Here is a 72,089-nt window from a genome sequence, read left to right on the forward strand (position 1 = left end):
TATACCTTCTAAATATTTATTCAAAATATTTGTCACACTCAGTGTATTTTTTTACTATATGAATCATCTTTAATTTCCTACACTTTGCTTAAAAATTTCCCTAAATTCCAACATGATTACCTGCCACTCATTGAAAGCAGGTATCACTGGGAACTGTTGAAATTTCAGAGAAGAATATTAGTAATTTTAAAAGATTAGTTGCCATTGCTATGTAATTAGATTAGAGGAAGGAACTCTGAGTCAGGGAGACCAGTTAGGAGACATTAGCCCTTTCCTGAGATGTTGTAAAACTGAACAAGGTGGTGAGGGTCAGGGAAATGGATGATTAGAACAGCAGCATGATATTTCAAAGAATGACACTGATCCTGGACTACGAAGTATAGTTTGGGGGAAAGCACTGAAATAGGAACCCGAATTGTTCAGTTCTAATTCTATATGCACTTGGGAATGTTTACCTTTCACTTTGTTTCCTCATTTTTAGTAGAACATTGGATTATATGGTCTCCAAACTGCATTTTGGGCCAGCTAGGAGGCACAGTGGAGAGAATGCCAGGTCTGAAATGAGGTAGATTTGAGTTCAAATCCTGACCTCAGACACTTAATAGCTGAATGACTTTGAGCAAATCACCTATTTGCCTTAGTTTCCTCATCTGCAAAATGAGCTAGAAAAAAGGAAATGGCAAACCTCTCCAGTATTTTTGTTAAGAAAACACTAATGGTATCATGAAGAGTCAGAAATGACTGAACCACAAGAACTTCATTTTAGTTACTGATCCTCAAGCCAAAAAGGAAGAACAGCATCACTGTTCCATTTGCATTCTCCAGAGGGAGCCAATCTTGAGTTTATTTCTAGACAAGCTCAGGAACTCTTTCCCCTGATCCTCAGGAAAGAGGATGATAATATCTCCATTCCAGGCTCATAGATCTTAGTACTATATCTGCTGGCTATTGTTTTGTCCATCTTTCACATGCAAGTGACTTGGATTTCAGTGAAGGAGCTGTGCAAAGTCACTAGCCTCAATTTTTCCATTGGAGTCATCTGGACCCAGAAGCCAAACATAGATCAGGTGACAGGAGATGGCTCAGGATGCAATGGCAGATCTTGACCTTCCTTCTAGAGCATGATTCAAGATCACTGATGGGGTGGGAAAGATGAGGACTTCAGAAGTGGATTCATTTATAACTTTTCCCCCCAGCATCAGAAGCAGCTGCTGAACTCTTCCATCTCTCTCTCTCTCTCTCTCTCACACACACACACACACACACACACACACACACTTTCTCTTCTCTTCAAAGCAGGTTGGCAAGTCTGAACTCTCAAAGTAGTCAGACAGTGAAAGCTGGCCAAACTAATTAAAGGGAAAGGGCTTATACTCGAATCATGAGAATTTAGGTTGCTACTGAACTACAACTCCCACAATCCTCTGCGATGCCACCCTGAACTCAATAGTGCCTCCCCATTCTCTTTTAGGTTATTTCCCTTCTTAGTTCCCTCTTCTTGGTGGTGTCCTAAGAAAGGGGAAAGAGGTTAAGAATGAGGTGGGGGTAGGTAAAAAGAAGACTTAGATCTTCTTTCCTCCCCTAATAGCCCAGAGGCAGAACACCCAGGGACCCCACCCCATCCCATCCCCCAGGTAGAGCTGGCCAGCCCAGTCAGCTGACTTTGAGGGAAGGAGAGGAAGGGGTGGAGCTGCCTGCTTGTCAGCTGAGAAACCTAGGAGGCTGCAGACAGGGCAAAAAGAGGACGTTCAAGCCTGGCCAGAGTCTGGGGAGCTGCTGAAGGATCTAGACCCAGGAAAGAAGAAAATCAAGCCAGCCTGCTGAACTGGAGGGACCTGGGCCCCAAGGAGCCCTGCTGGGCCAAGAGCTTGATCACCACCCTGCCTAGAAATGCAGCTACACTGCAGGGTTTGTGACTGGATCTTGTGGGATCCCCCAGGGGGACAGGCCCCAGATCGGAGACTTCGCATAATGCGAAAAGCCAGGTCTCTGGGGAGCATTTGGATGGGCTTGGTCCTGACTAGCTTCTTGGCCCTCTCCTGCTTGTCTGAGGCCAGACCACATCCTGGTGGAGGGGACTCTCAGTGGCTACGGGAAATCCTGCCTGGGCTCGGTATTGAATTTGGGTTGCAGAACATCAGCTGCTCAGTCTGCAAGACCCTGTTCACTGCCATCGACATTGGGCTGAAGGTGAGCTCCCAAAAGGGCCCTCCAAGGGTAGAGCGAGGCAGGAGTGAGGAAGACTTAGACACAAGAGAATTGAAGTAGAAACTTTGTACAGTGAGGGCCGGGGGCACAGTACAGAGAGAAGGGAAGGAAGAGGGGAAGAAGACAGGAATAAAGCATTTACTCTGTGATAGGCATTGTGCAAAGCATTTTACAACTCATTACTTATTTGATCTTCATAAAGCATCCTGGGAGAGAGATGCTGTTATTATCCCCATTAAAGATGAGCAAACTGAGGCAGAGATTAAGTGACTTGATTAGTGTCACACAACCAATATCTAAGTCACTTTGAACTCCCAAGACCTCAATGAGATAGATACACTCAAAGAGGAGAAAGACCAAAGATACTTCAGTAAAAGGGAGCTTTTGGGATGGGAAATTCCAAATGGGAAAAATTTGAAAAGCGATACTGATAGGGATAGTGCTCCTCATAGGGAAACAGCTCTCCTCACTTACTGGTAGATATTAAATCAAATCTACTGGCCTTTGGGATGGGTTGGACTTTGTTTAATGAGTTGAGTAAGACTGTTGTTTCCATCTCACATCATTAAGCTTGAGTGGCCCTGAGCCAAGTAACCAGTCAGGGAATGTCTTCTGTCCTCTGGAGGAGGTACCACACTGACCAAGACATGGAGGCTAGGAAAGTGAGGGCATTTTCCATAGGATGTATGCCAGGGTCAAAGAAGAAAGTGGACTACAATGAGTCTTGGAAATCTTTGACAGAATAAGGGTGGAATTAACTCTTTACTTACCCTTATCATGTGTAGTCTTCTGGTCCTGGGGTGAGATGAGGCCTGTACCTATGCTTGGGTGGATCTCATTATGTAAATCTAGGAATAGCTAGCTCGTCTCTCCGGTCTATCACTGATATGTATCCCTCTCATTGCAGATGGAACCCAATGTGGCCCGAGTGGGGTTTGTGGCTACCATTGTGTGTAAACAGTTGAAATTGGCACCACCCGATATATGCCAGTCTATTATCAAGCTTTATGAGAGTGATATGGTGGAGATATGGACCCATTCAGTGCTGAGCCCATCTGAAGCCTGTGGGCTGATTCTAGGTTCTTCTTGTGGACACTGGGATATCTTCTCAGACTGGAATATCTCCTTGCCTGCTGTGCCTAAACCCCCATATCATCCACCTGCTCCCCCAGCACCTGGTGCCCCCATCAGCCGTGTGCTCTTTCTCACAGACCTACACTGGGATCATGATTACATGGAGGGTGCAGATCCTGCCTGTCCTGACCCCCTGTGTTGCCGAAAAGGGTCAGGTTTGCCACCATCCTCCCGGTCTGGTGCTGGCTACTGGGGTGAATACAGCAAATGTGACCTGCCCCTAAGGACCTTAGAGAGCCTGCTAGCAAGCATAGGCCCTGCCGGCCCCTTTGACATGGTCTACTGGACAGGAGACATTCCTGCCCATGATGTCTGGAGTCAGACTCGCCAAGATCAACTACGGGCACTGACTACCATCACCACCCTTGTGAAGAAGTACCTGGGACCTGTGCCTGTCTATCCAGCTGTGGGCAATCATGAGAGTACCCCAGTCAACAGCTTCCCTCCCCCCTATGTGCATGGGAATCACTCATCCAATTGGCTTTATGAAGCAATGGCCACTTCCTGGAAATCTTGGCTCCCTCGAAATGCCCTCCACACCCTCAGGTAACTGGAGGCAAGGAAGGATGGGCAGGAGGTGGAGTAGGGGAGTGAGAAGATGATAACTGGTAGCTTGGGAAAACAATCCTGGTATCTATCATTAGGTATAGCAGCAATTTTCAAAGAGTGGTATGAGGACCACTGCTCCCCAAAACCCTCTGCTCAAAGACAAAGCTATTTTTTACAATCATACCAATACTGATAGGTATTACTCACATTAACAAAAAAGTTCAATTTTTAAGGAGACCCTGTGACCTCCAAGTTTGAGAACAGCTAATATATAGAGTGGGGGGGGGTGGCTCTGGCAACTTCTCTCTTCTCTAGTCAGTCACCTAGGTTTCTTCCTTTGAATGATTTCCATCCCCAGAACTTAGCTCAGCAGCTGGCACTTAGTAACCACTTTAAAAAAAAAGTGATTCTCATTCTAGGTCAGGCCTTTAGGTGACATTCCTGCTTCTATTCAATCTCTCTCCACAGTTAATGCTTACAAAAAAAAAAAAAACCACACCACTTTCAGAATATTATTCCACCTGTTCATAAATATATCATATAGCTTACTGTAGTGTAAAGTTTAAATTCCTCAGTCTGGCATTCAAGGTCCTCCCAACCTAAATGCAGTCTGTTTTTATATGCCTTCCTCCCAACCTAAATGCAGTCTGTTTTTATATGCCTTCTTTCCCCTACTCCTATCCTAAACAGTTGGTCTGATTTCAGACAGCTAATCTTGACTCACCCAGCCACCTGCCTAAAATGCCCGTTCTCTGCAACAATCTGAATTTTGCCCATCCTTCAAGTCCTATTTCAAACCTTTCCCAGGCTCTTCAGCTTACCCTGATCACAAACTTCCATTGCATTAGTCCCATTTTCCACCTTAGGAGGTCTTTTAGTGCTTTGTTTGACATCTGATCGGATTGTCCCAGCTGAGTGAATTTCCTCTATTAGGACATAAACTCAGGGAGGGTGGGGTCCATCCCATGTTTGTACTGCTCTAGTATCTTCCTTAGGCAGACCCACTGCTGGTTATCTATGTGATAACATGCAATAGGTAGCGTTTGCATTGAATCTACAGAGCTCTTCTCCCAATGTTTCAGGACCGGGGGATTCTATGCTGTCTCGCCTAGGCCAGGCCTCCGCCTAATATCTCTCAACATGAATTTTTGTGCACGGGAAAACTTCTGGCTGCTGATCAATTCCACAGACCCTGCAGGGCAGCTGCAGTGGCTAGTGAGAGAATTACAGGCTGCTGAGGACCGAGGAGACAAGGTGAGGACAAGGGGAGGGGGGGGTCTACTGGGAACAAAGGTGAGCACAGGTATTGATGGAAGGCAGACCAGCATCCCTGGCTCCAGTCTGAAGGTTCAGACTTTTTTGTTTCATCACTCCTGTTATACTTGAGGGAGATACTGTCTTTCCAAGGCTTTTGGCCCTTCTTCAGTAGGCAACTGTTAGGAAAAGATTACACCATCCCACCTCTGCTCAGAAGTTCCTGGTCTCTGAATAGTCAGAGCTCCATATCCAAAATGTCACACTATGTCTCCTTTACCCAGGGGACATTCATAGCCCAAATCAGAGGGTGCCTTCTATTTTTGGAGCCCAAACTCCTTGCAGCCAATGTGATGCCACTCTTATCCCTCAGGTACATATCATTGGTCACATTCCCCCTGGGCACTGTCTGAAGAGCTGGAGCTGGAATTACTATCGAATTGTGGGAAGGTAAGAGAAGGGGCACTATGGGGTGGTAAGTTAAAAACTGGTCTACATTCAAAGACCTACGTTCAAATTTTGCCGCTGACCCCATATTAGTGACCAAGAACAAATCACTGAAACTCTTTGGACCCACACAACCCTCCACAGCTGTGTGTTACAGATGAACTATTGATCTACTTCTGCAGGAGTTTTCACACAGAAAGTGCCCCAGAGGTGATATTTAAGGTGAGAAGCAGAGCATGATTTGAGATCTGAGGAAAGTGCTATGACTAATTCGTTAACACTTAAACTTAGAAGGGAAGCTCTAGGCAGCAGCTAGAGCACTGGGACTGAAGTCAGGAAGACTTATCTTCCTGGGTACAAATCCAGCCTCAGATACTTATTAGCTGTGTGACCCTGGGCAATTCACTTAACCCTGTTTGCCTCAGTTTCCTCATCTAAAAAATGAGCTAAAGAAGGAAATGACAAATCACTTAAATATCTCTGCCAAGGGTTCATGGTGAGTTGGACAGAATAATAATAAAAACCACAAAGACCTTTCCATAACTTTTCCCATTCACTTCTCCAACAATTCTTTTTTTTTGTATTTTTTTAGGGGGTTTTTTTGCAAGGCAAATGGGGTTAAGTGGCTTGCCCAAGGCCACACAGCTAGGTAATTAAGTGCCTGAGACGGGATTTGAACCCAGGTACTCCTGACTCCAAGGCTGGTGCTTTATCCACTACTCCACCTAGTCGCCCCTCCAACAATTCTGTTAGGCATAATAGGTATCTAATGATATCTCTTCACTACCTAGATAAAGAAACTGGTAATCTGAGAAGCCAAGTGTCCCACTAACACGGAAATGAGTTATTGCAACAAAATCATGACTACTGCAATAGGGAAGAGGCTTGTTTAAAGTGTGACTGCTACTTACTTCCTCCATGATCCACAGCAGGTTGATTCAGCTCTCTTTGACTCACACAAGCTAGGCTTTGATCCCCAAGATGTCTTCTAGCTGTGCAGCAACAATCCTACCAACTACCAAGATGCCCTGTCCTCATTTCCCTAGAATGAATCAGTGAATGTCTTTCCCTTTGCTAGGTATGAAAACACCATAGCTGCTCAATTCTTTGGTCACACCCATGTGGATGAATTTGAGATTTTCTATGATGAGGAGACCCTAAGTCGGCCTTTGTCTGTGGCCTTCTTGGCTCCCAGTGCCACTACCTATGTGAACCTTAACCCTGGTGAGTGAAACAGAGGGAAGCGTGCTTGGTTACCTGGATAAGGGGTGGATTATGGAGTCATCTATATCTGTCTCAACTCTTGAGGGCTGTTTCCCCCTCTGGACTGTACTTTTGATTCCTCATCAGTACCTTTCCTCCCTTGTAGGTTATCGAGTCTACCTAATTGATGGCAACTACCCAGAGAGTTCCCATGTGGTCCTGGACCATGAAACCTACATTCTGAACTTGACATTGGCCAACACTCGCAGGGCTACCCCTACCTGGGAGTTCCTCTATCGGGCCCGAGAAACTTATGGGCTTCCTAATGCCCTGCCAACTGCCTGGCATGACCTAGTGTACAATATGCAGAGGAATGAAGGGCTTTTTCAGACCTTCTGGTACCTATACCACAAGGGTCACCCTCCTGCAGAACCCTGTGAGCATGCCTGCCGCCTTGCTACCCTTTGTGCCTTACTCTCTGCCCGCTCAGACAGCCCTGCTCTCTGCCGCCACCTGGTACCAGACCTGCCCTTACCCCATACTGGAAATCTTTGGCAGAAGCTTGCATTTTGCTAGTAAGTGAAAGCTCAGCCAGCCAGTAGGAATCAGGAAGGAGAGGGCCCCATGCATTGCTGAGGAGAGAAACATCTAATCTCTACCTCTACCAAGACTTAAACTTGTGCCATAGACTCAAGTGAGTAAGAAAGGATGATTTCTGTTTCCCTGGAGGCATCTCAGCACCTGAGAGACCTGTCTGACTGGACAGGAAGAAGGAAGAGGCTAGCACCTGGAACACAATGTGGGCAGGAAATTGAAGCTCCTATGAACAACATCCACCAAGACTGCTATTGCTCCCGATTCCCTCAGGACCACATATCAGAAGGAAACAGGACCTGGACCTTGGGAGCAGCCCCTTCCCTTGCCCTCAAGTTGGTTCTAGTTGCCTCAAAGATATCATTACTTGAAGGGGCACAGACAAAGGGCTGGAACTTCTCTCTGCCCGCTGGACAGGAGTTCCCCATCCAAGGTTGCCTAATCCCTTGGGATGAGTACAATAAATATATGTGACTAAGTGGCCTCCTTTCCTCATTGCACTGTCCTTCCTGCCACAAACAGACCCAGCAAGCCCTCCATCACTGTTTCTAATTAGCGGCTCCATACCCTCTACTGCAAACACTCAGCTTTCACTCAAAAATTAAGGGAGGTTTAGCTCTTCCTCACAGAAATTCTGGGATGAATTAACTGCAGGCCTAGTATCCCTTCAGCAGAGGGACGAAGGGAGGAAGTCGTGTGTGGCTAAGAGTAGCATCAGGCCTGGGGAACAATCCCAAGGCCTTATTACAAGGTGTTCAACTTTTCCATTCCCAAGGGAGTGGTTCCGGGGTCGAGAAAGGCAACACAATCCATAGTTAGGCAGGCATCAAGATGGGGGCACAGACAGGCTTTATTAGTGAACACAGATCGCCAGTGCCCACAGAACAGGAGGAGAGGGGCTGCCCTACTCCCACCCTCCCTGCCCCTGGGCTACAGACCCAGTCAGCAAGGGGAAAGCCAGGCCAAAGGCCTTTCTTTTCTACCCAGACTGACTGATACACATGGCAGAGACAAAGGAACCCTTGGGCTGGGATATCCCAGGACAGGGGCCCAGCTGTGGAGTTTGACCACGAGGCCCATTTGTTCTACCTTCATGCTTCAGTCTCCTGCTTCCCTGTGTGTCTGCAGTCCCACCTTCCTCCCCATTCCCCAGGCAGGGAGCCACTGCCACTGGTGGGAAAGCAGTGCCAGATGGCCCCAGCCCAGAGCAGCATCAGGAAGGGCCTGGGCTGCCCTGGGCCCCGCCCCACCCCATATCTTAAAGTTCCCCAGGGCAGTTTAGGGGATGGTCTGGACCGAATCCAGACCCGTGAGGCTATTCAGGGTGTATGGGTTCCTAGCCTTTTAGGTTTGAGTGTGCCCAGAAGAGACTGGACCCCCTTTCGGACAGTACAGCCCACACGACGAGCAACCGAGTCTGCAGGGGGTGCTGGGAGACAAGAGCTGGAGGCCTGGGGACGGGCATCCAGGCACTTCTGGTACCGAAGCTAGGGGGAATGGGGTACAGTCTTCAGTTCTAGCTTGCCTATTCAGTCCAAGAACCCTCATTCCCTATTCTTGCTCCCTGGGAAAGCCACATTCTCCCTCACCCCCTTCTGTCTGCCTCTTCCTTTTCCCCTAGCCCCCAACTTACCATGCAGGCAGCCTGTACAGCCTCAGAGAGGCTGGCTGCATTGGGTTCACACCAGAACATGTGGCAGCAGAAAGAGGAAGGACCAGCAGCCATGATGAAGGCAAAAGTGTGGACATCTCTGCCCACTGCCAGGAAAGACAGGAACCGTACCCTGCATTCTCCCAGAACCGCCTCCGTCTGGGAGGAGAATCAGGAAAGACAATTATTATACCTGTACCACCTCTGGAGGGGTCAAGAACCCTCTCTCTACACAGAGCCCTGTCACTGCTTCTCTCTGAAGCAGGGATTATTAATCTGGGAATCTGTTTTAGAAAATAGGGATGGTTGTGAAGAAATAAGATAAATCTTTGCAAATTGCTCAATGTCAGATAAATAATTTATCAATAAATATTTGTTTTCCTCCCCACACCCATCTCCACAGATTTTTAAGTAGAAACTAGATGATCATTTGTTAAGGATGGTGTAAAAGATGTTAGTATGCTAACAGTGATTGAATTAAATGGTCTTTGATCTCCTTCCCTATAGTCTGACATTCTGTGATTCAAATTTGGGGAGAGTGAGGCAGCCCATCACATGCCTATGGTGATCTAGCCCTGCATCTTAAAGGGAAATGGAAGGAAGTCATTACTGAGTTACATTCATTAAGTGCCTATTGTATGCAACATGTTCTTAATATGGAGAGATGTTAGAAGCATCTATTTTTAAAATTTTACTAACTCACCCATAGTTGTCACCCAGTTAATTCCTCCCTCCCAACCCCCCATGGCAATCAACCTATAGCACAAGAGACCAGAGTCTGGCACCATCCATCAGCCATCCCTCCTCCCCTCCCAGCCATGGCCTCACCTGCTGGTGCAAAATGGTGAGTGTAGCAGGAGCCACACTGACATGACTAGGAGTCCACTGCTCCCTGCTGCTGGTGGCCAGAACTGACTCCAAGGCTCCATTAATCACATCCACACCTGACCCAAAGATATAGTACCCCCACCCCAACATACCATGAGGAATCATACCACTTGAACAATATCCAGCACTATCAATGAAAGTAATTGATTTTTGTGTCATATAGGCCAGTTATATCCTATAATAGTAAAGAGGCAGAGGGACGAGTTGTTCTCAGAGCCAGGAAACCCTGGGTTCAGATCCTATTTCTGATTTGTCCTATGTGTCCTGAATAAATCCTTTTCCTTCCCAGTGCTCTAGAAAATACTTAAGAATAAGAAAAAGAATCAATCTATCTGGGTACAGGGAGTTCCCTATAACAATAAAAGGTCCAATTCCTATCCTGATATATATATAGAAATGCTTTAAATTTTGCCAAGCATTTTACATATATTATTTTCACAATTAACTTCTGAGAACCAAGCACTATAGGTTTTGTGTAAGACACCAAGGTCCAAAAAGAGAAGAACTTTGATCAGGGTCATTCACTGGTAACTGCCAATGAGTATCAGAAGCAAAATCTGAACCTAGGTCTACTTGATTCCAAATTCAGCATTCTTTATTAACCTCCACACTATGCCATCTCAATGAATATAAAAAACGTACTGCAGGGCCAGATATATATACTACTTGCCTTCTCAAAACACTCATCAGACCACAGGATCTGCTCTCCCTCCTCACTGAGCTCCCCTACCCCTGATATCTGACATTGCTTGGGTCATCACCTTGAAACTGTCATCCCTTTCTTTCCAAAATCCTCACTCTGTCATCTTTCAACTCTGATTTCTCCAACTTCCCAGACTCCTCCTCTCCCGCATGCCCCCTCACTCTGATTGCCCCTCAAGTTTGACTTCTTATTCAGTATTCGCACCCCAAGAGAGTTTATCCACTGTCCTGCTTCCTTTCTTATCTCTCTGTGGAAGCCTCCCAAACCTAAACCTAGTTGTCTGTCAGATAGGAACATGATTGACTACTGGAGCCTTGCTAGGCGATCTGAAAAAAAAAATTATTTCGAGTCACAGAAACTTGTAGCTGGAAGGTAACTAAGAAGCAACAATTTATATTCTTCTTGTTCACAAGAGGAAACTCAGGTCTAGCAAGGAAGTGGCTTCATTTTATGATCTACTAGGTCATCAGTTCCTTAACAGAAGCGAGGGACTCATTTTTCATCAGGATCACGCACAAAGTAGGGAACCAGTCAATGTCTGCTGAATGTCCCAGCTAAATTGGCCAAAGTCCCATGATGAGTTTTTTGCAGAGTTAATACTGGGATCTAGTCCCTCACCTCTCAGAGCACTGCTCCCTCCACTGTTACACCGAGCATTTCCTCCTACACACACTATCTTGTACTTAAACTCTCTGGGTCTGAATTATTTTTTGTAAAGTAAGGGTGTATTGGACAAGGGCTCACTAAGAGCTAAGCAGCATGATGGCTAGAGATGCTGGATTTGGATTCAAGAAGACTCGAGTTCAAGTTCAGTCTCAGGTAGTGCTGGAAATAGAGATTTGAGAATCATGCAAATAAGAAATAATAATAAAAAGGGGAATATGATTAATTCAACTTTGACCTCAAAGAGACACTGATGTTTGGAAGGAAATAGAAAAGTAGGTGGTAGGGGGCCACAAGGTGGCAGCGAAATTGAAAGATGAGGAAATCTGTGTATTTGAAGGCAGAGAAGGCATCAGGGCTGGGAAGATGGGGTGAAGGGAAGGTTAATTGTGGGTGAGATCTTGAGCAGGTATTAGTAGAAAATCCACACAGACAGAGGTCAAGCTGGTGTTCTTTCCTCTGTGCTCATTCCTGTGTCTGAGATTTACCTCAAGTCTAAATTTGCCTTTTAGCAATTTCCCCTCTTTGCTTCTAGTTCTCTCCTCTGGGACCCTGGGGAAACAGCTACATGAGACAACCACTCAGACACTGCATGACAGCTATTCTGACTCCTAGGTCTATTCCTCAAACCAAACTTTCCTAGTCCTAGGCACTGTCTATCATGATGTCAAGATCCAGGCTGGAGACATTCAAAGAAAGCTTGTGGATTTGATCTCTGCTCCTTCTTTCTCCACCCACCCCCCCACACACACACATAAGTGAGGAGGGCAGAGAGAATAATGGGAGAATTGTAGAGATCATGCCAGGGCAACCTTCCAGTGGATCATGGCTAAATGTGGGTGGTGGAAGGTCCTAGTGATCGGATGCATTGTGTGTCTGGAGAATGGTGGCCAGAAAGATGAAGGGGGCTCAAAAAGATCTCCCCTTGCTTGAGGAAGGGGTAAAGGCTTACTGAACTAATGTCAGTGGGGGACAGCAAGGGCTGCTCTGTAGGAAAAGAAAGGGCAACTGAGTTAAGGGCAGACAACAGCATACATACCTACTGGCTTAGCAACAGGTACATTCCCTAGGTAATAAACTTGAAACTTCTGTACGAGCTCATTCTTCGGGGCTGGGAATTCCACTGGGGGAAGGGAAGAGAAGCATGAGTCTGTCGTGTCAATTTTGGCCCTGAGCCCACTCCACCAGATAGGAAATAGTTTCCACCCAGTGACAAGATCTCAACTGACAATCCCAGAGCCTAGGCTGCTAATCCTTCACTTTCCCCAGATCATCCTCCAGCTTCACTTCCTACAAATCCAAATCCCTTCAATGATTTGATTGGTTGATTTTGATTCTCAATCTTCCCAAGTGATTTGTGCACAGCTGCAGCTAGCTGTGTATTATGTTTTTGACCTATGCTTTCTACAGAAAATATATGGATGCCCTGCCCCATCACAACTGGAGCTAACAAGGTGGGGGGGGGGCTGTGACTCCTCCTTTATCTGAATCTCTCAATGACCCCACAATGATTCTGTATACCAAGAGGCCCAGTACAGGGGGCCATCTGCCTGGAGTTTGGAGGAAACCCTGACCTTGGAAGGGAACATCCACCAGTTTGGAGTGATCCAAAGACAGGCCATTCACTAAGCAGCGAGCACTTCGTCGTTCAGCCATGATCTGTGGGAGTGAAACCTTGTTACCTGGTCTTCTTGGCCCCAGGAACCTGTCCCCTATGCCCATGATCCCTCATCCCACAGGTGGCCTCCCATGATTCCCCTGGCAGGAACCAAGTTCTCATATCCCAGGCAGATTCCCCACATTACACACACACACCCCACCCCAGGAAGTAGGGCCCTGGGCAGGGGGCATGCCTTGGAGCAGATCTCATGTAGACTGGTGGCTATGTTCTTGGCAGGTGCTTCACAACGAAACACGTGGCACTTGAGCATCTGGGTCAGCTTATCCCTGGCCACGTATGCAAAGTCCCTGTGGGGAATGTGGATCACTCACTCATTCAGACTCCAAATCTCCAGTGGGGAAAGAGGTGGCAGGGCAGGACTATCCAATTCTAGTGTCTTGTGGGCTGTGGGCACTAACCCTTAGCTAATGGATAATGGGCAATGCTGCAGACAAAGGACAGGAGAGTGACAGCAGGCAGGATGGGGGGGGAGCAGTAGAGGGAAATATTAGAAGCTTAGTGGGCTTGTGGGGCCTAGAAAGCGAGGGAATAGGGGGAACAGTACCTCTCTCTGGGTCCGGCAGCAGAAGTGAGGCAAAAAGCAAGATTAGAGAGAGTGGCCCTGCCCTGGTAGCTGGGTGAGCCCCTCTCCCCAGGCAGACCTCATCCTACCCTCTTCCCTCTGACCTCGACCCACAAGGAGCCCCAATCCCACACCTTCCACTGTCCCGCCCGACGCCCCACACTCGGATGCTAATGATGGGTTGTGAATGCAACACTGTCTGTCCATGGGGCTCCACCAGCTTCAGTGTTTCATCCTCCAGCTGCAACAGCATGTCCTTTCCCTGAGGATAGGGAAAAGCAGAGAGCACCTGTTAGAGCAGGCCTCCCTTGGGGGAAGGGGAGATAACACCTGTCACAGTTGCTGGGATAGGGAGAATTGGGCCTGTAAGACAACTGTCACAGAAGGCCTGGTGGAGGTGGAGCAGCAGCTGGGGAGTCTGAGTGCACAGATTTCTGGTTTTCCCCTGTTTCTGGCAGACTCCAGATCAGACCCCATCCTACAAGCTCAGGCCCGGTGGAAAGGCTCCCTCACACACAACTTCCCCCATTCATGGGTTCCCCCCACTCACCTCTCCCCAGCCGCCCTGGACTGGGTCATGTAGGTTGTGTTTGTGGTAGGAGAGCTGACGGATACAATTGTTGACAGCCACGCTGCTGCGTCCTGGGGCTAGCTCCTCTTCAGTCATCTCCACCCAGCCTAGAGAGCGGACTGCGAAGCACTGCAGTTGGGGGAGAGAGAGAAAGAGGAATATGGGGAAGGTGCAGGGATATGGGAGCCCTCAGAGATGGGGGGAATCTTGGGCTACCAAAGAGGATGGGGAAGACCAAGAGGACCCTGGCTGGGTCCAGTGTAGGGTTCCAGTCTCCAGTCGTGCCCTACCCAAGGACTTCTCCCTCATATAAGATTATCCCCAACCAACTTGGTTGACAAACCTTGGCCCCCAGATTGGTGTTCAGAAAGGGTAACTTTTCCTGTTCTTGGGACAAGCCAGACCTAGGAGAGGAGAACAGAGAATCAACCATAAGTGAAAGAAGAAGACACCCCTCCCATTTCTACCCCTGGAGATAACCAGCTCCTAGCTCCATATAGAACTCAGTTGGGCCCAAGGCTTCACCCCACCAACACTAGATAGGCCCAAGTCTTCTTGATCCCCAAGCCCCAGACTTTATCTTCTGTGCAATCAACTCTCTCAAGACCCTGACTTTTCCTTTTCCTTCCCTCACCCAATGTTCAGAGCTTGGAAGGAGAGGGCTTCATCTTCAGAATCCTTCCTTTCTGGCTCCACAGGAGGCTCTTCACTAGCCACATCCTAAGGAAAAATGGGCCAACAAAACACCTCTTACTTCTCTGCCCACCATCTGAGAGTTCTTGTTCTGTCCACAAAGAGGAGACTTCTCACCTACCTTCCAAAACTCGCCATCCTCAAAGGTCTCCCCATGGCCGAAACCAGTCCAGGTGAGCTGAGGGAAGGAGGCAAGAAAGGATTTGGTAGTGTGAATACCTCTAGCCTGACACCATACTCCCAAACATGCATTCAAAGGCCCAATCCCTAGTCATCTATGAAACTGGGCCTAAAAATTTATAAAAGTTGCTCAGGTTAGGCACTGCCCTATCCCAGGAAGTAGACAGTGATAGAATTGGAGTTAGAAAGAACTGGATTCAAATTCTGTCTCTGATTCTTAATAACACTGGACAAGTCAATCATGCTAGTTCTTCATTGATTAAATGGGGATAATAACTACTGTACCTATCTTACATGTTTTGGAAGTTCAAATGAAATAAGTTGTGGAAAGAACTCTGCAAATCTTAAAACACTGTGTGTGTGTGTGTGTGTGTGTGTGTGTGTGTGTATTTAATTAAATGCCAAGTATTACAGAGGATAGGGTGGGAAAGCAGAAAGCAGACTTAGGGGGCTATTCTTTCCTTTCCCTCTAAGTGGAGAGAGATGCTTCACCTGAGGCTCTTCCGTGGGGCTGCTCCCTTGGGAGGGTGGGGCCCGGCCAGGAGGCTCCCACTGGGTGGTTCCAGTTGGGATATGCCAATAATAGGTTCCCGAGGTGTCTTGGACCCTCATCCATCCGGAAGGCAGGTCTGAATCCGTCTCGAATGAATTCCGGTTCCAAAAGGAGTCTGTCACAAGATGGACTGATTAAGAGGTTACCTATTCACAGTCAAGACAACTGCCACTCTCCCACATCCTGCTAGGGTGGTCTGGATTCCCATTCCAGACCTTATATCTGGTCTCCCTGCCCCCAAGGGGAGCCCAAATCTGGGCTGCTAGGCTTAAGGTCTGGGTCCATGGTTCCAGGTGACAGACTGGAGGTGGAATCAGGCTGGGCAACCTAGTCTGACCTTTCATTAGGAGCCTAGAATCCAAGGATACTGGAAGTGAAGAGGCTTCCCCAGGGTGTTAGGCAAGTCTGAGATTACATTGCTCACTCTCCTTAGTGTCTAGGTCATATTCTCAGCCTTGAGGCTATTCTGTGAGTATGTATGTATTCACATGTATGTACATATAGGCACACACATGTTCCAGTGTTCCAATAATAATGTGGAGATCACATGACTAAAATGTGCACTCACCTCATCATTCACAACACATGCTACATATTAATAATGAATCATGTTAATTAAAAAAAAGGAAAGGACGAGCCCAGGTCTAGAATTTGAAGTTGACAAGAGTTAGGTACCACATGCAACTCAAGAAAACTCTTGAATCTCCTTCTATACCTACACACACGCACACATGCCCCACATATGTATAAAAATATGTTTGTGTATTTATCACCTACCCAAGAACACACTCCATATTAACATATTTAACACATCACATGCGCTGTGCATGCTCTCATTTCAATGTATAAATGCCACACACATACATTCACACACACATACACACAAATCATCAGTGTCCATCCCTCATCCCTTCTCCATATATATTACAAACATAGCTCATTCCCACTGTGCCCACCCCAGACATATTCTAAATATAACACACACAAAATAATCTTTCTACAACAGTCAACAGAGCGTACATATGTCACACATATACACATACCACATACATGTGTGTACACAATACCCACAATGCTCTTTGATTCCCTCTGCCCCAGATGCCACAAGGTAAATGATACTCTTCACCCCCACCCCCACCCCCACCCCAGCTCCCCTAAACCAAGTCTGCCAAGGAGTCACCCAGGCTCAATCCTTGCCCTCACCTGGGTTACTATCCTGCAGGATGATGGCCAGGAAGAAGTCTTGAGAAAACATGCTGTTTGGCTGGGGGAGTGGGCCCTCCCCCCCTCAGGCCCTGGCTCCAGGCTGGGCCCCCACTGTCCTCCTCCCTGGCCCTGCCGGGCTTCAGCACAGTGCTACGCTGGTACTGGGCTCCGGAGAACAGCTGCTCCCCTCCCCCCTCCTCCCTCTCCCACTCCAGCTCCTTTTCCTCTCCCCACCAGGGCAGAGCCATCTGCCAGGCTTCTTCCTCCCCTCTAAGCCAAGAGGAGGAGGAACCCAGCACAGCTCCCCATGCCTACCCCCCCCCCACCCCAATCCCTACTCACCCCAAGGGCTGGAGGTTGCTATGGCCAGGGTTAACTCTCAGTGCTGGAGGGGCAGCCGAGCTGGCAGCAGTGAGGACCCTGCCTTCACTACAATGCAGTTCCAGCCCTTCACGCTCACACCTCCACCCAGAATACCCCCTCCCCATCGCTAGCCAGAGCTATTTCCATCATTTCCCTGCGTCAAGCCTTCACAGCTCCACACACACACACACACACACACACACACACACACACACACACCCAAAGCCCAGTCGAGACAGGATACCCTAAACCACCTTCTCCCACCCTCCTCATTCAAGGACCCTGCAAAAACTACAGCTCCCAGCATGCAATTGGGCATGGTCTTTGAGGTCTCAGGGGACCCCATGACTCCCATTATCCATGGGGACTTCAGGGCCAGGAGACGCCCTCCCTGCTCTCAATACTTCCCAGATTACCCAGGAGTTGGAAATGGGGAAGAAAGGGGTTAGCATATGAACAATGCTTGTCATAAAGGTTCGAGCCAAGGGGAAAGGAGTGTCATTCATCTCTCATCTGGCTAGGCTGCCCCAAAGGCACCCACCTCTCATACTTACCTGCCAGAGCCCAGATGGGCTGCTTCGTTTCCCCAGCAACAGGAGCCCAGGACTAACTGGGCACACCCAGGCCAGTGACGTAAGTTCTGGTTGCTGGGGAAACCGGGAATCCTGGCAGGTACTGAAGCAAGAGAATCACTGCTGAGGGGCAAGCATGGTCCCCAAGCTGAGCCAGGGCTCCTAGGCAACCACACAGTGTTGTGTGCCCAAGGAGGGAAAGAGGTGAGCAAGGCTTGGAGATTCACCAAACCTAGCTCTCCCTACCATGCTAAGAAGGGAGAGATGGGGGTCAGGGCTTAAGGATGGGGAACTAGGTCTCCTTTACTCCTTTACTAACTAGGGCTATTATCTTAGGGTCGGCACTGAGCCTTCCACAGACTTCACTCTGCTTTTTATTATCTCCTGGAACAGACAGTCTCCTGGGACAGATTCTGCAGGGAGAAAAGAATCTATCTATCCAATGGGCATACAAACCCTGGCAGGAGACAGGATGGGGATGAAGAGAAAGAGGAAAGCCAAGACCTGAGCTTGGGTTATATTGCAAGGGAAGGGACAAATGTCTACTACCATTAAGAAAGCAAAGTATTACCTAAAGAGAGCTCATGAAGCCTTCTCTCATTCTTAAGCAACAAAGAAGGAACATCACCCTCCCATTTATTCCCAATATTCACTGATGACAGACCCCCCCCAAAGAAATCTACTATTCCAACCTTTTCTGAAACCTATATCACCAGTGATCAGTGCCCCCTTTAAGGAAAATGAGTCCTAGTAACATGAAGGAAGATGTCCTTTATTCGTGCATCTTTTTGAGAGGAAGGCAAAAAAGGGTTACAGTGTCTGGGATTTGGGTCCACATCCAAATCCCCTTTACCTTCCCACTGATTTTCTAATTTCTAGGTTTCAGCTCAGTCATCTCCATCTTCGGAGCTGCCCAGTTCTACCTTCTTCAATCCAATTTCCTCATCTGGCACAATTTTGGCAAGAGGCAAGAGGAGCATCTTTTATCAAAAGATAAGAAAATATTGTCTGCTATCAAGTCTCCTCCCTGACAATGTCTGACTTCCTCAGCTGTGCTTTTTTGTTTTGTTTTGGCTGAAGCAAGAGACGGGGCCCGTGTCTTAGGGGAACACAGCCAACCGTGTCCCTTGGGCCTTTTTCTGCTACATCTCTTCAGCCTCACTTCATAAAACTCCCCAGACCCTAAAGTAAGGATGTCTTCTTATTGCCTTTCTCAATAACTCACCAATATATGAGGCCCCTCTTCTATCTCTGCACCATTAGCCATGATATTCCTCCTGTCTGGATTCTTTTTCTTCTATTTTTTCCTTATGTAAGGCAACTAGGTCACACAGTAGATCAGTAGATAGAGCATAGTCCAGAGTCAGTAAAATCTTAGTTCAAATCCAGATATTTTTTAGCTGTGTGATCCTAAGCAAGTCACTTAACCTCTCTCTGCCTCATCTGTAAAATGAAGATAATAGCATCTACCTCTCAGGGCTGTTGGGAGTCTTAATCAATATACTAATTGGAAGTGCTTGGCATGTAGAAATGTTAGCTATTTTTACAACTACATTATTATTATTGATGATGATGATGATGATGATGATGATGATGTTTGTCTTTCTCAAAGATGGCGATGACATCAAGGAAGCGATGCTATGACAAATAACTGAACTGGATTTGAGTGAGGGGGTGCTCTGCTAGGTCAGCCTTTTTTCCTCTGGATCCATTTGGATCCAGTGAAGATAGTCAGGATGACTGGAGATGGCCCTGGATGTGAGGCAGTCAGGGTTAAGTGACTGGACCAGGGTTACAGAGCTAATAAGTATCTGAGGCTAATTTGAACTCAGTTCCTTCTGTCGACAGGGCTGGTGCTCTATCCACTACACCATGTATTATTATTATTGCTGTTGTTGTTGTTTGTTGTTGTTCTTGTTAACAACCAGTTTTACCTGCTGTCTTCTTGGGTCCAACTCATGAGTCATTTTGCTCAAGGCCTTTCTTGACCAGCACAGGTCACACTGATCTCTGCTATCTCTGGACTTCTGAACGTTCATGTCCTAAGCTATACAATTTACAGCTTGTACAAACTGACCTCAAAGAATCACCTGAAGGTAGTTTATGGGTTTTTTTTCTCATATCCCCACAGTGCCAGCACATAGTGGGTTTCTAAGTAGTTTATGATGATTGACTGGCCCTCCCACTAGAATATAAGCTCCCTGATCAAGGGTTGCTTTGACCTTTCTTTATATTTCCAGAACTTAGCACTATGCCTGGTTAATAAGCTTGGGAGCTTAATGATTGTTGACTGACTAGATGACTGCTAGTCCAGGTAATTCATACTGAAGTATTTTTCCTTGAACTCTCCAAACATTCAAAGTTAGCTGCCACTTTTCTCCCTATTTCCAGAATCTTCCCTACTGGCCTGACATCTCATTAACATCAAGAAGTTAGTGTGTTCTGCAAATCTAGAGAAGACATCAGTAGGCGTGTCTTCTGAATCATAAGGGGCAGCAGGTGGCACAGTGAATAGAGCACCAGCCCTAGAGTCAGGAAGACTTGAGTTCAAATCTGGTCTCAGACACTTGAAGCTTACTGTTTGACCTTGGGCAAGTCACTTAATCTCATCGCCTTATAAAAACCAAAAAAATAAAATAAAATAAAAATAAGAATATTAAAATCAGGGTGGCTAGGTGGTGCAGTGGATAGAGCACCAGTCCTGGAGTCAGAAGTACCTGAGTTCAAATCCGACCTCAGACACTTAATAATTACCTAGCTGTGTGGCCTTGGGCAAGCCACTTAACCCCATTGCCTTGCAAAAAAAAAAAAGAATATTAAAATCTAATTTCAAATGCTTACCTCTTCAATGCTTACAATTCTCTTTATAAAGAAGTACTCAAAGTACCTTTGTTTTCTATCTCTAAATTACTCTTTGAACTATAACTACCTCTGAGATTGACCTCAAAATATTAGGGATATGCCCCTTCCATCTCAAGCTTTCCTTATTGCCTTTTTCTCCTTGAATTCACTTTACCAACTTGGTTATAAAGGAACTCAGCCCAGGGGGTAAACATAGATAAGGCAAAAGGAGGTAGATAGTATTTGCAGTTGATTATCTCTTCTGTCAGCTCTGCTTGGCCACTCTGGTTTAGATGCCTACTGCCCTGCCCCTCCCCATGCCAAGAAAGTACCTGTTTCCTCTGGGGAGCCATAGGAGGGGCTGCCCTGTGATAGGGTGGCCCAGCTTGAGTCTTCATCACTGGCTGCACTGTTCCTCATGCCAAACAGGAGACTAGCACTCTTGCTGTGATCCCGAGGACCATCTGGTTGTGTTCGCTGAACAGGGTTACCTTCGTTGCACTGCAGAGGTTCACAACGTCCAGGGGGGGAGGACAAATCCTCTTCTTCCTCCTCTTCCTCCTCCTCCTCCTCTTCTTCTTCCTCCTCTTCCCCGGCTGCCTTCTCTTCTCCTTCTTCTTCCTCTTGGCTACAGGGCAGGGACTGGGGCTCAGGTGGGCCAAGGTCAATGAGGAGGCCAGAACCTAAGTGCCCACAATTGGCAGCATTTCGGGCAGAAATCTCTAATTCTGAGTAGAGATGCAGCAAGCCTTTGGCGCTGGAGGCTACAGTAGGTGCCGGTTCTCCACCCAGGGTCATGTTCCGGTTCTGGTCTTGGTGGGCCGTGGCTGCCCGTCGTAGCTGGTTCTGACCCTCCTTTACCCACTTGGCATTGGCTGGGCCTGATTCAGCTCCACCACCCTCTCCCATGGCACTACGAAGGCCCTTGGGTGCTGCTGCCACACTTTGTAGCTTGGCGTTCAGTAGCTGGTTATGGGCAGCTTGCAGGGGCAGTGCCAGGCTTAGCACTGGGCCCACCCGGCTGTTGTCATTCACCACATCAGGTTGCGGGCTCAACGATGCAGACATGGCCCACGGTAGGTCCTCCTGGAAAGGAGATGGGGAAGGAGACCGTCATTAACTGAGTGGAATAGAGCAGAAATCTGAGATTGAATCCTGGCTCTGATACTTCACTGACAACAATAATAACTAGCACTTATGCTACAGTTTAGTATTTCTTTATATAACCCTTTCCTAACGACAAACCTATGAGATAAATAGAACAAATATTCTGCCCTAAAAATGGGCCTATAAAAGTATACTATGCCCTAAAATGCCTCTTTAAATTTAGATGACAACATAGACCTCAGAAGGCCCTGGAAGGAACCTTAATGATCACTAAGTCCAACCCTCCTCCTCATTTTTTAGATGAGGAAACTGAGCTAAGAGAGGTTCAATGCTTTGTTCAGGGTATCAAAGGAAGTAGGTCATAGAATGTGGATTTGAATTCAAGTCCTATCATTCCAAACCCAGCCCTCTCTCCAGCATACCATGCTCCCTCTTTCCTAATATCAGGTCCAGCCTACTCTTAGTTATGCCATTTTGCCTCTCATTAACTAATTGAGAGGCTCAGTTGCTCTCTTTGAGCTTCTACCTTTTTCTATTAAATTGGCAAAATACTTAAAGTGACTATTATTGGTTTTAATGAGGAAAACACACTGTAAAGCATTCTAGAAATGAATGTGATGATTAATAATAAGGATAATGAAGATGAAGCTCCTCCTCTACCCTTCCAGATAGGACACTGGATTTCTCTGGGCCTCATCACAATGCTAAACTAAGGGTGGCTACTTGTCTATAAGAGCCCATCAAATAAAAAAGGAAGAGGGAGACTATAAGGGTTGAAGGGAAGATAATACTAGTCTTCAACCTCCTCCCTAAATCTTCTGGAAGATATAGTCTCCTCCCTCCAGAGGCCTTCACTTCCATCACTCCCTTTATATAGAGTCACTGGACCAACCTAAGCTGAGTTGGGTCCCCCAATTCTCACACTTTGGAAGGCCTAAGCTCAGAGGCCTAGACCTCAACACAATCATATCCTTCCTAAGACACAGAGACTTCTATGGAGAAGCACCCCCATCCCCTACCCCCAGCTTCAGGCAGCTGAGCACCCACACAATGACCTCTCTGTGTCACAGTCTGGGTTTCTCTAACAAACCCTTCATAATCAGGCTTCAACCCTTGTCCAATCTGAACTCAATGTACAAGGGATGGTGCTAGGGGTAGAGTAGAGCGAAAAGGCATAAAAACCTTGAAGGAATGTGACAAGTGAATACTATGGCACCACATCTCCCCATCTCCCTGTCACCAGCACTGAGCAAGACCCTGATCACTTCCAAACCCAGTCCTTCCTGTCTGTGGGATCCAATATCATCTCTTAGCCCCCTAGTAGTTGTTGCGCTATTTCAGTCATGTCCAACTCTTCATGATCCCTTGGGATTTTCTTGGCAAAGATAATGAAGTGGTTTGCCATTTCTTGCTCCAACTTGTTTTACAGATGAGGAAATTGAAGCAAACAGGATTAAGTGACTTGCCCAGGGTCATATAGCTAACAAGTGTCTAGAAGTCAGACCTGAGTTCAGATCTGACTCCAAGCCCTATACACTGAGTCATCTAGCTGCTCTTAGTCCCCTAACCCTCTCCTTGATTTCCAGTCCTCCAATTCCTTTGACCTTTCCCTCTTCCTTGTCCTCTATATTAAATGTTTTCTCTCCTCCAGTCTCTTCCTCTCCTCCTTGTGGACCTAAGAGCTTCTCCCCTTCATCCATTCCTAGCTTTTGTCCATCTATTCATCGGTATGTGTCTATCAGGCACCCTAGCATCAACCACAGATATTTACTGATCACTTAACCTCTGAAGGACTCTGAACCTAGGGCTGGGGATATACACAGGGATTATATTTGGTTTCTGATATTAAGGAGCAAAAAAGTGGACATTTACATCTTCTGACATAGATGTGAAGTCAGAAATAGCAATACGGGACACTGAGGATTGGGAGGGACATTTAGAAGTCACCTGAGCCATCCCTTGAAGAGAATATGTCCTAAAGAAATTCAGAGGAGAAATCAGTATGAGCTGGGATTGTCAGGACAGCTTCCCCAGAAAAGGCATGCGTGTGTTCTGGTTCTATCCATAGCCTTCATATCCAATCAGTCCTCTGAATGTTTCTTTTCAATAAGGGCTATGATGTGGTAAGGGAAAGAACTCTGAGTTTGGAGTCACAGGACTTAGATCTGAATCCTTTTGACCCATGTAACCTTGGAGAAATTATTTAACTTCTCTGGGTGTCATTTTGCTCATCTGCAAAATGAGAGTTAAAAGATTACTAAGGTCTCTTAAGGTCTTCAATTCCATGTTTCTAATTCCCCAACCCTACTACCACCAGCCTAGTACAAACCCTCACCAACTCTTACCACGTATATCATTTTCAGGCCTCCCTGCCCTCAATCTTTCTTACAGAAGGGCTGACATTTTGATTTTCCTAAAATGGATACCCATTTTTATCATGTTACACTTTGGCTCAAGAACTTTAGGTAATTACTATAGATCAGATAAAAACCAAACTCTTTAACCTAGAATTCAAGGTCCCTCCATTATCTGCCCCTAGGTTACCCTTCTGGTTTTTTTTTTTATTCTAGTGCCATTATAACACCTCCCCATCCTATCACACTTCAACCAGGAGAGTCTCTTCACTCCCCTAGGCACCTCCCTCCCTTTCCTGATACATTTCTGATTGTCATTCTTACACCCTCCTTTTCTACTTACCCAAATCTTACTTGACCTTCAAGATTCAGTCCATGAAGACCTATCTTCATCTAATCTCAATCTATCGGGAAAACCTCTCCGTTTTCTAAATATTTTCTATTTGACACTTAGGATCAGAAGCTCACTGATCTAGGATGGTGATGAAAGGGATGAAAGGGATCTTAGGAACTATGTAGCTCAAATACTCCACTTTACAGATGAGAAAAGTGAGGCCTAGAGAGGTAAATAAATTTTTAAGGGTCAAGGAAGTATCAGAATCAGGGTTTGAACCCAGGATTCTCAAGTCCAAAACTAATGCCTTCCAATATACTCTCTCCTTATGTAGCTCCTCCAACAAAAGAAAAGTTAGTCATCTTGGGGACAGGAACATATCTCATCTTAAGTCAATCCTCCAAATCCAGAGCATTTTGATCTAGGCCTAAAGAAAAATAAATAACAGATAAGATGATTTTTTTGTGTGATTTTCAATTTCAATAATAACTTAAAGGCATTTCACTACTACCATTCCTATTATCAGGGCACTTATGGTCACTGATCTTTCTATTGTTATTCAAAACTTAGCATCTAGTAAGAATTCACTAAATCCAACTATTAATTAATAGCTATTAAATTTGAAACCACACTAAGAAATTGAGAGCATACAATATTGGTTTAATGAATGTATCTATGTTTATTTCTGTCCCTGCTGAGAAGTAAGTTGATGGGGTAAGGAAATGAAATAGATTTGGAAAGATAAGGAATTCGAGTGACTTGACTTGCCTGGACCTGAAAGAATTATGAAGACATCTAGATAAAAGAAAATTTATCATCCCCACCAACCCCACCTCCTCTTCCACAGGCAGATAAACAAATGGGAAGGAGAAAGGGAATTGTCAAAACAATCCCTGGGAAGGGACTGAGGGGGAAACAGGGGTCACTGAGTCCAGAAATTAAAAGCCTCAATCAACTATTTCCTAAACTTTAATAAGGTTCTATTAAAAAAAAAAGGTTAAGAAAACTAAGAGGCCAGATTAATTACAGGTAGAGAACTAGTTTAAAGAAAAGAAACAAGGTAGGGATAAGAAGGTGTATCTGAATTAATCATTCATCCACCCATTCATTCATTCATTCAATTTATTAAGTGCCTTCTATGTGTAAGATGTGGTAGAGTACAAATAGTAGGGCTGCTTAGAAATTTCTTTCAGGATGGAAATGAAATATATCCCATTCTTAGGATCACGAAGAAGGGCAGTGGTAAAACTCCAAGTTTTCCAATGACATCAAACTCTCAGCCGGATACGCATACACAGACTATAGCCATAAATCTTTCAGGTCTGATCAAGAGGGTAAACGTGGCAGGTTTAAGTTTTAAAATGGGAATTAATGATGAAAATGGGAAACATATTAAGGCTTAAATATACTCTATCCAAGGTATATAAATTATCTAAAGCATCAGTCACAACCCAAGATGGAACCCCAAGATGCAGGCCCAGTATCCTGTTACACCCCCAGAAGGTCAACAACAATGTAGATAATACGTTCATTGGTCGGATCCAAGATGACACCTCTCATGTGTGTTCACACACACATGCCCTCTCCCCGGACCTCTCCTTCTCTGGACCACTTGCCTCTAACCTCCCCCTACCTTCCCTGATTCACCTCTTTCCCCTGGCTCCCAGTTGGCCTGTTCTGGGGCTCCTGAACGGTCCTCAGTCCCTCCCCTTCCTTCCCACCTTCCTCCTCCTCTGTCTGCCCTGTCCCCTCACCAGCCGTCCTCTGCCCCTCCCGTACCTCCCTCTTCCATCACCTGCTTCTGGCTTTCAGAATCCTCCAGCTAAGATTCCGGGGAAGGGAAGGGGCGGGCGGGGGGTGCTGAGTCGTGGGGCCTGGGGAGACAAACGGGGAGGCCGGAGGATGGAAGGGGGCGCGGGGGAGCGAAGGCGGGCAGAGGGGAGACCGGGAGCGGCGGGCCGCGCATCCCGGCGGGGCGGGCCAAGGTGGGAGGATGGTGGCGGCTGTGGGTGGGGTACGGCGTGTGGACACCCCGGGAGATGGGCAGCGGGAGGGAAGGGCGGGCACCGGCCGGGGCCATGGGGGCGATGCCTTTGCGGGACGCGGCCCTGGGCATCTGGGCGCTGGGGGCAGCGGAGGGGGAGGGGAGGCGGGGGAGGGGAGCGCGGGGCAGGGCCCCCTGCCCGGTACCTGCGGCGCGCGGGGCCCCGGGGCTGCGGGCTCTCGGAAGCTGGGCTGGGCTGGGCTCGGGCCGCGGGCGGACCTAGGCAGGGGCGGCGGCGGCGGCGGCGGGGCTGGACAGCGGACTCCGGGTCGGGCTCCGCGGCCGCTGCTCCATCACAACATCCCCCGGCGCAGCGGCGCGCGTGCCCGAGGCGGGGCCGCGCCTAGCCCGCGGGGGCGCGCCTGGCGGGGGAGGGGGATCACGCGGCGCCATCTTGGGCCGGGCGCGAGCTTGTGGCTCGTCCCTTCGGGATCGCGGGCTGGCGGGGCGGGGCGGCGCCCGGGCGACCTCCGGGATCCGGGCTCCCACCCCTGCGTGCCCGTCGGACGCGGGGATCTCCTCACCCCGACCCCTGGGCGCTGCCCACCCGCACCCCGGCGGGCGTGGGCCCCCCTCCGCACAGCGCAACCCCGACCTCCGGCTCCCCGCATCCCTGCCTTCCCCATGACTTTCCCGCATGACATGCCCATTCCCCCTACAACACAGCCTGCTGTATCCCCATTATTCTGACCCTTACCACCGACAACCTCACCTCTCATTCCCGCTTCCCACACTCCACTTCCAAATTCGCCTTTTTTAATCCCAAACCGCCAGGCTCTCTCTGAGCAATCTCTACATCCCTCACCTCCCTTGCTCTGGCATCCGTAGAGCTTGCTATCTAAGCCCTCCTTCCCCGAAGCCCCCATCTTTCTTTTTTGTTTGTTTGTTTATTTCTTTATGAAATATTTTATTTCTTTATCTTTCCAACTACATGCAAAGGTCGTTTTCAACACTCACTTTTTGCAAGGTTTTGAGCGTTACTCCCTCTCTTTCTTCCCTCTCCCCCTGACAGAAAGCAATCTAATTAGGATTATACATGTATAACCATGTCAAACACATATCCATATTAATCATGTGTAAAAGAAGAATCAAAGCATAATAGATAAGGCAACTTTTAGAAATTGAAGATAACCGGCTTTGGTCTTCATTTAATTCCATAGTTCCTTCTCTGAATAGGAATCAGATTTTCCAACACAAGAGTTTTAGAATTGTCTTTGAGCACTGCTGAAATGACCAAGAGCATCATAGCCGATCATCACCCAATGGTTCTGTTAGTGTATACAATGTTCTTCTGGTTCTGCTCACTTCACTCAGCATCAGTTCATGCAAGTCTTTCCAGACGAATCTGAAGTCCCTTCCCTCTTGATTTCTTATAGATCAATAGTATTCCATCACATTCATATATCATAATTTGTTCAGCTATTCCTCAATTGATGGCATCCCCTCAATTTCCAATTCTTTTCCACTGCAAAAAAGCTACTATAAATATCTTTGTACATGTGAAACCCCCATCTTTCAACACCATAATTCTTTCAAACTCTATAAATGTCAACAGCAGAATCACCTCTCCAAAACTCAGACTCCGAGATCCTGGCAATCTTTGAAGCTAGTGCTGCACACCCAAGACCTCACCCATACCTATCCATAGTAAACCCTCTGACTTTATTTAGGTCTTGCTGAAGCACTCAGTTCCTCTGTTTGAAAGATTGCTGAAGATCTTTATCTTTGACTCCAGGCTCTCATTTATCACTGGCTTCTAAGACTCCCTGCAGTCTAAACAATTATCTAAATGCAATCTATAGAAATTGTGGATCTTCCTGGTCTCTGGGATATCTTTCTGGACTCAGAGATTGAAAGCATTAAATTCTCTAATAAATACTCCCTTTCTTTGCCATCATTATCACCCAAACAACAATTTCATCATTAACTCCTCTTTTTTCCTATTTCTTCCAGTCTCCATGACCAACACCACAAGAGTACTTTTGAGAAAAGGTTTCTTCATGGCAAATTCTTTTTTTAAAAAATACTGCATAGAGGGGCAGCTAGGTGGGCATAGTGGATAGAGCTCCAGCCCTGGAGTCAGAAGTACCTGAGTTCAAATCCAGCCTCAGACACTTAATAATTACCTAGATGTGTGGCCTTGGGCAAGTCACTTAACCCCATTGCCTTGCCAAAAAAAACTAAAAGAAATACTGCGTGGAAAGGTAATTACAAATCTGTAACTTTATAAATCTCTCCAGTTCTAGGCTAGGTCCTAATGTTCTTAAATGTTATACCTAGATCTTTGACAACACATACTCAAGTCTATTTTTGGTACTCTACAATGGATCAAGCTAACTCTCCCCATTTACATTCATTGTCTCCTTTTCAAGCAAATGGAAAGCCTCTTGATAAATCTGAACATGTTAAAGGAATGGTCATGGATAGTATTAATATGCCAATATAATCATCAAGACCCACTTAATTGTCAATGTTGATAAGGCTATTAAGACCAAGGAAGTGTCATAGATATGGTATGCACACACATACATACACATTTTGCAATGGATTTTCTAAAGTCTCTCATGATATACAAATATGCTGTTGTTGTTCAGTTGTTTTTTCAGTGCTATACAACTATGACTCCATTTAGGATTTTTCTGGCATACAGTGGAGTGGTTTGCCATTTCCTTCTCCAAAAAAGGGAAAAAAGTATTTTGGATTTTTAATAGATGATTGTTTTTTATTGTTGTTGTTTCATTTTAAAATGACGATTTAATTAAACTTGAGAAGTAGGGTGGTTTAGTAGCTAGAAAGTCATCACTAGCATCAGGAAACCCTGTGTTGAAGTCTGCCTCTAACATGTTGACTTATGTAATGAGGCAAATCTCTCCACTCTAAACAACTCTACGAAGATTACCAAGTTGCAGAGTGTGGAGAGAGCTCCTTTACTCTATTTTTTTGATTTATATTTGTGTAATGGGGGGGGACAGGGGCCAGAGGGAGGCAGAGTAACTTCTAGTCCCTTCTCATTCCATTCCTCACTAAGGAAAACTAATTTCTGCCAGGGAAACAGAAGATTGCGCACTCTGCTCTCCACAAAGAGAGGGGCATCAGATAAGAATTATATATTTGTTCCCTTAAATATTTTAAGTCTAAGGGATGTGATTTTTCAGTTCAATCTAATTTCCAATAAATGTTTTGATTATTGGTGGGAAGTGGGACCTCAAGTTTTATATCCAAGGTCTGACTCCATTCTCCCCCCACCCCAATATCAATCCCACAATGAAGAAACATAGCAAATAGTAAAAGAAACAAATTAATCCCAATTATAGCAAAGCAAAAAACAGAAAAGATATATACAAGAGGATAAATAACAGATAACAATGAAGGATCTCTCCCATTAGGTATAAGATAACTCAACTCAACCAAGATAGAATTCCAGATTTCATTTAAAGGGGAAGTTCCTTAGTCTCTAATGTAGTAGATTGGGGATGAGGACACGATGGAAAAAGTCAGCAAATCTGATGTCTTCCTGGTGATTTTTCCTTCAAAAACCTGGAGAGAGCTTGGTCTCATTCATCTTTTCTCTGTGAGCTAGAAGCCAGAAGTGCCTAAGGAAACTGCAGGGCCTAAAAAGAATTGAACCTTGAAAAGAACTCAAAAAACCCGAAGAGTTTGTCTTCCCACTCTTGTCAACTCCGCATCCCACCCCTCACTAGAACATTTAGCTTCATTAATGATAAGAATTGATGGTCTTTGGAACTGGTTACTTTTACATACAGGACATACAGGAAAAAATAAAGGGAAAGTTCTAAAATTAAAGTGAGTAGGGAAATATTCCTGTAAAAGATGGGATTTTAGTTGGAATTTAGAATGAGTAAAGGAAATTAGAATATGGAATAAAGAAGGGAGAGCATTCCAGGCTTTAAGTATTGTTAGAGAAAATGCCAGGAAGCTAGAGATATAGTAACATATCCAGGATCATTGGATCAAAGAGTGAAGTGTAAGATGCTGGGAAGTAAAGCATAAGACTGGAAAGGTAGGAAGGGGCTAGGTTATGAAGAACTTTGAATGCCAGAGAATTTTCTATCAAAACAATCACTCATATTTCTTTGCACTTACATTTAAACAATGGAATTTGAATACACTTTTTTTCAGTAAAGTTCAAGTTCCAGTAAGTTTCCATCAGTTTTCTTTGTCTATATGCTCATTTACTTTTCCTTTAATGTGGACATATAACACTCTTAGATAATATTCCCACTGATAGAATTATTGTATTAAAGGGTTTGATTATGTTCATAACTTTTATAGGATATTACTAAATTTCTGCCTCCCCAAAATCTTACAAATTTTCATTTATGCAGTCAGTGAGTTTACCTACTTTCCAACAACCTTGTTATTACTTTTAATTAATTTTTTTTGCCAACTTAGTTGGTGTGAGCTAACACTCCAAAGCTGTTTTAATTTGCATCTCTTTGGTTGTTAGAGATTAAGCATTTCCAAGCCGTTATTTATACTCTGTGTTTCTTTTTCTGAAAATTGTTCTTTTCTTTACTGGAAGGTACCCTTGTAAATTTTTATCATTTTCTCATATTTTTTTTTTTTTAGTTTTTTGCAAGTCAAATGGGGTTAAGTGGCTTGCCACCACCTAGTGGCTCCTTCTCATATTTTAGATGTCAGATTTTTAATTTGTCATATTTGCTGTAAACATTCCTACACTGATATTTTTCTTTTTCTTTTGATCATAGTTTTCATTATACATAATTTTTGTTCCAATGAAATAAGGAAATCTATCTTGTTTGTTACTTATTTGTTCGTTACTTGTTTTAGAAAATAAAGGTAATTTACCCCAGATATAAAAGCATGTTTCTATTTTTACCTGTTATAATTCTTTTTTAAAATGTTCAACTAGGGGGTGGCTAGGTGGCAGCTAGGTGACACAGTGGATAAAGCACCGGCCCTGGAGTCAGGAGTACCTGGGTTCAAATCCAGACTCAGACACTTGATAATTACCTAGCTGTGTGGCCTTGGGCAAGCCACTTAACCCCATTTGCCTTGCCAAAAAAAAATAAAAATAAAATGTTCAACTATACTTTTCAGTTGAAGATACTGAGATAATTGGTGTTAGATTTGGTCTACATTTCATGTCATAGTGCTAAACAATTACCAAGTGAAATTGTTCTAAGATAAAAGTAGAAGGGAAAGGATCAATAAGACTTGGCAGCTGATAGGTAAGGAGATGTAAGCAAAAAGAAAAAGTCAGCAATGACTCCCAAGTTCCAAACCTGCATGAATTGAAGAATGGTAATGCCCTAAAAAATTAGGGAAGAGGAAGAAAAAAGGAAAAAGAGAGAATGACGACTCGGAGAGAAAGATAAGTTCTATTTCGGACATGTTGAGTTTGAGATGCCTACAGATCATCCAGAGGAAGATGATCAATGGGGACTAAAGTTACAAGACTGGAGCTCAGGAAGAAAAATAAGGGCAGCATATATTTTTAGAGTCACCTGCATGAAGATGAAAGTTAAATTCAAGGGAGCTACTGTTGCTTCAACTGTGCTGCTTCTGATGAAGAAGACTATGATGAAAAAAGGGAGAGAGAGAGAGAAAGAAAGTTGGGGGTCTCAGGACAGATTCATGTCTAGATCAATGACACAATGATTTTTGTGAAAGAAAATCTAGACTCAAGTCTTCCAGAAATAGTTTTATTTAATTTAGCGCTAATCTAATAATCAGGCATTTCTAACTTGGAAAGAAACTGGCATTTATTTCTTCATGCCTCCCAACATGCCCCAAGAAGATCACATAAAAAATATTGAACAAGGAAAAAAATCATATGTATAAAAATATAGTTTGGTTTAATATTCAAGAATTGCAAAGTAACCTGATTGACATTCCATTCCTTCCTGGACCACTATGTTCTCTCTGACTTAAATAAAAGGACTTTTTCCTCTTCCAGGATATCTTAATTCTTTCAGAATGGAAAAAGGCAAGTCTAGAATCAATCACTTCAGGTAAGGAGGCAATAACTAAAACCAGACAAAATTTAAGTATCTTAATCCTTTAATCTTTTGGTCTTTGAATAGTCACCCACTTTTCCAAGGCGTTTTCCCAGGAATCTGAAAAGTACTTTATTTTTTATTTTTTTAATAAATATTTAATTTGTTTTCCAATTATATACAGCAGTAGTTTCTAGCTATCATTTTGGTAAGGTTTTGAATTTTACAATTTCCCCCCATCCTCCCTTCCCCTCCCCCCACCCCCACAGAAGGCAGTCTGATAATCTTTACATTTTTCCATAATACACATTGATCAAAATTGAATGTATTGAAGAGCAGCTAGGTGGTGCAGTGGATAGAGCACCAGCCCTAGAGTCAGGAGGATCTGAGTTCAAATCCTGCCTCAGACATTTAATAATTACCTAACTGTGTGACCTTGGGCAAGCCAATTAACCCATTGCCTTGTAAAACCAAAAAAGAAAAAGAAATTCACTTTCTCTTTAAAAAAATGAATGTATTGAGAGAAAAATCATATCCTTCTGGAAAAAAATAAAATATTAGAGAGAGCAAAATTATGTAGTACATAAGACAGCTTTTTTTAAAAACTAAAATACTGTAGTCTTTGGTCTTTGTTTAAACTCCACAGTTCTTTCTCAGGATACAGATGGAATTCTACATTGCAGACACCCTAAAATTGTCCCTTATTATTGCACTGATGGAATGAACAAGTCCATCAAGGTTGTTCATCACCCCCTTGTTGCCTTTAGGGTGTATCAATGTTCTTCTGGTTCTGCTCATCTCACTCAGCATCAGTTCTTGTCAAATCTTTCCAGGCTTCTCTGAAATCCCATCCCTCCTGGTTTTCTAATAGAACAATACTGTTCTATAATATACATATTCTACAATTTTTGTTCAGCCATCCCCCAACTGATGGACATTCACTCAATTTCCAAGTCTTTGCTTCCACAAACAGAGCTGCTATAAATATTTTTGTACAAGTGATGTTTTTACCCCTTTTCATGATCTCCCAGTAAGAGTATTGCTGGGTCAAAGGATATGCACATTTTTATTGCCCTTTAGGTGTAATTCCAATTGCTCTCCAGAAAGGTTGGATGAGTTCATAGCTCTGCCAACAATATATAAATGTCCCAGATTTCCCACATTCCTTCTAACATTGTTCATTGTCCTTTCTGTTCATATTGGTCATCTGAGAGGCGTGAGGTGGTACCTCAGAGATGCTTTAATTTGCATTTCTCTAATCAGTAATGATTTGGAGCAATTTTTCATATGACTATGGATAGCTTTGATTTCTTCATCTGTAAATTGCCTCTGCATATCCTTTGATCATTTATCAAATGGGGAATGGCTTGTTCTTTTTTTTATAAATTTGACTCAGTTCTCTATATATTTTAGAAATGAGTCCTTTGTCAGAAATACTAGTTGTAAAAATTGTTTCCCAATTTATTACATTTCTTTTGATCTTGGTTACAGTGGTTTTGTTTGTGCAAAAGTTCTTTAATTTAATGTAATCAAAATTATCTAGTTTGTTTTTAATGATGTTCTCCATCTCTTCCTTGGTCATAAACTGCCTCCCTTGAAAAGTACTTTAGAGGAAAATATTTCTTAATATTCTTAGTTTTACTAAACAGGAGGCTTTTATGCTTCTGTATTCTACAAAAGTGAGTTAAACATTTGGAACACCAGGTAAGAAGATAACCAAAGAGAAAATGGTGCCATGACAACCCAGTTAGAAATGAGAAAAAGGAGGTGATTAACAATGTCAGACACTGGAGAGATGCCTATCTCTGCATGAGACCACTGAGTTGGGCATGTCCTGATATGCTTTAAGATGGAATTAATATTTCTTGAGCAATATATTTCTGATCAGAAGTTTGTCTCTTAACCTTTAACTAAGGATTATAAAATGCAGTTTGCTATGTAAGGCCTGTCTCCAACAATGTTGACTACACCTGTGCCAATACTATCTGGTTATCACAATGTTAGTACCTTGATCAACAAACTTTAAAATAAGGGATATCTTGGATGAGCAGAGAGAAAATCCTATTGTTATTTGTAAATGTTTACTCTTCAACATAAGTGGAATTCTTGTCAATAGGAATTTTCAGTAAATATTATAAGATTTGAGAGAATTATAGCTGTAAAACCATGTCATCTGTGTGAAATCTCATTGGTTGGCCACCTAAAGTTTTACTACTCTTTGTCTAAATGGTATAAAACTTCCCCAAAATTTTGAGTCAGTGTTGGCATTTGTAAGGATGCCATCCACCCATGGGTTTTGGTAAGATCCTAGGGAATTAAACTCCATTTATAAAGCCAATTTTGTTGTTTCATTTTAGCCAAAGGGAAATAATGTTTAACAGGCAATAAAAAGATAACTAGGAATTTTAAAAAAAAAGACTGTCAATCAAATGGTAAGGATGGTAGCCAGGCTGTTAGAAACTGATAAGTAGGTGGGAGTGAAGAAATCTATGAAGAATTATGAAGCAGAATGAGTGAAGAAAGGTCATCTAGGAATTTGGATGTAAAGAAGGAAATTTATAGAAATATGATTTGATAGAATAATATGGTCAGATGAGAGGTGTTTGTGTTTTGTTTTGGTTTTTTCCCCTAAAATAGGAGAATTCTAGAAATGTTTGGAAAAAATCAGGAAAGTAGTCATTAGAAAAGGAGAGGTTAAAAGTTAAGGAAAGAAAAGGGATAGCTGAAGGGGTAAGTTCCTTGAGGAGGTGTTAGGCAATGTGATCAAAGACACAAATGAAAGATTAGGAATTGGCAAAGGAAAAGGGCTATTTTATCCTCTGAGACTAGATTAAAGGATGCATCTACTGGCTGATCTATCATCTGTTTCCTTCCAAATGTTTTTATGATGTAGAGAATTGTGAATGTAGAAATTGGATGGAGATGTAAATTGACTACCAGTAAAATTTGTATCCTGATCTCCTTAGGCTTCACCTTCTACCTAATTCCATATCCAGTAAGGGGAAGGGAGTTCACCCTTTGCTCTCTGGATGAGAGGCATGACATAAAAACCAGGGTTGGACTCCCACTCAGGACCCCAGTCTTCTCTGACTTGGTTCAGCCAATGCTGCTTGGCTCTTCTTTTATCTCTCTTCCTCTCCCTCACCCTCTACATATCCCTTCCTAGGTGTTGTAACTTCTTTTAATAAATTTTTGTTTTATTTCCACTCTTGCTTTCCCAAATCTGAAGAATAAGCCCTCATAGACAGATCTGAACTCAAGTAGCCATGGGCTACACTTAGTGAATCCATGTGGGCACCTCTCTAACTGTAAAACTAGTAGCCCATCATCTTCACTTCTCATACTCTTCCATAGATCCTTCAGTGAAGACTCAGACTGTGCAGGGCCTGACGTTTGGTATTTTAACATTCTTGGGTACTTAATAAATGCTAGTTGACTAACTGAAGACTACAGCACTCAGGCTAGGAAATGTAACTAAATATATATATATGGGTTTTTGCAAGACTATGGGGTTAAGTGGCTTGCCCAAGGCCATACAGATAGGTAATAATTAAGTGTCTGAGGTCAAATTTGAACTCAGGTACTCCTGACTCCAGGGCCAGTGCTCTATCCACTGTGCCACCTAGCTGCCACCTAGCTGCCCCCTAGGCTAGGAAATCTAAAAGGGACATAAGAGATCATTTAGCTTAACCTGTTCCTTTTCCAGTCAAGGAAATTGAAGTCCATGGAAGTCATGTCTTACAGAGAGTATGTTAAAAGAAATATGTCCTATAATTAATCTTTCCCCTCTCATGTACCTTACATTAACAATGACCTTCCCCTCTCTATCCCATTGTCCAAGTATGAAATGAAGTTTAAGAGCTTTTAGTAAAGTACCTTGCCTCTCCCAGGCAAGGACTCAGGAAGTTCCTGCCTCCAGGCAAAAACCAAGCCTCTATCAATAAAACAATGCACCCCTGTTTTAGCCCAAAGGGATTAAATCTTTCAGCTACCTTCCCTCATCTACATATCTCTAAATTCTTTATCTCTGTTCTTTGAATTACTACCCCTCATCAACATTTCTCTCATTACTGCATTCTCTGCTCTCTGAGATACCTAGTCCACAACTATGTCTACCTATTTCTCTCTACATCCTCTTTAAAAGCTCAACTCATTCCTCAGTTGACTTGTCTTCCTATGAGGCTAGCCTGTTCTGAGGGAATGTGATCCCCTGCCCCTTTGCTCTTCTCTACTACTTATCTTCTGCTTACTTACTTACTTTCATCCTTTCATGGCGGCTTTGGATTTTATGTTGTTTAGGAATCAGTGGCTTCCTGCCCTTTAATCTCTCTTTTCCTTTAGTTCACAGCAATACTTAAATAAACCTTTTTGTCCCTAAGATTAAAAAAATAATTTGTGAACTTTTTGTAGTAACTTGTGTACCTTTGCTAGCAAGCTGTGCAACCTGTGAATTAAAGTCTATGCTTTTTCTTACCCTTCTGAGTCAGAGATTCTAATGATTTCTTCACTCAAAATGAACCCACATGGCTGCTTAAATTTCTCCCCTGAAGCCAATTCTCCCAGCTTCATTCTGACTCCAAATTTGGGGTGCTTTCCACCATACCATGCTGCCTCTATAAATGACCCACCTCCTTTTAAATCATACATTTCCCAAATGATATCATATATTATATGGTATAGTGCCTAGAGAACTAAATTTGGAGCACTGAAGACTAGGACATAAGCTTCTGACATAAACTAGCTTTTACCCCAAAGCAAGCCATTATGCCTTTCAATACTATAGGTAGCTGTCCACAATTTTTTTGTTGATATTTTATTTTTCCAGTTACATGTTATGAAAGTTTTTCAATTCATTCACTTGTATATTTACAAGTTACACAGTTTTCTTCTACTCTCCCTTGCCACCACCCTCCCCTCAGTGGTGAACAATCTAGTGAACATTGTACATGCACATTTGTGTTTAACATGTTTACATATTAGTCATTTTGTGTATGAGAAATTAGGACTACTCTCTAAGACTTTCAAGAGAAGGTGCTAGCCTAAACTGGGAGAGGTAGTTTGCTTATCTGGAAGTTCCTTAAACCAAAGAAGTCAGTCCACGTTTCCTATATGCCACTTCCAAAACATATGTCATCAATAAAAATTTACTACAGCCTATTACTCTTATTATATCTCACTACTGTCTGTTAGATGACCCATAATTTAGATTTGTCAGAGACTATGGAATTCTAAGATTCACAGTCATTTATCATAAACTAAGAAATTTTTTAAAAAATTGACCTTTAACTATTGGTATTTGGAACTTTCCATGAGGAATTGCCTATACAACATGAACAACACTTTTTCTTAAACTTTTAGTCTTACAGTGTTGCTTCAGGTCACCAAGAAGGTAAGTGACCAGTCACACAGTTTGCATGTGTCAGAACCAGGACTGAACCCCACATATTCTTTTTATCCACTTGCAACATTTCCTCAGCCTAAAGCAGGGCCAAGGGCCATTTGGATATTTATAACATCATTCACCTGCTACAACTGGTCAAATAATTAATTAATTCATCCCTAAAAAAAAATCCTTGATTAATTGAATTTTGAGTCCTGCCTGTAGTTGCTATGACAGCTCCAGACCAAATGACCCACAAACTTGATATTTCCTGCTCCTGACCTAGAGAATAATAATGCTAAAAAAAAAAAGGAGGTGAGTCTTAGAATCACAAGATCATTAAATTAGAACTAAAAGGGGTCTCAAGTGATCTTTTAGTTCAACACTTCCATTTTTCTCAATGGGAAAACTGAGATCTAAAATGGTTAAGGAATTCACTGAAGGTCATGCAAGGAATAAGCATCAGAGACTCTGACTATAGAGTGTTAAGGATCAGCTTGAGATCACCAAAAGCACTATTCTGTTTTCCAACTATAATCCAGCCTGCTCTCTTCCTCCCATTCAATTCTGGACCAACTTCATTCATCTACAATGTCTGTAAAAGATATAGGCACTTATCAACTGACTCAATGTGCTTTTCATTCAATTATATTTCGTAATCTTACAGAACAAGCATTCTTCAATATCCACTTCTCTTATCTCAGACTCACAGATTCTTCTTCTTCCTTTAAGATGCAGATCAGGCACCATCTTCTAAATAACCAATTTATAAATAAATAAACCAATTCTTAGGGTCCTTTCTCCCAAACTGCTATGTATTTAACTACTTTGTATGTGTGTGTGTGTGTGTGTATTTACATAAACACTTATTGATTGATTCACCCCCCAAAATGTAAATATTCTCCTCAAACTATCTCTTTCTGATTCACATGGTTTTCACTCCTGCCCCTGGTTTCCAGTCACATTGTCATGGGTTTTCAGTTTTACTATTCCTACTATATTTACTATACCTCACTTGGATGCTGATCACTTATTCATAGCCACACTTCTTGTGGCTCTGTTCCTGATCTTCAGTCACTGGCTGAGTCTTGGCCTGGTTTCAAGTCAATCTACTCTATCTTTCTCTACCTAGAGTTTTATATCTTCCATTAAAAATAGAGCTTGCTAAAAGCCATTCAATTACTACATAGGCTTCTGGGAGATATGGTTCCCAAAAGGTGTCTATCCCGAGGACCCAACCCTTTACATTCTTTTTCCCAGCCAAAAAAAATATCAGTTACATGAATAAATCTGAGTATGTAAGCATTCATCAATTGATAAATAACATAATCAAATAAACAATCAAAATATACAAGACATATGTGGGTACATAGCATGCAACATTCTTATTGAAATTATATAGACCACACTAGTCATATAATTTACATGCAGAAATGTAATGCACAGCAGCATACATAACATATAGCATCACATATTAAGGCTACATACAAAAGACATATAACATACATTTTATCATCAGGCACTTTCTGAACATATTAAACCAAAGATTGAAGTTCCTAGGAAAATTGAGAGCAGCACAGTGCCTCAAACAATGGGTTTAATGACTTTCCCAAGATCACACAGCTAGGTAATTATTAAATGTCTAAGGTCAGACTTGAACTTGGGTCCTCCTGACTCCAGGGTCAGTGTTCTATTCACTGTGCCACCTAGCTGCCTCAATACAATAGATTTTTAAGAAATCTTTTTGGGCCAAAGGACATGCAGAGGCAATTTGCAGAGGAAATCAAAGCTATCCATAGCCATATGAAAAATTGCTCTAAATTATTATTGATTAAAAAAATGCAAACTAAAGCATCTCTGAGGTACCACCTCACACCTCTCAGATTGGCAAAAATGATCAGTACTGGAAGGGATGCAGGAAATTTGGGACACTAATACATTGTTGGTGGATCTGTGAACTCATCCAACCTTTCTGGAGAGCAATTTGGAATTAAATCCAAAGGGCAACATAAATGTACATACCTTTGATCCAGCAATACCACTACTGGACCTATACCCTTAAGAGATGATGAAAAAGGGTAAAAATATAACTAGTACAAAAATATTCATGGCAGCTTTGTTTGTGGTGACAAAGAATTGGAAATCAAGTTAATGTCCTTCAGTCGGGGAATGGCTTAACAAACTGTGGTATCTGTATGTCATGAAACATTATTGTTCTAGAAACTAGGAGGGATGGGAATTCAGGGAAGCCTGGAGGGATTTGCATGAACTTATGCTGAGCAAGATGAGTAGAACCAGAAAAACACTGTACACTAACAGCAACATGGGGGTGATGATCAACCTTCATGGACTGGCTCATTCCATCAGTGTAACAATCAGGGTCAATTTGGGGCTATCTGCGATGGAGAATACATCTGTAGCCAGAGAAAGAATTGTGAAGTTTGAACAAAGACCAAGGACTATTACCTTTAATTTAGAAAAAAAAACTGATATCTTATTATGTAATCTTGTTATCTCTTATACTTTATTTCCCTTCCTTATGAATATGATTTCTCTCTTATCACATTCAATTTGGATCAATGAATACCATGGAAACAATGTAAGGATTGGCAAATTGCCTTCTGTGGGGGTTGGGGGGAGAGAAGTAAGATTAGGAGGAAAACTGCAAAACTGAAAATAAATAAAAATCTTTAAAATAAAAAAAGTGTCTGAGGTCAGACTTGAACTTAGGTCCTCCTGACTCCAGGGTGGATGTTCTATCCACTGTGCCACCTAGATGCCTCAATACAATAGATTTTTTAAGAAATGCCATTTGGGTCAAAGGATATGCAGAGGCAATTTACAGAGGAGGAAATCAAAGCTATCCATAGTCATATGAAAAATTGCTCTAAATCATTATTGATTAGAGAATTGCAAATTAAAGCTTCTCTGAGGTACCACCTCTCAAATTGGCCAACATGACCAGAAAAGACAATGATCAATGTTGGAAGGGATGTGGGAAATCTGGGACACTAATGCATTGTTGGTGGAGCTGTGATCTCATTCAACCTTTCTGGAAAGCAATTTGGAATTATGCCCAAAGGGTAATAAAAATATACATACTCTTTGATTCAGCAGTAGCTCTACTGGGAGATCATGAAAAGGGGTAAAAACATCACGTACAAAAATATTTATAGCAGCTCTGTTTGTGGTAGCAAAGATTCGGAAATTGAGTGAATGTCCATCAACTGGGGAATGGCTGAACAAAATGTGGTATGTGTATGTCATGGAACACTGTTGTTCTATAAGAAACCAGGAGGGATGGGAATTCAGAGAATTTAGACAATTTTAGGGTATCTGCAATGGAGAATACCATGTGTATCCAAACCAAGAATTGTGGAGTTTAAAGAAAGACCAAAACTATTATCTTTAATTTGAAAAAAAAAAAGTTATCTTATGTAATTTTGCTGTCTCTTACATTCTATTTTTTTTCTTTAAGGATATGATTTCTCTGTCAACACATTCAATTTTGATCAATGGATAGCATGGAAACAATGTAAAGACTATCAGACTACCTTCTGTTGGGGGGGGTGAGGGGAGGGAAGCAAATTTGATGGAAAAATTGTAAAATTCAAAAAATTCAAGAAATGCTATTTGACTTGAGGAAGGGGGTGCCTTGGAATCACGAACTGCTAAGAATAGTGTCACTTTTGCCAATGGATATTTCATATCAGCTCAAAGTCTCTCTTGATCTCTCATCAGGAAGGTTTTAAATAATCATTAACTCTTTGTCAGCAGTAAATAAGTTTAATAATTTCTGAACAGCCCCATTCACTAAACAAATCATTTTGGGATTCTAGGATGATTGACAATATCAAGCTTTTTATATACTACTGCTGCAGCTACTTTATAACATCTTAGGTTTAACCTGTTCTTAGAATGTGTAAAACCACATCATTTGCATTATCATAACAGTTAAGAAGTGCTTCCAATAATCAATAGTCTATTCAAGATCCAGAGCTGTTATTATACATTAATTTCCTAAAACCCAATTAGCCATGATGCCTAGTTAGCCCCATCCTGATATGCAAGGCATAATATAACAATTATTTTCATTTCCATTTTTATATCCATTTTGAATATTGTCTTCCTGGATTTCCTTATTTTACTCTACAATAGTTGATATCTTCCCATGCTTGTCTGAATTCTTATTATTTCTTTAACATAATATTATTCCATGATATTTATGTACCACAGTATGTTTAGTCATTCCTTAATTGATTAGTCATCTATTTTGTTCTATTTTGCTATCACCAAAAAGAAAAATGCTGCTCTGAATAGATTGGTGTATATAGTATCTTTCTTTCAATTCTTGAATTCCTTAGGATATATGCCTAACAGAGTAACCCTGGGTCAAAGAATATTCTAGGAACTTTATTTTTTAGGCATAATTGCCCCTAGCTGGAGCAGTTGGATGATGCAATGGATAGTACACTGGGCCTGGAGTCAGAAAGACCTGACCTCAGACACTAAACTAACTGTGTGACTGTGGAGCAAGTCATTTAAACTCTGCTTGCCTTAGTTTCATCATTCACAAAATGGAGATAATGATTGTACTTTCCTCTCAGAATTGTTGTGAGGTTCAAATGAGATAATAATTGAAAAGTACTTAACACAGTATCTGGCATATAGTAAGTGGTACAGAAATGCTAACTATTTATTATTATTATTATTATTATTATTATTATTATTATTATTATTATTATTATTCCCAACTGCTTTCTAGAGTAAATGGACCAGTTCATAGCTCAATGATTCTTGGTCTTACATATTAATGGTATATATATTTTGGATATGGGACCTTTATCAGATATTCGATGCAAAGACTTTTCCTCAGTCAACTCAATCCATCTTTACCCTAGTTATATTGATTTTGTTTATAAAAATCTTTTCAATTTCATGTAATCAAAATTGTCTATTTTATCTCTTTGTTTATTAAGAACTTTCCCTAGCCATAACTATAAAACTTATCTAACCTCATTCTCTTTTTTGTTTTTGAAATCATTAATATTCATATCACATATCCATATTGAGCTTATTTACTATATGATGTAATGCATCAGTCTAAATCTAATTTCTTCCAACAATAACAATTCAATAATATCCCTCCAGCAAATCACAATTTCAATATAGCAATGAAATTTTATTTTAAATCAATGATTTGGCTTAGAAAAGTTAAATCAGAAATGGGGAGGAAGAAAGAAAGAAATTATAAAAAGAAAAATCTTTAGTTTATCCTTGCACAGCATACCAAACTAATATGAGATCATTTCCCCCATAAATTCAAATCCTTGGTACCATTTTTTTTTAAGTGTGGCCTTCTCTCTACCCACTCCCCATCCTATGATATACTTTCTGGAATCATAACAAGCTTTATTAAGGTTACAGTGTATTGAAACCTAAAGTTAAAAAGCCCCCACTGATGGGTTTTTCCCACTAAACTAAATCTTATGACTGCAAATTCAAAACAAAGGCATTTAATGAAAGCACAATAGCATGAAATTAAATCAGATATTAAAACAGCCAGCAGTCATTTCCAAATGGCTATGGTTCAGTCCTCCATAAGTATCTCTTAAGGGAGCAATAATCATATTCACAATTAACCCTTCAATCTCCTCAGCTCAGTCGGATGGTGATACTGACCTAAAGTCAGTATTACCAAATACATCCAAGTCATACCCATATGCATACTTCTCCTTGACTCTCTCTTAGTCCTTTAGTAGCTTCCATACTTTTTTTTTGGTAGCTTTTCTTCTTGCCATTGTGTCAGGTCTCACAGATACACATTTCTGGTTGATCATTCTTGTCTTGATTTCCAGTTGCTTCATCCATATCTCACTCTTTCCAGTGAGATTTCTAATAATTAATTTTTTTTTATTTAAGGCAATGTGGTTAAAGTGACTTACTCAAGGTCACATAACTAGGTAATTATTAAGGATCTTAGACTAGATTTAAACTCAGGTCCTCCTGACTTCAGGGTCAGTGCTCTATCCACTGTGCCACCAAGCTGCCCCTCTATTAATTTTTTTTTAGTTTTTGCAAGGCAGTAGGGTTAAGTGACTTGCCCAAGGTCACACATAATTATTATGTGTCTGAGACTGAATTTGAATTCAAGTCCTCCCAACTCTAGGGCTGGTGCTCTGTCCACTGCCCCACCTAGCTGTTCCCTCTATTAATATTTTAAAACCAAACCAACTAGAACTGTTCAGCTGGCACACAGATTTCTAGGGAGTGTTAGTTGTTGGTTGTTGGGTTGGTTCTTGTCCTTTGCTGTTAAAGAAGATGAAGTTGACATCATTCTGTTAGAGACAAGTTACAATGTGTCCAACTGTGGCTGATCAGACTGATACAAGCTCTGAATGCTCTATCACAGGTCAGGTCCAAGTAATGTCTGTGAACACCTGGGTGTTTATTCTAAACAACATATCTCAGGTTTCCTTTGAGCTGCCTCAATTTCTGCCTTGCTCATAGAGCACTTCCCTCTCTCTGATGAGGGCATGTTATGCTGGGTGGTCCTATGCCAGTGTCTCCCCTGCTGCACAATCAATTCCAATTCTTCTTTTTAACTTTTTTTTTTTAGTTTTTTGCAAGGCAATGGGGTTAAGTAGCTTGCTCAAGGCCACACAGCTAGGTAATTATGAAGTGTCTGAGGTCGAATTTGAACTCCCGTCCTCCTGACTCCAGGGCTGGTGCTCTATCCACTGCGCCACCTAGCCGCCCCTCAATTCCAATTCTTTTTTTTAAAGTTTTTTTTTGCAAGGCAAATGGGGTTAAGTGGCTTGCCCAAGGCCACACAGCTAGGTAATTATGAAGTGTCTGAGTCTGGATTTGAACCCAGGTACTCCTGACAGTTTCCAGGGCCAGTGCTTTATCCACTGCACCACCTAGCCGCCCTCAGTTCCAATTCTTAAGAGAGAACTCCAGTGTCCCTGAATCACTTCTCATCCCACTGTGAGCACTTGCCCTGTGTGAGTTCTCCAAAAAGTAATCTTTTTGGCAAGCCTACATTTGTCTTTCAAATAATGTGGCCAACCCATCATAGTTGCACTAAACTACCAGGGAATATAATTCCCCAAATTAAGATATGATTCCTTTCTCCTAGGTCCACCCCTTTGCAGCATTATAATCAATACTTATCTTTTTTCATTTTCTACTTTTAGTTGTTTGAAGAGGAACTTATAATTAATAATTTGTTCTATTGTAAATAATTATAACTAACATTTAATATATTTAATTGCATGTTAAGGTTTGTGAAGTGCTTTACAAATATTATTTCATTTTATTCTCAGAGAAACTCTGAGAAATGCTAATATTATCCATATTTTATAATAATAATGTTTGTCTTTCATTTTCAAAAAAGACCACAATATGGGGGAGGTAATGCCATGACAAGCACATAAACTGTATTGGAATGAGTGAGGGGAGGCTGTGGTAAGTCATCAGGCTCACTTTCTCCTCCAGAGCCATCTGGGTCCAGTAGAGAGATATGAATCAGAATAACTGGAAATGACCCTGTAGGTGAGACAATCAGGGTTAAGTGACTTGCCCAAGGTCACACAGATAGTAAGTATCAAGTGACTGAATCCCGATTGGAACTCCCATCCTTCCTGATTCCAAGTCAGAGCTCTATCCATTGCACCATCTGGCTCTGAGGTTAACAGAAGTTTAAATGGCTTCTTGCCCAAGGGTACACATTTAGCCATCAGTTAAAGACAAATTTGAATTCAGGATTCTAACTAGTTATGCTAGTTAGCTGCCTCTTATCCATGCAATGATTTCTTTAAGTCTTTATTTTACCATTTGTTGGGTATGTTAAGGAGGTGACTCTATCCAGTTGTGTTTCAGAATAGATATCTGTTAATATTCCTTCCAAATTTCAAATTCTGTGATTCTATGATATTTTCTTCTAATTTGAAGTTGATGTTGATTTTGATTTTTTTCTCTAATTAATTGTCTGTTCTCAGATATCTGATTCAATCCTATCATTTAAGGCAGTCAATTTCAGTCAAGCAAAGATGTAGAGTCTTACATTTGGTTATAAAAGATTCAGCTTCTTGAATACAAGATGTGAAAAGGCATGGTTAGAAAGCAGTTCTGAAAAGGTTCTGGGGGCTTTAGTGGCCTGCAAGTTCAGTGTGTTAACCATGTGAAGTGGTAGTCAAAAAATGTAATGTGATCTTGTGTGGCATTAAGAGAGATATAGTTTCCAAGAACTGGGAGGTGATGGTCCCATTGTGCTCTGCCCTTGTCATATCTCATCTGAATTAAGTTCTGGGTGTCATGGGTTAAAAACAATATTGATTATCTGGAGCATGTTCAGATGAGGACAACTAGAGTGATTAATGTTCTTAAGTCCATATCATATGAGGTTTGGTTGAAGAAACTGCTTGTTCAGTCTAGAGAAGAGAGGCCTCAGATGGGGCAGGATATCTCTTTTCCAATATTCAAATGGAGGAGAGTTTAAACTTGCTATTTTGGCCCCAGAGGTTATGATCAGAAGTGATGGGGTGCAAAGAAGCCAACTAGGGTTGATGTTAAAAAAAAAAACTTCCTACCAATTAGAGATGCCCCAAAGTGGAATGGGTTACCAAGAGAGGTAATGGGTTTTCATTCCTTGGAGGTCTTTATATGGAGACTGGATAACAACATAATATGTTATAATGGTTTATTCCTTTTGTATTTGAATGAGTCTAGCTGCCCCAGTAGTTCAGGCCCTCATCATCTCTAGCTGATAATTTCCTAAGTGGTTTCCCACTCACTCTCCAATCTAACATTCCCTCCACAAAACTGGCAAAACAATCTTCCCAAAGGACAGGACTGAGGTCATCCCTTTACTCAAAAAGCTTTCCACCCCTCTAACTTATACTATGGTATAAACTCCTTAACCTGATGTTCAAGTTTCTCCACAATGTAGCTTCTACTTGTTTTTCCAGGTATTATCTTTGCACAACACCTCCTCATTTTGTCCCTGCTAGCACAGCTATTTGTATATTTGTCCTTACCCCCATCTTAGCCCTTTGCTCCAACCCCACCCCATCTGTAAGCTCCTTCAGAGAAGAACCTATAGAATGGAAAGAGCCCTAGCTGGAGACAGAAGAGCTAGATTCAAATCCTGTCTTTGCTGCTATCTATGTAATTTACAGTAAATGACTTAAGTTTCCTGAACTGCAGCTTCCTCAACTATAAAATGAAGTGGTTGGATAAGATGTCTCTGAAGCCCCTTCCAATTCTAAATCTATGATTCTATGAAAAGGGAGAATAATAAAGAAAGGGGAAGGGAATAAACATTCATTAATTGCCTACTCATGCCCAGCAATGCACATGAGTGCAATGTGCATTCACTGAAAGGATCTTTGTCATGGCTATCTTTGTATCCCCAGCATCAAACATGAAGTAGATGCTTAAAATAATGTTTGTTAAATTGAATAGAAAGAAATAGAAGGTAGTAGAGTTAAGCTGGCACTTACATAGATGAAAGAGTGCCAAGAACCCAGGCTCTCCCAGGAACTGGTCAATTTTTTAATGGTCTGAAGGAAGGAATGCACATAAAATTGCATGGATGTGCCAGTCAAGAATAATTTTTTTATATGAAGTAATGCTAAATATATTTACATAATAGTCATGTTGCAAAAGAAAGCACATACACACATACTCATACACGCAAGAGAAGAATAATGTGAAGGAAAAAAGTACTTGAATCTGAGCTCAGAGAATCTGTTCTCTTTTTGGAGATGTATAGCATTTTTCATCACAGATTCTTTGGATTGTCTTGAGTCATTGTCTTGATAAACATACTTAAGTCTTTGACAGTTGATCATTGTTACAATATTGCTATTACTATGTACAATGTTCTTCTGATTCAGCTCACTCTATTTTGCATCAATTCATATGTCTTCCTGGTTTTCCTGAAATTATTCCCATGGAAATTTCTTAAAGCAAAGTAGTAATTCCATCCCAATAATAGAACCACAGTTTGTTCAATATTTCCCCAATTGATGAGTATCCCCTCATTTCCAATTCTTTGCCACTATAAAAAGAACTGATCTTAAAATTTCTGTTCAAATAGATCTTTTTCTCTTTCAGGTAAGAAGAATTTATTTTAATGCAGTTATTTCTGGTTCTCTAGACAGAGCTGAGTAGCTGGAGAAAGGGAATGACATGTATGTCTGATTCTCCTCCCACTGTTCTGTCCATGGCTACCAGAGAGGAAGGGTGCCAATGCAACTGTAACTATGGAATCTATATAAAACTATGGAGCCATGTTCAGGTGTGGGAAGGAAAGCTTAGAAAAGGGATATAGAAAAGTGTCTTGTGGGGATGTTTTTTTTTTGAAGGAGTAATCACTGTCAATGGCAAATTTGAAAATGATAAAAGTTAACATTAGGTTATAAGGGCCTCATAAGAGCCTTGGAGAAGTCTTTTCCACTCAACTTTGCTATTTTTAAAATGTTGGCCTGACTGCTCTCTGAAGACCTTGACAACTTTAATGTTCTATAGTTATGTGTTATACTCTCAAGGATTTGGAAACCTGCATCTTCTTTGAACCTCCCTGTTTCTGTTAAAGGGGCCATCATTCTTCTAGTCATCCTTTACATTCTTAGAATTATCTTCAGCTCCCCCATGTCCTTACACTTTTCCAATCAGTTTCCAAGCCTTATGAGTTCTATAGGTACATCAGCATTTGTATCCACCCACCTTCTATGCACATAGTCCCTACTGTAGTTCAGGCCTTCATCACTCTCTCTAGACTATTACAATATTGGTCATCCTATCTGAAGTCTCTCCCCCTCTGATCTATTTTCCTTACAAGCTTTCCTTAAAGCACAAGACTGAGGAAGTCACTATTCTCAATAAACTCCGGTGTGCTTAGAACAGTGTGTGGTAAATTGTAGGTAATTTATATATGTGTGTATACATGTGTGTTTGTATTATATATGTGTATACAAACACATATGCATATATGTGTATATCTATACAAACATGCATATACACATACATATATAAAGTTCTTTCTCTCTCCCCCCCTTATTATTATTATCTTCCTTTATTACCCTTAGGATCAAATAAAAAATGTCTTTATTATTTCAAGTCTTTCATAACTTGGCACCAACTTAACTTTCAACCTTTATCATAGATTACTCTTCTCAATGCAATCTAAAATCCAGTCAAATTGACCTTTGCTATTCACACTTCTCCCATTTCCTTGCCTCTGCTTAGATTGGCCTACTCCCCTCCTCACTGAAGCAGACAGAGGTTGACTAGTAAGTATGTGAGGTTGATTTTTTTTTGCAAGGCAAAGAGGTTAAAAGACTTGCCCAAGGTCAAACAGCTAGGTAATTAAGTATCTGAAGTCACATCTGAACTCAGGTCTTCCTGACTCCAGGACTGGTGCCCTATCCACAGAGCCACCTAGCTGTTTCTGTGAGGTGAATTTTTAACTAAGGTCTTTCTGACTCCAAGTCCACCACTTTATCCACTATTCCATCTAACTGCTTCCAAAAGGGAAATCACTACTTGGGGTGGGGGGAGTCTTTGGAGATTAATTGAATTCTCTAAGGATTTATTTGAGGGTCTTTAGTGACTGGTCATTATATGGTACTATTGATTATTTGGTCACAGTTGCAAGAATGACAAAGGAAAATGAAATTGCATTTGAGTTCATGTCTAGATAAGGTGAAATCCTCCATCTAAAACTCCTAATGAAATGCCATATTTGGTATTTAGAAATGTGAGAATCTGAATTTATATTAATTTAAGAAAACTGAAGCCTTTTGTCCAGCCTTATGATTGTTGTTACATACTTTTGTGTGCTTTCAATTATGTGCTTAAAGCAGAGTCTGGCAGGATGGAATATAAAAACTCACTTTTTCAAAAAGATCCTTCCTTTCCTTTTACTTTTTTGGACTGTAGCCAGGTTGAAATGTAAGAGTGGGATTAACATTCTTTAGAATTTGTTTTATTTTTATTGATGAGACAAGCAAACATAAGAAGTATTAGAAAATCTAATTGAATACTTGGGAGTTTTACAAATTAAAATGAAGTAGGGATCATTTTGGTAATAATTTTTGAATTAGTGCATATTTTAAACTTGGAAATTTTGCTGTAAATTATATGACTCTTACCAATTTTTATAATAGATTATAGATTTGAATCTTAAGAATTGCCTTGCTTCTTAGCAATGCAAGAGAAATTTGTTTAATGAAGCAACTTGAAAATGCTTTGCTTCTGTGAATAACATACTAGAATGTAACTGTTATTTCAATAGGCCAAGTTTTTGTAAGCTGTTAAAGTTTTTTATAATTGTTAAGAATTTCTTAATGAGTTTTTGGTATCTCCATCTTTTAAGGAATACCTGAATTGTAATAAATCAAGAGAAAAAAATTATAGCATAATAGATAAATTAGTGGGAAAAGGTCACCTACATTGAAATTAACTATACAACCGGGAAGGTAAGGTTTTTAACATGCCATTAGATTTAACAACATTTGCTAAAATATAAACAAAATATTCAGAAGAGTGAATATAGTCTGAGATAAAGTTGAAATGTAGGATTTAAGCAAACTAAAGAAAGTTGTACATTCTCATTAATGGGTTTTGGAGACCTGAAAAGAGGGAAATAAGGAAGGTACAGTTTCAAAAACCACTATAGGGGTGTGTGTGTGTGTGTGTGTGTGTGTGTGTGTGTGTTTAGAGAAGGCAATAAGGAGGGTTTGAGTTTTAAAACCACAAGAAAGATACATAAAAATAAAAAGGTTTAAGTATGTTGAGAAAGTTTAAGGAAATTTTAGTTTTGTTTAAGTGGGAAGTTTCTGTGTTCTTCATGTGTTTATTTTATTGGAAACTATAGTCACATAAAATTGCAAATTGATTTGAAAATCAACCTATTAAAAGTTATAGAGGTCTTGGAGTAAAATAATAAGCAATGATACTTCTGAGATTATAGAACCCAGATTTGAACTTAATTGCAATGTGCTCTTAAGCATGATAACTGGGGTAAATTAAAATCTAATATCAAACTGCCACTTTTTAAATCTTTGACAATGGATTGCCTGGAAATAGTAGACCCTGCAATATGAAATGCTTGGAAGAAGAGTATAGAATATAAAACTAAACAATTGAAATTACAAAATGAGATTCTGTGTAATACCATTAGGAATATCCAGGTATAATTGAATTATTCTGGTCTCATTTTAAGTGAAATGTCTTTCTCCTAACAAGATGCTTATATTAAGTCAGAATTTATTATGTTTTTTTGGCATTAAGATAAAATGGAAAAATGCATGGATCTGAAAATTTGTTTCCTGGGTGATCTCAAGCTAAGTTACCTCAGTTTATCAATCTATAATATGGATAAATATAATATTTCATATTGATTTGAAAATTCATTGTGTTGAGACTATTGTAAAATGGTAAATACCTTTTAGATTAGTATTATTTTATATTATAAATTAAATTTTTAAAAATTGATATAAAATATTTGAAACTTTTCATTTAGAAATTCAATGGATATTTACAATTTTTTTTACTATGCTAGCCATTCTGATTAGTTCTTATATTGTGAAAATTAAGAGTCACTGCACAAAGATTTCTGCCTGAGGCCCAGCCAACATTGAAAATCAATCATCTAGACATCTGGAGTGAGAAGTTTTAAAAACAGTGTCTTATCAGTACAGATTTTATAGAGTACCTGCAATCATTTCCCTTAGATTTGAGTGAAGAAGCTTAGATGTGCCGAAGTTCAAATTTATCACTGTTGAGAAATATCAAGATGATTTTAATCAATTTCCAGTAAGTCTGATTCTATCAAGGACCTCAGGAAATAGCTCTGACCCTAAACTTACAAAAAGCATTCCTTAGAGATAGTGAGAGGTGATCCTTATGGTAGCTGTGTCCATCTTTTCTTTGTTTGTTTGTTTTTTTAATTTTTATTTAAGGCAATCTTGCCCAAGGTCACACAACTAGGCAATTATCAAGTGTCTGGGGCCATATTTGAACTCAGTTCCTCCCAATTCCAGGTCCAGTGCTCTATCTGCTGCACCACCTAGTTGCCCCTGTCCAGCTTTTCTTAAAGCAGCTGTTAATCATCTTTCATCTCTATGATGCAGGCCAACTGGATGATTTCTATTCTATTCTTTGCTTAATGCTTAAAGAAATGTATCTTACCCTCAAGGGTCTTTTGACCAGAAGAAGAGTCACTACATCATAATAAATGACATAGGATGAGTTAATTTCCCTGCTTCAATCTCCCTAATATGAATTTCCTCTTGAATGGAAAATTTTCCCACCTGACCAAGTCTAGCTATGACATTCTCAGTACCATTGTCTACTTACTTATATGACTTTTGCCCAGAACTGATATCAAGTTAGGGGGACATTTTTCCCTTACTAAAACTTTATCTCACTTTTCCTTTTATGGCAAATATCTATTTTCATGCCAGGTGGTCATCAAAAGATACAAACACAATCTTATAAATGTTTATCTCATAGATTAAGACTACAACACATCTGAGCTACTATAAGATGCAGGTATATAAGATCTAAGATATTCAGCTTGAAATTATAATCTTTTCTATATCCTAAACAACTAAGTAGATGAGTATTTTACCTTGTCATTTAGCTATTTATAGTTAAGTATTTGTGTATTAAATAAAGTTTTTAAATATTTCAAAATATTATGAGAATAATTGGGTGGTGATATGATAATTTAGTGTCCCAATTTTCCCAGATCTCCTCCAACATTTATAATTTCCCTTTCCTGTCATTTTCACCAATCTGATAGCTGTGAGATGGTACCTCAACATCATTTTAATTTGCATTTCTTGAATCAATAGTAATTTGGAGCATTTTTCTTCATATGTCTACAGATAGCTTTGATTTCTTCTCCTGAATTCTCCTATTTATATTCTTTGACCATTTATCAATTAAGGAATGACTTGTATTCTGATAAAATTGACTCAATTCTCTAGCTTTGTGAGAAACACTTGATATAAAAATCATTTCTCAGCTTTCTGCTTTCCTTCTAATCTTGATTATATTAGTTTTGCTTTTGTAATAACTCTTTAATATAATCAAAATTATTCATATTATGTGCCTTATTTGGTCATAAATTTTTCCCTTTTTCAAGAGTTGACAGAAAAACTATTCTTTGCTCTCCTATTTTGTTATAGATACCATCCTTTATGTCAAAAATAATCATGTGTCCATTTTGACCTTATCTAGTTATATTTCTGGTAAGATGTGATCTATACCTAGTTTGTACTATATTGTTTTCCAGTAGTTTTTGTCAAATAATGAATTCTTATTACAGAAGCTGGAATGTTGAGATTTATCAAGCACTAAATTACCATGGTCATTTAATGTTGTGATTTGTATTAATCTATACAACTGATCCACCATTCTGTTTCTTAGCCAGAACCAGATTGTTTTGAATATTAACACTTTATAATATAGTTTGAGTGGTACAGCACTGAATAAGTAAATTAATTTAGGTAGAATTGTCATTTTTATTATTTTGGCTCAGCCTACTGAACAATTGACTGTTTTCCAGTTGTTTAGACTTAATTTGTATGAAAAGTGTTTTATAAGTGTAGTCATATAGTTCCCAGTATTTTGTATTATCTACAGTTATTTTAAATGGAATTTCTCTTTCCACCTTTTACTGCTATACTTTAATGGTAATATACAGAAATACTGATGATTTATGTGGGTTTAATTCATATACTTCAACTTTGCCAAAGTTAATTATTTAAAGTAGTTAAGTTGATTCACTAGGATTCTCTAAGCATATCCTTATATCTTCTGAAAATAGTGATCATTTTGTTTCCTTATTGTTCAATTTAATTTCTTCAATTTCTTTTCCTTTTCATTGCTATAATTAACATTTCTACTACAATATTGATAATAAACATCCTTGCTTCATCCCAGTTCTTATTGGGAAGACTTCTAGCTATCCCCATTATAGATAATGCTTGTTGAAAGTTTTCAATAGATACTACTTATCATTTTAAAGAAAGCTTCATTTATTCCCTGGCTCTCTAGAAGTTTGTGTGTGTGTGTGTGTTTTTTTAAATAGGAATGAGTATTGTATTTTGTCAAAAGCTTTTTCTACTTTTGTTGTGACAATCATAGGATTTGTGTTGGTTTTGTTATTGATATGGTTGATTATGTTGATATTTCCTAATATTAAACCAGACCTGCATTCTAGATATAAAACATACTTGGTCATAGTATATGATCCTTGTAATCTCTTTGCTAGTATTTTATTTAAAATTTTTGCAATACTGTTCATTAGGGAATTTGATCTGTGGTTTTCTTTCTTTGTTTCCACTTTTTCTGGTTTATGTATCGGCATCATATTTGCGTTGTAAAAGGAATTTGGTAGGACTCCTTCAATGATATTTACAAATAGTTTATATGATATTGGAATTAATTGTTCTTTAAATCTTTGGTAAAATTCCCTTGTGAATCTATCTGACCCTGGAGATATTTTTAGGGCTGTAGGTTATTTAGATATTCCCTCTTCTGGTAATCCGGACAATTTATATTTTTTATGAATATTCATACACTTTCTGAGGTTGTCAGATTTAGCAAAATAGTTCCTAATAATTGCTTTTGTTTCCTTTTCAAATGTGTGAATTTAACCTTTTCTTTTTTTTTTGAGGCAATCAGGTTTAAGTGACTTGCCCAGAGTTACACAACTACAAAATATCTGAGGCTGAATTTGAACTGAGGTCTTCCTTACTACAGGCTTGGTGCTCTCTACACTACATACTTAGGTACCCTTTTCATTTTTGATATTGGTAATTTGATTTTCTTTCTTTTTTTAATCATAGGAACCAATCATTTATTTATTTTATTAGTTTTTTCTTCATAAAACCAGCTCCTAGTTTTATTTATTAGTTCAATGGTTTTCTTATATTCAAGTTTATTAATCTATTCTTTGATTTTTCAGGATTTCCAATTTGTTGCTTAATTGAGAATTTTGAATTTGTTCTTTTTCTAGCTTTTTCGAGTTGCAAACTAGTGTTTCTGGGGGTAATTAATGATCAATGACCAATTAATAGTATGATGATATTTGTCCTTCATTCTTGTTATTTGTCTTTCATTTTCAAGAAGACTATGACATCAGGGAGGTGATGCTATGACAAGCATATGAACTGGATTTCCATGAGGGGGTGCTGTGCTAAGTCACTAGCCTCACTTTCTCCCTTGGAGCCATCTGGATCCAATGGCCAGATATGAATCAGGAAGACTAGAGATGGCCCTGGATGTGAGACAATCAAGATTAAATGACTTGCCCAAGATCACACAGCTAATAAGTGGTAAGTGTCTGAAGCTGGATTTTAACTCCTATCCTTCTGCCCTTAATACCAGTGCTCTATCCACTGTGCCACCTAGCTACCCTGAGTATTTGAGACTAGATTTGAACTCAGATGCTCCTGAGCACCAGGGCTGGTGCTCTATCCGCTTCATAACTTAGCTTTTGTCTTGGTAACCAAAGACAAAAGACTATGGAAATTACTGGATGTTTAAATACCTTTGGGAAAGTGGGTGCCCTGACAGGTAACAATCAACGATAATTGGTGAACAATTAATGAGTGGGAGGACATATTAATGAGAAGGTGGGCTAAAAGTCTTCCAACTTCTTTTGCTGAGAACATGATTTGATCACAAAGTTGCTAGAGAGAGGGAACAGCTGTGGCCCACCTAGGGATGCCAAAAAATGTTGCCAGGGGCAACTAAAGTAGGAAGATAAAGTTGTAATTTGGGTAAAGAATTCACCAATCTAACTCAAGGAGATAAGAAAGTTTTAGACTTTAATTCACACTTTAAGCACAAATGGCTTACAAGTCACTACAAAAAGTCTGCAAGAAGTTCACAAGTTACGTCTTTTGGTGAAGCAGCTAGAAAGTGAATTACTTAAAGGACAGACTAATTAGCAGAAGTTGAGGGAAAGAAAGGCTAAAATGAAGGCATTGATCCGTAATGAGGAAGAATTATCACATGGGAATCAATTTTAGGTACTTTAATGAGATAAGAGAAGGCTAGGTGGGGTGAACAGCAAAGAGGATAATTCAGTTTAAAAGGGAGAGTTTCTAAGGAGTTAGTTAAGTTAAAGAGACAATTACAAGCTGGGAAAGGTGATTTTCTAAGGAACTAGAGTATTTGCATCCAGTTTAGAGAAAGGAAGGGAGGGGGAGAAACTGGACAGCAGCTGCCTTATGGAATCACATAAGAAGAAAGAGATCATTGAGGAAGTGATGACTCCTTAAGTACACTCTCTATGGTAGGTGGAACAAGGGTGGTATTTAAGAACTGACTCAACACCTGCTGTAGGTGTGGTTTTTCAACTGCCCACTGAGCACGCTTCTGCCCTAAAGGTGTGACCAAGGTTAGACATGTGGCCACCCACTAGTCCAGACACAGGGATACCCAGAGGAGTTTTTAAAACCCAATACAGATCAATACAGATCAATAGTACAATACAGAGTAAGCCACAAGAATTGTTCCCAACGCAAAAAAAGGTTTACAACATTTCTCTCTGTTCAAACCTCCCTGCTTCAATGAGAATCAACAGTTCTAGCAGGAATCCATCTGAGAAGACTTAGACTACTCTGCTTGGTTTTCTCATTCATAAAATGATTCACCCTAAAATCTAATGGAGGATTTTCAAAGGCAAAGACATTTCTTAAAGGCAAGCATTCAACTAGATTAGTTTCTGTTTGTAAATCTTCTACTGGGTGAAATCCTGTCCAAGATCACAGAGCATGTACCCAGAGAATTTAGGCAATCTCATCTCTCAGTAGTCCCTGAATGAGAAAATAAAGACTTAAAAAAATTCTACTTTATCCTAATTTAATAATTGGTTATTAATATAAGAGGAATAATCATTTCTCTCAATGCCCAATTTATCAATCTGCTTTTTCTTTCTTTTAATTGATATAAACATTTAGAGACAAAAAAATTTGTTCCTAAATGCTGTTTTAGTTGTATCCCAAAATTTTTGCTGTTGCTTATTATTGTCATTTTCTTTAATAAAATTATTGATTATGTAATTTGTTCTTTGACGCACTCATTCTTTAGAATTAGATTATTTTGTTTCAGTTAATTTTTAAATCTCTTTTTATGACCCTTTATTGAATATAACTTTTATTGAATTTTGATGTGAAAATAATTTGCTTAATATTTCTGCCTTTCTTCATTTGATTGTGAGGTTTTAATGCCCAATACATAGTCAATTTTTGTATAGGTGACTTATACTCCTGAGGAAAAAGTATACTTCTTTCTATCCTCATTCAATTTTCTCCAGAAGTCTATCATATCTAAATTTTCTAAAATTATATTCATCTCCTTAATTTCTTTCCTGTTTATTTTTTGTTTAGACTAATTTAGTTCTGAGAGGGGAAAGTTGCAATCCTTCACTAGTATAGTTTTACAGTATGTTTCCTCCTGTAGCTCATTAACTTCTCTTTTTAAAATGTGGACACCAAACCATTTGACATATATGTTTAACAGTGCCCTGTTTATAGTACCTTTTAGCAAGATGTGGTTTACATCCTTATCTCTTTTAATTTAATCTATTTTTGCTTTTTGCTTTGTCTGAGATCATGATTGCCATTTCTGCTTTATTTTACTTCAGCTGAAGCATAATACATTCTACTCCAGCCCCTTAACTTTACTCTGTGTGTATCTCTCTGCTTCAAATGTGTTTCTTGTAAACAAGATATTGTAGGGTTCTTGTTATCATTTTCCTTCTTTCCTACCCCCCCCCACCTTTTATCTCCCTCTTCCTCCTTTATTGGATAAGGTAAATTTCTATACTGAGTGTATATGTTACTCCCTTTATGAGCCAATTCCATTGAGAGTAAGTTCAAGTGATGCTATCCCTTTATCTCCATTGTAAAAAGTTTTTCACACCTCTCCACCTGAGGTAATTTATCCCCATTTTATCTCTCCCTTCCCTCTTCTCCCAGTACAAATGTCTTTTTCACCATTTAATTTTGTTTTTGTTTCTCATATCATTCCTTCAACATCAACATATACCCACACCCTCTGTTTATATAGCTACCCTTAATAGTGATAAAAAAAATTTGTTTTTGTTTTTTTTGCAAGACAAAATATGCCCAAGGTCACACAGTTAAGTAATTTTTATTATTTTTTTTTGCAAGGCAGTGGGGTTAAGTGACTTACCCAAGATCACATGCCTAGGTAATTATTAAGTGTCTGAGATCATATTTGAACTCAGGTCTTCCTAACTCCAGGACCAGTGCTGTATCTATAATATAAAATTCTTAAGAGTAACAAATAACATCTTCCTTTGTCAGATTGTTAAACAGTGTAACCTTATTGGATTCTTTATGTTTTCTCTTTCTTGTTTACCTTATTATGCTTCTCTTGAGTCTTGTATTTAAAAATCAATTTTTTTTGTTCAGCTCAGGTCTTTTCATCAGGAATGTTTGAAAGTCCTCTGTTTTATAGAATATTCATTTTTACTTTTATCCTCAGTTTTACTAGGTAGACAATTCTTGATTATAATCCTAGCTTCTTTGCCCTCCAGAATATCATATTACATTGAGCCAACTAGATGGGTAGAGTGCCAGTTCTGAAGTCAAGAGGACCTGAATTCAAATATGACCTCAGACATTTATTATCTGATTGCCTCACATCCAGGACTATCTCCAGTCATCCTAATTTTTATCTGACCTCTTGATCCATGTGGCTCTAGAAGAGAAAGTGAGGCTAATGACTTAGCACAGCATTCCCCTCACACAAATCCAATTCATGTGCCATAGCATCATCTCCCTGATGTTATAGTCTGCTTTGAGAATTAAGGACAAGCATCATCATCATCATCATCATCATCATCATCCAAGCCCTATGATTCTTTAATGTAGAAGCTGTTAAATCATTCATGATCCTGACTATGACTTCTCAATATCTGATTTCTTTCTGATTTTGTGCAGTATTTTCTTCTTGACCTGAGAGTTCTGGAATTTTACTATAATATTCTTTGGAATTTTTATCTTGGGATCTCTTTCAGGAGGTGATTGATAGTCTTTCAATGTCCATTTTACTCTCTGGTTCTAGGATAAAAGGGCAGTTTTCTTGATAATTTCTTGGAAGATAATTTTTTTTTAAAAGGGTTTTTTAAATGGTTTTCAGGTAATCTAATTATTCTGAAATTATTTTTCATGTATCCAATTTCCAGATGAGTTGTTTTTCTTTTTTCTTCCAGTTTTTTAAACATTTCTATTTAAAAATTTGAATTCCATATTTTATTCTTTACTTTCTCTTTCCTCCTTTCCTCCCCTTAATCTTCTCTAAGGCAATAAGCAGATATAAATTATGCTTATGCAATAAAGTAAAACATTTCTATATTAATTATTTTCCACATGAAGACTCAAAAAAATTTAAAAATGAAAGAATGAAAGTGAAAAGTAGCATGTTTCAGTCTTATTTCAATCAATATCAGCTTTTTTCTCTGGAGGCAGATAATGTGCTTCATTATTGGTCCTTAGGGACTGTCTTAAATCATTGTTTTGCTGAGAATAGCTAAATCATTTACAATTCTTTATCAAATAATAATGCTGTTACTGTGTACGATGTTCTCATGATCAATTCACTTCACTGTGCATCAGGTCATATAAGTCTTTCCAGATTTTGCTAAAAAATCATCCTGCTTTCCATTTCTTATGTACTATAATATTCCATTACAATCATATACCACAGCTTGTTTAGTCATTTCCCAATTAATAGACATTCCTTTGATTTCCAACTCTTAGTCACCACAAAAAGAGCTGCTTTATATATTTTTGCACAAATAGGATATCTTTGGGATATGGACTAGCAGTGGTATTGTTGGTTCAAAGTGTATGCACAGTTTGATAGTACTTTAGACATTGTTCCAAATTGCTCTCCAGAAAGATTGGATAAGTTCACAACCTCACCAATGATGCATTAATGACCCAATTTTTCCATATTCCTTCCAATATCCTATGTTTTCTTTTTTTTGTCATATCAGCCACTCAGATAGGTGGCAGGAGTTACCATAAAGTTGTTCTAATTTGCATTTCTCTGATCAACAGTGATTTAGAACATTTTTTCATATAACTATAGATAGCTTTGATTTCTTTACCTGAAAACTGCCTGCTCATATCTTTTGACCATTTATCAACTGGGGAATGGCCTATATTTTACATATTTGACTCAGTTCTCTATATATTTGAGAAATGAGACCCTTATCTTGCTGCAAAATTTCTCCCCAGTTTTCTGCTTTCTTTATAATTTTGGTTGTATTAGTGTTATTTGTACAAAAGTTTTTTAATTTCATAAAAATCAAAAATAGTATATTTTATACTTTGTAATGCTGTCTATATCTTCTTTGATCTGAAATTCTTCATTTATTCATAAATCTGACAGATAAATTAATCCATTAAACCATGCTTATTTACTTAATTAGATACCATACTTTAGGTGTAAATCATGTACCCATTTTGACCTTTCTTGGTATTTGGGGTGAAATTTCAATCTGTAACCCATACTGTTTTCCACTTTTCTGATCAGTTTTTGTCAAATAATGAGTTTTTGGTACAAAAGCTTGATTGAGGGTTGATCATGAACTAGATTACTATGGTCATTTACTATAATGAAATTTGTAGCTAGTCTATTCTATAGATTCACCACTCTTAGATAATACCAGATTGTTTTGATAATTAACTCCTTTATAAAAGTTTGTGATCTAATTCAGCTAAACCACCTTATTTCACTTTTTTCATTGAGTCCCTTAACATCCTTTTGTTCTTCCAGATAAATTTTACTATTTTTCTAGCTCTATAAAAATAATTTTTGATAGTTTGATTAGTATGATACTGAATGAGCAGATTAATTTAGGTAGGATGGTCATTTTTATTATTTTGGATCAGTCTATCCATGAATAATTAATATTTTCCCACTAGTTTAGATCTGACTTTATCTGTGCGAAAAGTGTTTCCTAGGTGTGTTAATATAGTTCCTGGGTTTGTCTTGGTAGATTCCCAAGTATTTTATATTATCTACAGTTATTTTAATTAGAATTTCTCTTCTTTCTTGCTGCTGACTTTGTTAGCAATTATTAGAAATGTTGATGATTTATGTGGGTTTATTTTGTATCCTGCAACTTTGCCAAAGTTGTTAATAATTTCTAGTAGTTTTTTTAGTTGATTCTCTAGGTTTTTCTAAGTATAACATCATTTCATCTGAAAAAAAGTGATAATTATATTTCCTTATTGACTATTCTAATTTATTTCCTTTTTTTCTCTTATTGCTCTAACATTTCTAGTACACTATTAAATAATAGATATAGATCCATTCCCTTATCTTTACCCTGTGTGTATCTGTTGGCTTCAAATATATTTCTTGCAAACAACATATTATAGGATTCTGGTTTTTAGTTCATTCTGCTTTCATTCATTCCATCCATTTCCATTAAATGGGACTAAACAAATTTTTTTTTAATTTTAAAATAGAAGGAAGTGTGAAATTCTCATTGGAAAAATAACTGCCCCAGAAAACTGGGACAGTTAATATAAGTATTACTGGTTACCTGGGTATGATGAAAAAAAAACAACCTGGACAACAGTTTTCAAGAAATTATCATAGAAAATTGCTCTGATGAATTAGAACCACAAGGCAAAGTAGAAATCGAAAGAATCCACCAATCACAGTCTGAAAAATGTATTAAAATGAAAACTCCTAGAAACATTATAGTCAAATTCCAGAGCTCACAGATCAAGGAGAAAGTATTGCAAATCATCAAAAAAGAAACAATTCATATATCATGGAGCTATAATCAAGATAATATGATTTGGCAGCTTCCAAATTAAAGAATCAGAGAATCTGGAATATGATATACCAAAAGGCAAAGGAGTTAGAATTACAACTAATAATCACTTATCCAGCAAAACAGAATATAATCTCTCAGTGGGAAAATGGATCTTGAACAAAACAGAGAACTTTCAAGCATTTCTAATGAGAGTACCAAAGCTGAATAAAAAAAAATTGACCTTGGGGGTGGCTGGGTGGCGCAGTGGCCCTGGAGTCAGGAGTACCTGAGTTCAAATCCAGCCTCAGACATTTAATAATTACCTAGCTGTGTGGCCTTGGGCAAGCCACTTAACCCCATTGCCTTGAAAAAAAACCTAAAAAAAAGAAAAAAGAAAAAGAGAAAAAAAAATTGACCTTCAAATAAAAGACTCAAGGGGAATATAAAAAAGATAATAAAAAAAAGAAAACATAAGAAATCAATAAGGTTAATCTGTTCATATTTCTACATAGCAAGATAACATTTGCGGCTATTAACTTAATTACTATAAGAGCAATTAAAAGAAGTATAGTAGACAGAGAGTATGGATAAAAGGTGTCTGTGATGGGATGATTCTATAAAAAAATAAAATAAAGTGGTGAGAAAGAAAATTGTATTGGAAGGAGGAGGACAAGGGAAGATTGAAAGGTAGAAAATATTCCACTTAAAAGAGGAATGAAAGAGCTATTATAATAATGAAGAAGAATATTAGAGGGGGTGGGATCATACAAACCTTAAACCTAACTCTCATCAAAATTGATTCAAAGAAGAAATGACAAATATACCCCATACATAGACAATCTATCTTACCTGATTAGGAAGTAAAAGGATGGGAATAATAGAAAGGGAAAGGGGATTGATAAAAGGGAGGGTATATTGATGAAAGTGGTGTTCAGAAGTAAAACAATTTATGCAGAGGGAAAAGGTGGGAAGATGAGAAATGGGGATAAACAAGAAAAAAATAGCATGGAGAGAAAAAGTTAATCATCAAAACAATAATTGTGAATGGGTTGAACTCCTTCATAAAATGAAAGGAGCAGAGTTCAACTAAAAGTTGTGAAATAGGTTGGAAAAATGACCAAAAACAAAAAAAAGAACCTGACCATAGAAAGTTAGTATAGTGACAGGAAAGAGCAAAACACAGACTCAGAGGAGTAAATCAATATCAAAATTTCTACATGTAAAATTTCAAAGGAAAATATGACTATGAATCAGTCTAATTAACAGACTTTTACTGAGCCAGTCCCTAACATGAATGAAACAAAGTAAGTAGGTCAGAGACAAAGTGTCCAGTAATAAAGTAGCAGTATAAGTAATTATTTTCATTACAAGAAACACCTTGCTGTAATGGAAGCAGAGATCATAAACACAAATCATAAGTGGGAAGAAAGGGGGAAGGTGGATCACAAAAAAAGTAATTTGGGGGGTTTAAATGATTTTCTCAGGATAAGCCCACTAGTACAGGACAATACAGCTGTCCTTGAGTCCTATGGGAATGGTTAAATTGATAATTTAGTCTTGAGGGTAGTTTATTTTTTTGCTTAACACGGGAAAGCAATCATCATTCCCCAAATGATAGTCATCTCCTCAGTTTCCCATTCTTTGCTACAAAAAGAGCTCCCATAAGGGGTGGCTAGGTGGCCCTGGAGTCAGGAGTACCTGGGTTCAAATTCTGCCTCAGACACTTAATAATTACCTTGCCGTGTGGCCTTGGGCAAGCCACTTAACCCTGTTTGCCTTGCAAAAACCTAAAAAAAAAAAAAAGAGCTCCCATAAATATTTTTGTGCAAGTGGGTCTTTCCCCTTTTTTATGATCTCTTTGGGATATAGGTCCAGCAGTAGTATTAATTGCAATTTTATTGCCCTTTGGGCAATAAAACTATGAGTTTTTAATTCAATGTTTTTGCTATGGTTCTGTTGTTAATAGCATCAGAATCACAAGGCTTGAACTAGTTGTCACCACATGACCTAGTTATTGGAGAAGTAATATTTAAGAGGTTTTACTAACTTGTGTCAAGATCTGTTTTGTAAAAGATTTTAGCAAGAACATCTGGGTATCTACAAGTTATGTGGAAGCAGAGAAATAAATCTACTAAAAGAGGAGTTCTCTTAAGAGCTTTCCTGGGGAAAGATGTTTCCTGAAGATGAGATTTCTACAAAGTACATCTGAGATTCAAGATGAAATATGCTGATTAAATGGACATTAGGCCTGAGTCACTTCCAACCCACCACACCTTGGTATATTAATCTGACTTTTGGCATTCCTGGATAGGTTTCTTTCCAATGAAAGGTTGATTTTGATCCCTCCACCACTGGTAGGTACTGGAGGTGATTCCTATAGGAATGAGGAGTTGGAGCTATGGTGGCTGTGGAACCAGGATTCCAGGAGGGAATGGTACTTACAAGCCAGAAAGGAAGTCCAAAGAAGTCAGAGTGCCTTGGGCTTGAACCTGAGCTTAGAACCAGGACCATGTCCTTTGGAAACCAGTTATGAATCTAATCTCCTTCTCTTCCCTAGAGAATGAGGTAGGACAAGGGAGAGGAAACTTAAATCCCAAATGTTGGGACTAAATTTGTTTGTGATTAAATCTTTATTTTTTATCTATTTATTTATTTATTTATTTATTTATTTTTGCAAGGCAATGGGGTTAAGTGGCTTGCCCAAAGCCACACAGCTAGGCAATTATTAAGTGTCTGAGGATGGATTTGTATTTAGGTACTCCTAAATCTAGGGCCAGTGCTCTATTCACTGTACCACCTAGCCACCCCTGTGATTAAATCTAAATATTCCTTTATAAAAGGGAATCTGATTGCTAATGGCTAAATGGGACTGGGATGCAAAGGACTTCCCTATACAATTGAGGGGAAGGGAATTGTTTGCAGAGAGCCTGTGCATCCCCTCCTCAGCCCATATCCTCTTTTCTATTTTTTTAGTTTTTTTGCAAGGCATATGGAGTTTAGTGTCTTGCCCAAGGCCATACAGCTAGGTAATTATTATGTGTCCGAGGACAGATTTGAACTCAGGTACTCCTGACTCCAGAACTGGTGTTCTATCTACTGCACCACCTAGCTGCCCAGGCCCATATCCTCTTAAAGGTATCAGAGAACCCTGACATTGAAATGTGAGGGCCATAGAAGTTATATTACAAATGTAGAAGAAATGTGAAATTCATAAATTTATGTAACATCAACAATTATTCCTGGGAAAGTCAAATAGACTCTCTGAATTTCTGTTATCCTGGATTCCTTACTATCTTTCACCCATTTCAACTCCCAAATCCAGCCTCTTGTCAATGCCTATTGATTTCACCTCTGCAGCATGTTTTAAATCTGTCCCTCTCTCTCCTCTAATACTGCCTGAAGTAGGCCCTTATCTTGCTACTGATTTGTTTCTTGGATTCTGCCCCAGGATGAATCATGACTCAGACTCGGGAATGCAGGTTTTGGAAAGAAAATAGATTTATTAAAGGAAGTTATAACATATTAAAAGAGTAATGGAAAAGTTAGAAAAAAAGAGTTTAAAGAGAAGACCACATGAATTGCTGATTGAATTGGCCAGGCCAAATGACCAGAGTTGAGCAGGAGGCTGAAAGGTAAAAGAGCTCGAGCCCCTTCCTCAATCTCCTTAAATTCTCCCTCAGAGTCCATGGGAAGAGGGTGGTGACCTGGGAGTGACCCAAGTCCCACATTGAAGATTTTGCCTTTTGGGGGAAGGGTCTCTTTTGGGTGGTCTTGGGTGTTTCCAGGACCTGTGATCCCTGGCTGCCCTACCAGAAGACACTGCAATCCAAATCAGGTTGGCCTAAATTAGATGATAAAGGAAGAAGGAAGATTCTCTCAACTATGCAAAAAAAAATTTACAAAGTTTGTCTCCAGATCTCATCACTCCCAAGCCCGGGTTTCTTGGCATCACTTACAGCCATACAATTGAACTACTACTACGAAGTACTGGTGGGTCTGCCTGTCCCAAAATTTTCCCCTCTCCAATCTATCCTCCATTCAATTGCTAGTTATTTTCCTAAAGCATAAGTCCGATTATTTTACCCCTATATCTAATAAACTCCAGTGGCCCCCTTTCACCTCCAGGATCAAATTTAAAATTCTCTATTTAGTATTCAAAGTGTAGTCACTGGCTACTTGGATTCAGTTCGCCTATGAGGAATCATTATTCAGACACCAGAAAGCATGGGTGGAAATCAAACAAAAATTTATTTAAAAAATTACTATACATAGGATAGGCTAGGGAGGGAGGGAGAGAGAGAGAGAGAGAGAGAGAGAGAGAGAGAGAACAGCCAAGCAGCCTTGGCTGGGCCATGGTCAGAGAAGACTACCAGCCTGGAGCTTCTGTCCAACCCAGGTTTTTATGGCTTGCCTCTCATCCAGAGGGCACAAGGTGAACTCCCTTTCTCTTACTAGACCAGGAATTAGGTAGAGGTTAAAGCCTAAGGAGATCAGCATACATATTTTACATTAAACAGTGAATCAATAATACATTAAGAATGGGGGGAGGTCTCCACCCCAAGTAGCTTTTAAGATTACACTTGTTTCAATTACAATCATAATTCTCTACTTCAAGTCAATTTACATCTCAAGAGTCAATTTACATCTCCACCCAAATTCTTTCTGTTACATTCACAATTCTCTTCATCATTCCCCTGCATCAAAAGCTATTCATAATGTAGCCTTCCCCTAAACTTTTACAATCTTCTTTTCTTTACTTATACTTTACTCTACCATTTATTATTTTTAGTTGCAGTGACACTAGTCTTCTGGCTGTTCCTGGAGCAAGATACTCCATCTCTTAGCTCTGGACATTTTCACTGAACTGTCTCCCATGCCAGAAATGTTCCCCCTCCTCATCTCTACCTCCTTGTTTCCCTTCCTTCATTCCTTCAAGGATCAATTCAAAAATCCCACCTTCTACAGGGAGCTTTTTCAAGTACCTCTTAAATTTAGTGCTTTCCCTCTATCCATTATTTCCTATTTATCCTGTATGTAGATTATATGTATTCATCTTGCTTGTTGTCTTCTTGGGGGCCTTTTTTTCTTGGTAACCCCAGTGCTTAGTATAGTGTCCAACATGTTGAAAGAGCTTAATAAATACTTATCGATTAACTTCATTTTTCTCATCTCTGAAAGGAAGGAGTTGGACTAGTCAATAGAAGATTTCCAAAATTCCATCCATCTCCAACATGCAGAAAATGTAAACATTCCAAAGAAAAACATCAGAGTTCAAAAATCAGAAGCATGTGGGGGGGAGGGGAGCTTGTTCAATGGGCCCATGCATAAACACTATGTTTGGCTCATGCTATTTCACATGGACTTTGGAGCATGTGAAAGCATTTTGATTCTTGTTTTTTTGATTGGTTGTGGAGATGGAATCAGGATGAATTCAAAAGGAATTAACTAACCTAAGTGAAGAGATATTCTCATTCCTGTCTGCATTGAAGTGAGGAGATAAAGACTAAGCTCTAGGTAGGGAGACAGGCTTCAGACTTCTTTTTCCCTGGAAGAGGACATTCAGTTTTGCTGGGTAGTTGATTCTCGGTTGCATTCTGAGCTCTTTTGCCTTCCAGAATATTATAATCCAAGCCCTACAAGCCTTTAATGTAGTTGCAGCTAAGTCCTGTGTGATCCTGACTGTAGCTCCACGATATTTGAATTGTGTCCTTCTGGCTGCTTATAATATTTTTTCTTTGACTTGGGAGTTCTGGAACTTGGCTATAATATTCAAATTATCTTTCCTGAATCTGTTTTCCAGATCAGTTGTTTTTTTTTTCAATGAGATGTTTCACATTTTCTTCTAATTTTTCATTCTTTTGGTTTTGAAGCATTGTGTCTTGACCTCATAAAGTCAGCAGCTTCCTTCAGTCCCATTCTTCTCCTTCTTCTTCTTCTGAAGGATTTTTGTTTTCCTCAGAGAGCTTTCTTATCTCTTTTTCCATCTGGCCAATTCTTCTTTTTAAAGCATTCTTCTCCTCAATAACTTTTTGAACTGTTTTATCCATTTGACCTATGCTGGTTTTTAACATGTTATTTTTTTCTTCAGCATTTTTTTGGATCTCCTTGACTAAGCTGCTGACTTCTTTTTCATGTTTTTCCTGCGTCTCTCTCATTTCTTTTCCCAGTTTTTCTTCTATTTCCTTCATTTGATTTTCAAAATCTTTTTTGAGCTCTGTCATAGTCTGAGCCCAATTTCTGTTTTTCTTGCAGTCTTTAGATGCAGGAGCTTGTACTTCCTCATCCTCAGATTGAGTATTTTGATTCTTCTTGAGATCATAAACAACATATTTCTCAATGGTGTTCCTCTTTATTCTCTGTTTACTCATTTCCCCAGCCTATGCCTTGTTTTGGGGTGCTTCCTGAGCTTTTGAGTATTATTGGGACACCCTCCCCCAAAAGGATCTCCATGTGTGAAGCTCTGTCTTCTCTCCTGGTCTATGAATGACCACAAGTACATCCCTCTGCCACGGGTCTGAGGTGGGGGGCCCCTGCTGTTCTATGAGGGGCCTAGACTGTGATCAGGATCTGAATGTGGTCAGAGCCCCAGAGTCCTATTCCAGGTACAGAGAACAGACCTCAGAAGTCTCCCCTATCTTCAATGAGCTTCAGTTGCCTGGAGGCTCCTGATTACCAGCTCTGCCTGCTTCCATTTCCTGAATCTGGGTTGCCTACAACCACACTGCTCGCTGAGTGCCCTGAGGACTGGGCTTCACATGCTTGCCCTAGCAGAACTACCCCCCCCACTGATCTTCCAAGCTGTGCCTGGTGCTCCCCAGGGTATAGGTCAGGAAAGTGCCCCTGCTGCCATGAGCCACAGCTCTCAGGCACCCTGGGGTTGCCTCCAGGAGGCTGAAGTTCCTTCACTCTGGCAGGCTACCCCTCTAACCCTGTGGAGCCAAGCCTTTCCACTGTTTGCCAGGTTACCTTGCACTGGAGAATTGCCTTACTAGATCCCTCTGTGGGTTCTGTCTCTCGAAAATTTAGTTAGAGTCCTTATTTTATAAGTTTTGAAATATTAGAGAGAGAGCACCTAAGAGAGGCTCCTCTCCTGCCACCATCTTGGCTCCGCCCCCATCATTCATTTTTGTAAAGTTTTCTCCCTCCTATCCTTCCCTTGCCATCTCTTTAACAGTGAGTAGTCTGATATAGCTTATATGTGTACAATAATATTGCACATATTTCCATATGTGTCATGCTATGAAAGAAGAATCAGTACAAAAGGGAAAACTATGAGAAGGAAAAAACAAAAAAACAAATTTTAAAAAGTAAAAATAGTATGTTTTGATCTGATTCAGATTCCTTAGTTCTTTCTCTGAATGTGAATGGCATCACAAGTCTTTTAGAATTATCTTTGATCACTGTATTGCAGAGGAAAGCTGTCCATCATAGTTGAGCATAATACAGTGCTACTGTTAAAGTACAAGATATTGTCCTTGTTCTGCTCACTTCACTCAGCATCAGTGCCTTTAGGTCCTTTAAGTTAATCTGAAATCTGCCTGCTCATCATTTTCTACAGAACAATAATATTCCATTACATTCATATACCATAAATTGTTTGATCATTCCCCAATTGATGGGCATCCTCTCAGTTTCTAATTCTTTATTACCACAAAAAGAGCTGCTATGAATATTCTTGTACATATACTTCTTTTTTCTTTTTTTATGAAATTGCTTTTCAAAATTATTGAATCAGTTCACAATTCCACATCAGTACATTAGTATCCCAGTTTTCCCATTTCCCCTCCAATATCCAACATTTTCTTTTTTTTGTCATATTAATCACTGTGATAGTGAGAGGTAATATTGCAAAGTTGTCTTAATTTGCACCTTTCTAATAGTGACTTACAGAATTTTTCTTATGACTTTAGATAGCTTTAATTTCTTTATCTTATCATATCATATCCTTTGACTTTTTTTCAATTGCAGAATGTCTTGTATTCTTATAAATTTGACTCAGTTCTCTATATATTTAAGCAAAGGATCTTAAAAGATGAGATATTCAGATTGCTTATCCACTAAAGTCTGGGAATTAAAGTCAATGTGAGGCTTTATAGTCATCTAGTTCCACAGTATTTCAGCAACAACATGGACAACTCAACTCAGCATAGCAAAAATGAAGACTCACTGAGCAGCTACAGGCATTTGGAAAGTGAGCTTCAGTGGGATCAGTGCTTTTTAGAATTGAACCAACATGGGATAAGGAAGTTGTGTTGGTTTAAAAGTGGTGGAGGAGGAGAGGGGAAAAGTATTTACACTTCTCTTCTTGCTGTTTCTTCCCAGTGAGTGGGATAAAGTCTGAGATTTCTTCAGAATATTATAGATTAAAGGTAGTTGAACTGTGCATTGTATTTCTTCTGCTTCTCCTCCCCTGACAAACAACTTAATGTTACCTTGACCAAAATGTAAAGAGTAAACTGACCCTGTCTTATCTGGATTGAAGTCCAGATGTTTCTACATTCCTTATCTTGGAGGGGAGAACCTGTCCCTGTTTGAATTATATGCCTTTTCTTTAGATTAATTTACAGTATCTAGCTTGTGAAGACTACATTCTTCACTAATGAGGATGGGTCAGTGGGGGGTGGGGGATCAGGTTAGGATAAATAGATTTTGGATTTCTTGCTGGTACCTCATTGTCCTTGTTTTAAGGCAGACTGGCATCCAATTCTCAAGAACTGAATAAAACTTTTCTCTTCATACCTTGAGAAATCTCTGAATTTTATTTAAGGGAGTAAATTTGTAATATACCAGTAATATACCTTATTTTTAAAAAACTAATTTATGTTAATTGATTAAATTGAATTAGAGAGTTAATTATTGGAAGCACAGGAATCAGGCTTGAACCAGTAACCCTGGAAAAAAGACTTCCTGATCCCTCTGGGGGTTGCTGCTTTTGGTCCTTCATTCTGGAAGAGGACCATGATATCAGAGAGGTGATTCCAGGACATGAAAATGAATTGGATTTAAATGAGGGAGGGTTGTGTAAAGTCACCAGCCACTTCTTCTCTGAAGTCTGGGTTATGGATCAGGATGACTGGAGATAGCCCTGCATGCCAGACTTTAACCTTTTTAAGCCAAGGTCTTTCACAGGTCTCTGTTTGACTGAGACAACCCCTATTCAAGTGATTAGGTTAGGATTTTTTAAAAAAATGAAACAAAGAATAGAGGGAGAAAGGTATAATAGTTTAGGAATAAACACTAGCATACAATTTAATGGCCTATACAAATATCAAAGACCCCCAATTGAAAAAGCTCTGTAGGCTGGAGAACATTCATAAGGTATAAGGCAAATCCAGTTCACTTCAACATAATTACTATGAAGAGGGAAACAATTGAAGAAATTTTAAAATGGAGTTTAAAAATGTTTTTGGAAAACGTTTTTAAGGTGGTCTAGTTTGGGATTTAAATGGGACAAATTCACAAAAGTACCAGCTCTGACCCACATTTGATGACAAAAAAGGTTTAAGTATTGCTGTAGTTAGCAGAAGCTAAGGGAGAGAGAGATATCAACAGCAACATCCACCATAAGAAGATAAGCAGTAAGGAAAAGTATAGTAGCATGAGAAGTTACCTGGGAGATTACACCCTCTAAGAACAAACTAGTCTCCCAAAGGAAGACTAGCAACTCAACTGAGGAGAGGGTGAGCTTTATAAGGGACAGGAAGATGAGGTGATCAGGGATGGATAGATGGGAGGAATTTGGACAGGTAGAGGAAGGGAATTAGCTCAAAGATTTAAGTCTTTTAGGCTAGGACAGGGATCCATTGTTTTGTTGATAGGGCTTCTCTTGTGCCTGGGGGCAAGGATTCATCAGTCCTTGCCAGGGAAAGACTAGGTACTTCATTAAAAGTACATTAGTTTTATCTCTAAAGTTCCTTGACCTCCATCTACATGGCTTGGACAATGGTATGGGGGAACAGTGATAATGTAAGACCAGCTCAGAAGTTCACTATTTAACATGGTCAGCACAGATTAGTTATAGAGAATATTTCTGTCTCAATATTTCCTCTACTACAGTTATAAGATGATATTTATGGTCTGTCTTAAAAGTGGATATTCCAAGCAATGCCATAGTCTACAGGCTAATTCTTTGACTTTTTTTTAATTTAACTTATTTCTCAATATAGTCTATCCCTTGACCAGTTTTTTAATACTAATGAAATATCTGTGGTAGTAGTAGTTAAATTCTTCCTTAGCAGGTCCTAACAAATCAAGCATTACTATATTTAAGCAATATGAGGGTGTTGATTTTATTCTTGGAAAGACTAATTTTGTGGGTTTCTATAAAATAAAGGCTTTCTGGACTAGAAATTTTAATCTTTCTAAAGCTTTAAAAGTGGTCTATTTTAGTGAAAGTTAACATATAAATAGAATTTTTAACTGATTCCATCATATTTTGACACCTAGAATGAAAATGTTTTGAAATTTAACCTAATCTAACAAAAAGAATTTTTAGACAATTATAGAAGTCATCCTGTTGAAGCAATAACATATC

The 72,089-nt window shown here is 40.0% G+C and overlaps 2 protein-coding genes across 4 annotated transcripts; one reads left to right on the forward strand and one right to left on the reverse strand.

Annotated features, from left to right (window-relative positions):
* Window positions 1-1,558: 1,558 nt before the first annotated feature.
* Window positions 1,559-7,867, forward strand: SMPD1 (sphingomyelin phosphodiesterase 1). Its single transcript, XM_074217443.1, has 6 exons — window positions 1,559-2,190; window positions 3,116-3,888; window positions 4,974-5,145; window positions 5,519-5,595; window positions 6,671-6,816; window positions 6,962-7,867. Exons 1-6 carry the CDS (start codon window positions 1,891-1,893, stop codon window positions 7,369-7,371), a joined length of 1,878 nt encoding a protein of 625 aa, XP_074073544.1. The 5' UTR covers window positions 1,559-1,890; the 3' UTR covers window positions 7,372-7,867.
* On the reverse strand, window positions 4,156-26,645 carry APBB1 (amyloid beta precursor protein binding family B member 1). Of its 3 annotated transcripts, XM_074217444.1 has the most exons (14): window positions 26,502-26,645; window positions 20,849-21,602; window positions 15,474-15,649; window positions 14,923-14,979; window positions 14,743-14,828; window positions 14,452-14,512; window positions 14,088-14,237; window positions 13,672-13,799; window positions 13,148-13,262; window positions 12,869-12,953; window positions 12,334-12,417; window positions 9,869-9,984; window positions 9,023-9,199; window positions 4,159-8,876 (listed from the first exon to the last, which is right to left on the reverse strand). In XM_074217444.1, the coding sequence occupies exons 2-14, from the start codon at window positions 21,582-21,584 to the stop codon at window positions 8,709-8,711; spliced, it is 2,139 nt and encodes a 712-aa protein (XP_074073545.1). In that variant the 5' UTR covers window positions 21,585-21,602; window positions 26,502-26,645; the 3' UTR covers window positions 4,159-8,708. The 3 variants fall into 3 exon arrangements, with proteins under 3 accessions (XP_074073547.1, XP_074073546.1, XP_074073545.1); XM_074217446.1 differs by lacking the exons at window positions 20,849-21,602; window positions 26,502-26,645 and adding an exon at window positions 17,658-20,841 and having other exon boundaries at window positions 4,156-8,876; XM_074217445.1 differs by lacking the exons at window positions 20,849-21,602; window positions 26,502-26,645 and adding an exon at window positions 16,738-16,851 and having other exon boundaries at window positions 4,156-8,876.
* Window positions 26,646-72,089: the final 45,444 nt, after the last annotated feature.

The sequence above is a fragment of the Macrotis lagotis genome, chromosome 1 (genome assembly GCF_037893015.1).
Source record: "Macrotis lagotis isolate mMagLag1 chromosome 1, bilby.v1.9.chrom.fasta, whole genome shotgun sequence".
Taxonomy (NCBI): domain Eukaryota; kingdom Metazoa; phylum Chordata; class Mammalia; order Peramelemorphia; family Peramelidae; genus Macrotis; species Macrotis lagotis.

Excerpts from the sequence above, each read along its gene's own strand:
- SMPD1 (XM_074217443.1), top strand. The coding sequence starts at position 1,891 with ATGCAGCTACACTGCAGGGTTTGTGACTGGATCTTGTGGGATCCCCCA. Across the intron at positions 5,146-5,518 it reads CTGAGGACCGAGGAGACAAG|GTACATATCATTGGTCACAT; the intron begins GTGAGGACAAGG and ends CTTATCCCTCAG. Across the intron at positions 6,817-6,961 it reads CTATGTGAACCTTAACCCTG|GTTATCGAGTCTACCTAATT; the intron begins GTGAGTGAAACA and ends CCTCCCTTGTAG.
- APBB1 (XM_074217444.1), bottom strand. The coding sequence starts at position 21,584 with ATGTCTGCATCGTTGAGCCCGCAACCTGATGTGGTGAATGACAACAGC. Across the intron at positions 9,985-12,333 it reads ACCTGTTGCTAAGCCAGTAG|GTGTGGATGTGATTAATGGA; the intron begins GTATGTATGCTG and ends TCTTTGGGTCAG. Across the intron at positions 8,877-9,022 it reads CTGTACAGGCTGCCTGCATG|CTTCGGTACCAGAAGTGCCT; the intron begins GTAAGTTGGGGG and ends CATTCCCCCTAG.